Here is a 72089-nt window from a genome sequence, read left to right as displayed (position 1 = left end):
CAATGCAAAGTCCGCAGGAAAGTGTGTGACGAAAAAGGTGACTGCACGTGATTACAGTCAAATATAGCCATGACTGCTTAGTTTTAGACACATAATGAAAAAGCCAGATTAAAATGTACCAAAAATTTCATACCTTTTTTGAAACACATCCTATCTTATTTTTGCTCCAGGGTTCAGATAATGTAGCAATGTCTAGAGTATTCGTGCATTTATTATGGAAGTGAATGTGGGTCTCGCATGACAACGCTAACACCAGCACCGAACTTGAAATGATGAAGATAATCCCTAGGGACTAGTGCAGTGTTAGCTAATGGGAAAAATGCCTACCCTAAATTGCCGACACAAACGGCGGAGCTCAGTTCAGCAGACGACATGCAACACTGAGCCCAGCAATGGAAATACGTCATAATTTTTTGGTCAACCTCCCAACATAGATTGATTTCAAGTTCAGTTTTATCGCCGGTGCTAGCACCAGCACTAGCACCAAACTTGAAATCAACCGATGTATACTGTAGTCTTTATGATGATGCACTGCTGGTTTTTATAGCATCATCATGCTTAATAATATGCTGGCCAAGAAATATGAGATCGAGTTGAGGTACTGAGGTATACATGATTAGCAATACAGAGAAAGTGATTCGTTTTTGTTGGTGTATGTGAGTAAAGTTTGTGTTTGTCATTACAGTATTGCATAACGTCAACATGGTCAAGCGTTGAGATCTGTGATCTGCAGTCATGCAGAGAATGTGGCATACCTGCGCGAGAGGCGTATCTCTAAGCTAATAATATACAGTGACGTGTGCTACAGCTTATCATCGCTTCATTTACAGCAACAGCAGAACATAGGGAATAAAGCAAAAGGAGGGATTTTTGGGATTTATAGTATCCTCATCGACGGCATATTTGTGATAGACACGGAACGCATTATGAATGACGACAACGACACAGCCAAGATTACAACGCGAGTCGCTGGACCTCACGTATCCACAATGACGGCGCGCTGACATGATCCAGCCCGACGGATCCCCGCCCCCATACCCCTTACCACATCACACAGAATATCAGTTGCACCTGCCATCATGACACAATCCTTCTCACATGATATTACACACATCACACGCACAAATAAACAAAAACACAACTGAATATTTACGACTTATACTGTACCTCATCCATATTTATGTCAAGATTTCCGTCCCTTGTACGTACTATCAGCGACTGTCTGCGGAGGGCTCGGTGTTATGCCTGCAAATCCCTTCAAATTCTCAATTCTCGCTCTGTTTTTCCCTCGATTCTACCCTGTCAGCGGCCAATGGCTTGGATGGCTGCAGCTCTCCCGTTCAGTGCGTTCTATAGCGATACGATGGGAAATCTACGAATCACGCACAACACACGGTATGCGTGCACTGTATTCGGGAGGGAGCTCACCAGCATCGCATCACATAATGACACAATGAATGGACCGAAGCCACTCCATCATCACTGGATCGCCGCAATTCGTTTTGTACAGTGGAGTTGAATAACCATCAAAGTCACTTCTTTCTACCGGGAAATTATTCATAATTAGCAGGAAGCCTTGCGTAAAGAAAATGTAAATAATAGAAACATTGTAAGAATCATGGAGAGTGTTACACTTCCAAAGACTTGTTGAGAATAATCCCTTTAAATAGGTACAAAGCGATGACCTAATTAATTTCAATTTGTATAGATTCAAACACGCAAAGTAAGTCACCTCAGCGCAGAAAAACAAGATAAAAACACATACATAATAGGTGTGATTCATCATGATCATTTCTGTTGTCAATAGAACAGCGATTACTGATAACAACATTAGTGTTGAAGATAACAGCAATAACAACAATAATATAGTAAACTAATAAAAAAGATACTCATGATGGATGGCATGCATTTTTATTTTGGAAATATGAATGCATTATACAAACATATTTTGCCTTCAGAGATTCTGGTTAAAACTAAAGGCAGAGGTGACTCCACTACAAGTCCTATTCACTGAGGGGCGCATCCCCAAAGTGAAAAGTACTTTAGGAGGCACCGAAGTCACCAGCTGTCTGAAGCACCTCCTCAATTCCCTCTTCCGTTTCCTTGATCACCGTGTACATCCTCTTTTTTCTTCTTCTTCTTTCCTTCCATTCTTTCCATCTATTCTGTCAAGTCGCGTCATGTTGTTGTTGTGTTTCTCCTGTTTTGTTCCGTCTTGTCTTAAATTATATTTGTGCCAAGTATTTGCAAATAAGTATTTCTCAAGATTTTCTTTGAGTGGTTCACAATATACAAGCTTGCTTTTTAGTGGACCTCTCAATTCATTTTTTTTTTCTCACCTGAAGCATAACTTTTGTATTTGTTGCCAGTATGCACGCATATCTTTATCTGTATCATTTATCCTTTGCAAAGTCTAATGTATATGTTTGAGAAATGATTCTTCATTTATTCTGTGTTATGTTTCGTTGGAAAAAGAAAAATGAAAATAAATGAAATGAATTGAATTATAGTTCTAACCGGAAACTCGAAATAAAGTAGATGATATTTGTTTCATATTTGGGATGGGGGTTCCAGGGACGGTACGAAGCAGGGTGCGATGTCAGATTTGCTTTGTGATGTCATAATATATGAAGAGTTTTATTGCAAAATGAGCTAAGCACCATTATCAAACATTTCAAAGTAAGTCCATCATCAGATAGAGCAAAATTAAACCTTTCCAGTAATACCTCACTTGTGACAAATAATAACAAGGAATATTCTCGAAGTTATATATGATTAAGAATATCCTGTATTTTCGTATTATTCACTTGCGAGTATTTGTTTTTTTAGCAGCTTTAATCACAACTACCTCAAATTAACAAGAATGGAGTTAGCTCGTTTTGCTATAAAGCTCTTCATTATTATGTTTTGTTACATTTCACAGAGCGGCCGTACGAAGCAGGGCACGATGTCAGAATTGCTTTGTGATGTCACAATAGTGTTTTGTTACATTTCACAGAGTGCCCGTATACGAAGCATGGCGCGATGTCAAAATGTTTTATAAAATGGGTTCAAGAATGTAGCCAATAGGAAGCGCTGAAATGAGACACACCTCCTTCCTTTACTTCAGTACAACTGCACTGCCTGTAATCCTATGGTAGATTGCCGATCGTCTGTGCGCGCGGCGGCTCCTTTGATGACTTGCATGCATACGCGTACGCGCTGTCAATTCTGTAAACAACATCTAGTTCGGGCTGCCGGCCGACCGGCCTGTCTTCCCTTGTACATAACATATGTGGCGTACGTACGTATACTGTACTATACGTACGTACACTTTGTACAGTGACAGTAGACCAAGCGTTATGGGACCGGACGCGTACATGGAGTCACTTTGAAGAGCAAATCCAACGATTTAGCAGGTTAATTCTCACGCCGTTTTCAGAGTACGTTGTCTAGTAGGCCTATATGAGGAGTCTATATCAAGTCTTTAAGGTAAAGGGTGCATATTCTATGTAAAATAAGTAAGTTTTCATGCGGGTGTCCGGAAACCCAACCCCCCTTTATACTTATACTGTATGTGCGGGACTTCCGCGAGTGCGACGTGCGTAAAAGTTTGGGACGAACATCTTCGGACGTCTTGACCCACAAAGGTACGTGAAAAACGCTGAAAAATGATGTTAGTTTTCGAATTTTCGACCCATTTTATAAAACAAATGATGCACAGGATTATTTCGTGGCGTTAGTGTAGGCGTAGTGCACTCGAGGGTATTTACAATTGTGAAACATGCACGAGGCGAAGCCGAGTGCATGTTGCACTACATTGTAAATACCCGAGAGTGAGCTACGCCTACACTAACGCACTCTATCCTGTGCATCATTTGTATAACAATAATGTTTTATTACATTTTACAGAGTGGCAGTACCGGAAGAAGCAGCGCGCATTGTCGGAATTGCTTTGTGATGTCACAATAATGTTTTGCTACATTTTACAGAGTGCCCGTACGAAGCACGACGCGATGTCAGAATTTCTTTGTGATGTCACAATAATGTTTTGTTACATTTTACAGAGTGGCAGTACCGGAAGAAGCAGCGCGCATTGTCAGAATTGCTTTGTGATGTCACAATAATGTATGTTTTGCTACATTTCACAGAGTGCCCATACGAAGCAGGGCGCGATGTCAGAATTACTTTGTGATGTCACAATAATATTTTGTTACATTTTACAGAGTGGCAGTACCGGAGGAAGCAGCGCGCATTGTCAGAACTGCTTTGTGATGTCACAATAATGTTGCGTTACATTTCACAGAGTGCCCGTTACACGAAGCAGGGAGCGATGTCAGAATTATTTTGTGAATTGTGATGTCACAATAATGTTTTGATACGTTTTACAGAGTGGCCGTACCGGAAGAAGCAGCGCGCAATGTTAGAATTGCTTTGATGTCGCAGTATTCCAAGTTAGGCCTACTTTAGGCCTAATTTTTGATCCCAAATATGATTATATATGCTTGTATTTTCAACTATTTCAGAATGTTGGAATGTTTAGCACTCCACAGTACATGAATACTATTTGGAAAGTGGTGACGACAGACGTCGCTGTTTATGACAACATTATCCAAGTAGTGCAGTGTGAAATGAAGTATTGTGAAGTATTCTTTATCTTTTTATCTCCTATTTATGCCTGCCTCACGAAACAACGATGATACGTTTCAGACTTATTTTAATTATATTGAGAAAGGGGGAGGAAGAGAGAGATGGCGATCTATTGACAAAGAAATTATTGAATAAATAATACAATTGAAAATGTTTTGTACTCATAATCAAAGCACGATTTCTCTGCGCGTTGGTATTTCTATCGATATAGGGCCTGATAGTTGAAAGGATCTGGTTTTTAAAAAAAAGACACACACACACACACACACACGATTTCACATGCAGGCCCAAGATTCTGGAACTCCCTTAGTCCAGACATAAAAAATGCTCCTTCTTTGTTTTCATTCAAAAAAAGATTGAAATCATTCCTTCTTAAGTCTTATAATGTAACAGAAAGAAATTAATTTTTTTTGTTTATTTTTTTCAGTAAGTAGGTTTTGTAAGCACCAGGATGCTATTGATTTTTCATAGGCTTGTTAGGTCGCGTCTTTCGCGGAATTCCGCATCGCATCCCCTGTTTTTCCTATTGCAAACTTACGTGCCTTCACAGAACAGATAATGTGTTCTGCTATCAGCAATTCCATACAATTGTATATATCACTTTCTCGTCGCTTTTAATGCTCTACACTTCTAATATGGCTAATAGTCTCTGTTGGTTTGATCTTGAATGTACCGATTGATCTAGGCTTTTTGTTCTTAGTTGTCTCGTCTCTTTACTTGTATTTATGCTTCTTCCCTTTCCCCTTTTCCACTTCTTTTTTCATCCCGCACACTTGTAGTTAAGTTTTCACCTATTTTTTTCTTCCTGTGAGGTGCCCACGTTGTACAAGCATAGTCTTTTGAGTGGGTACCTCCACTTTTTTTGGCAGAATGTATAAATATGTCTGTATGAAAAATGCCTAAATTTGTAATGATTATTGACAAATGCTATCCTTTGCTATCTATGTATCATTCCTTCAAGCGTATATGTCGAATTTATATTTTTTGTACATTCTGTTGAAAGAAGTGAAAATAAAACCTTTGAATTGAATTGAATTGAATTAAGAATTGATGTGTGCAATCAAGCGTGAAATAGAGTTTTAGTCGTATTGATATTGCTGGTAAGTTATTATACTGGTCATAATCACAAGGAAAGCACTTTTTTCTATGTCACTAAAGGTTCAGAAACTCAAGCTTCCTGTGGATATTCAATGCGAACTGTTTGATCAGTTAGTGTCACCAATACTATTGTAAGGGTGTGAAGTTTGGGGTTTTGAGGATTTGAGTCAAATCGAATTTTTTCATAGGAAATTCTTGAAATCGTTGTTATGTGTACCTGGTAAATAAATTTACACCAGATTGTATGGTATATGCAGAAACCGGGAGAACACGACTGGCTAATACTGCTAAATATCGTATGGTTAGCTTCTGGCTGAGGATCGTAAGGGGTTCTTCTGCTAAATATTCATTCAGGTTTTATACACTCCAAAGATTAATAAGTCAACAGGACACGACCTTTATATTTAAGTGGATATCTCATATTGAGGAAATTTTAAACCATGCTGGTCTTGGTGTTGTATGGCTAAAAAAGGGGAAGAATATAGTAACTGAGCCGGATATTGAGCACCTTGAAACTGAGATTAAGTGATATGTCTAAACAGGATATGATAGCAAATGTTTGGTCAAATAGAGTATGTTTAAATTATAGGATTTTTAAGACGAATAGTCTCTTTGAAAGGTATTTAGTCCAGTTGAGTAAGAGGGATAGAATTTCATTGGGCCGTTTTAGATATAGGTCACATCAGTTGCCAGTTAATAATAGAAGATTTGTACAGTCATTTGATGAAAGGGATACTATGTTCAATGCCCTTGTTGTGATAGACATGAAACAGGTGATGAATTTCACTATGTTTTCGTATGCCCCTTCTTTGAAAAATGAAAGACAGTTATATTTAAGCAATCATTATTTGGTTGAATGTCCTTGCTCAGTACACATGTCCAGATTATTTTCATGTTCGCATTTAGGACAGCTTAAAAGATAAGTATTATTTGTGAGGCTGATCATGTCATATTTTGCAAATTTGCAGAAGCCTGAACAAGTTGAGTGTACTTTAGTCAAGAAAGAAAATATTGTAACTCGTAGTTGTAGAAAAATTAAGCATCCAGTGATACTCGATCTATAGTAGTTGTATGTTACGATTGTGGTCGTATGGTTCATACGATTAGTTAACCTTGCTTGCCAATTTGTATATCACTGTATATGCTGTATGTTTAGTAGGTATAGACCATTTTATATACATCATTGTAATATATCACAAACATGTATTCTTTGTTATTGTAACGACCATATTTTGTATTTATGTGTTGTACTCTCATACCCCGGAATGGGGTCGGAAGAGTCGATAAAATCTAAATCTAAATCTAAATCACTATATCTTGACTATTTTATAGCTATTTATAGCACTTCTGGACCTGTCGTTTTGTTCCTCCTCTAGACCTATATATGCTACGTCTTCTTCTTTTCCTTTATTTCAAGAAATAACCGTTGCTTGTAGGACTGAGCACTGCGGCGAGACTGATCTCCAGTTAGTAGGCCTATGGCAACTGGAGATTGACATAGTAGTGTTTTAACAAGGAGGTTCTCCTTGGTTATACTGTGGTCCTATCTGTGGGCTGACGAGACCGACTATTGATGATGGGAGTGTAATAGGCGTATATGCCAGACGCAAACCTTCTTTGGTGTCAAGGAAGGAGTAAAGAAGGAAATAATAAAGGGAATCTCCGTGCCACGGCATTTTGAGAAGACGGTAAAAAGTAAGCTCTATAATGACTGTCAATTTAAAGAAATATATGTATATTCTGATAACGGCCTTTACCAACCATTTCAAAGTTTAAAGTTCTCAATTCTTCTGTACATTACGTATAGCACAAGGAAAAGGAATTATCATCATATCGTACGTTATCCATTTTCAGCACGTTGACGTTGAAGGCCTCACGCTCCTAATTCAACTCGCGCATTGCCTACCGGGAAGGCAGTACAAAGATGAGGTAATGTTATTTTTTACCAAAAAAATCATTAAAAATCAGTCAAGTGGAAAATTGCCACTTTTGGTAGTGTTTGACATTGCTTGAGGACAGGAGCTTCTGCAGGTTATGAAGAAGTTGAATGAATCAGGGTTTTTGTATTTTTAATAATTTTTTATTGATGTATGAGGTAATTTGCTATTTTTATCATTTTTGAGAGTGACTGGATGACTAGTCTCGTATGGAGGCTCTTAACTTTTTTTAGAGCTGGACAACATCCCCAAATATGTTGTTTGCTTGAAAGCAGAGAAAATTTCCCTTCATCTGCTTCAATTTAAAAAAATTCCATGATTCGATTGATTTTTCATGATTCATGGAATATGCTGCATTTAACACAGGTTTATATGGGAGCCCGGAAAAGGAGCGTGAGGCCTATACTGTGAGACTGGTAGGCAGTGGGCATGAGAGTCGTCTGCTAGAATGCGATGTTCTCGCCAGCAAACGGCATGCAGAGTGTACGGGAAGGTTCCCGGGGTTACTGCCATGGTACCTGCTAGCTTAACTTCGGAAATATTCTTTAAGGGGTAAGTCAGGCCACTAGTAAACAAGTGTAGTCCTATTTCTAAGGTAGCCCTTGCCCTCAACTCTTACCATAGAACTAAAGTTGAATACATTGCCGACCCAAAGATAGATTTCAGCACCAAATCAGATTCTAACCCCAAATTTAACCCTAACATTAGCTTTTAAAACCCTTACCCTAACCCTAACCCAAACCCAAACCCTAACCCAACTCTAACCATAGCCCTAAAGTTGAATCCATTGCCGACCCAAAGTTAGATTTCAGCCCCAAATCAGATTCTAACCCCAAATTTAACCCTAGCTGTTAAAACCCTAACCCTAAAACCCTATTAACCCTAACCCTGTACTAACCCTAAAACCCTAACCTAACCCTAACTAACCCTAACCCTAACCCTAACTAACCCTAACTAGCCCTAACTAGCCCTAACTAGCCCTAACTAGCCCTAACCCAAACCCTAACCCTAACCTAACCCTAACCCTAACCCTATAATCCAAACCATAGCCCTAAATGCCAACCCAAAGTAAGATTTCAGCCCAAAATCAGATTCTAACCCCAAATTTAACCCTAGCTGCCTAGTAATATGAACAAGGCTCAAATTTAACCCAGTCTAAGCTAGTGTAGAACTCTAGTCTAAAGTTAGACCGAGTAACTTACGCCCTAGCCCTCACCCTGCCTAGCTTCCCCTCATCCTAACTGTGGGCCTATATCCTTAAGTTTACTTGTACACCTCAAAACTAGCACCCAGTGACAGTGTAACTGTATTATTTTCACTTTTACTGTGAAAATGGAGAGCTATGTGTGTAAAAACTGTGATGGACGTGCTTGGTCCCATGCAGACCGTGGTTTTTTGTGTTGGAAGTTTCCTTGCTGTACGAATTCATGTTCACGCACCAGCCTTGTGCCATTTATTCACCACTCATGGTCTACACATTCACTCCATTGCATTTCATTCTAACAACGAACTCAGCATGATTCTCTCAGAAAAATGTAGCAGGACTATCAGTTTTCAAAGTATCATAGTCATTTACTGACATTTAATGAATAATATATCTGTGTTGCAGGCTGTCATACACAATATTCTGGTCCTGCTGAGGGAGCCAGCAGGTTTGTTCATGAACGTTTTTATACAACAGTGTTTGTTTGTTTGTTTGTTTCTTTGTTTGTTTGTTTGTTTGTTTGTTTGTTTGTTTGTTTGTTTCTTTCTTTCTTTCTTTGTTGTTGTTTTTTGAGGGGGGGGGGTGTTTTATGGCGACAAGCAAGAAGATTTGGATATGAATGCGGAAGAGTGGAGCAAACATTATTCCAAACAGTTAGAAATTAAGATGGACAAGAGTGCGGGTGATGATCCAGTGGTATGCTGGCTTTTTACAGGCCGAGTCAATAAGGCTGTGACCATGTAAATGTGTTGGAATAATAATACTGGAGAACAGTGAATAAAGAACACTTGCATTCTGACTCCAGATCCAAGCAGTCAAGCATCTAACTAACCCCACAAAACATAAAATGTATAAACCTGTACTCATGCTCTCTGTTGTTGCCCTTATGTAGGGCCATTCTGTAGGCATGTCCTGGAACCCCCCCCCCCCCCCCGCATTTCCCATCCTATGTTATTCTATCCTTCATATTCTAACCTCTGTGAACTCTAATCCCTCCCTTATATCGAGTTTTACAGTGATATGTATTTTAAAAGTACATCATAGTATATTTATGGCCTGGTGGTGGGCTCAAATGCTCCATGGAACAGTGAAATTGAACTTGCCTTTCTTGCTCATTGAACTTAAATATTTACCTTGATATAATATGAATAATTATTTTGATATTTTGGGAGGTTTTCAGGGTATCCAGCATTTAAACCTTCAAATTGGACTGAATGAATGTCATTGAATTATTGTCTATTTGGGCCCTACATCCAATTTCACCGAACCCAAGGTATAATGCCAGCAAGGGTGCATTGATTGGATTTCAGTACATGGTGCATTGTAGCTTGATGGGGTCCACTCTGCTGAAAACAAGCATGAAATGTAGAAAGTTTTATATCGTTGTAGTCGGAATTAATATCTCTACAAGATGAAAGCGTTCAAAAGGTGTTTGGAAGCACTTGACTGCTCTATAGGCCTCACGCTCCTAATTCAACTCGCGCATTGCCTACCGGGAAGGCAGTACAAAGATGAGGTAATGTTATTTTTTACCAAAAAAATCATTAAAAATCAGTCAAGTGGAAAATTGCCACTTTTGGTAGTGTTTGACATTGCTTGAGGACAGGAGCTTCTGCAGGTTATGAAGAAGTTGAATGAATCAGGGTTTTTGTATTTTTAATAATTTTTTATTGATGTATGAGGTAATTTGCTATTTTTATCATTTTTGAGAGTGACTGGATGACTAGTCTCGTATGGAGGCTCTTAACTTTTTTTAGAGCTGGACAACATCCCCAAATATGTTGTTTGCTTGAAAGCAGAGAAAATTTCCCTTCATCTGCTTCAATTTAAAAAAATTCCATGATTCGATTGATTTTTCATGATTCATGGAATATGCTGCATTTAACACAGGTTTATATGGGAGCCCGGAAAAGGAGCGTGAGGCCTGAATGACGGACCAGGGAGGTGTATGATAAAGTAGCTGTGCAATAATTATTTTTCAGGTTTGCCATAAGGGGGATTTGTTGTTACTTTTGCTTCTTCTTCTAAAAAGGTATATAGAATGGATTGAACGCCTGTCGCGCCCTTAAACCATAACTTGGTTTATTCCGCAACTTGCCGTGTAAGCTCTTCAACATACACCACACATGCATACACGAATGTGCAGCTTGCCCGCGCGTACGCCCTGGCAGATATTTTATTTCTGGTAGCGTAGGCGGCGAGTCACGGTTTAAGCCAAAGTTATGGTTTCGAACCTCGACAAACGTCTCTGTCAACAGCTAGGCCAACTTCCAAAACAGAAACATCAACCTGCAAAAAATCAGTTGATTCGTGACTACACCTGTCACTGGTTGTCATCTGGGGCGATGAAGAAGGCAAAATACATGATGGTGATCACGGTTGACGCAGACCATGCATGTGCATGCGGACAAGGAAGATATATGTTGTTGTTGTTGTTGTTGTTATCATTATTATTTTGATTTTTAATGCGCATGTCATTCAATTGTGAATATTTACGCCTAATACATAAAATTTACATACTGATATCTTGTTTTCATTTAAAGAAAACGAATTCAAATCAATATAAGGGAGAAAAAACTATGCTGCATTATTGCCACAATGTTGGAGATTCTGAATAGACTGTCATCATACGTCATGGACCCTTTTTGACGTATTTTCTGTATTGGTCATATTGACATTAGCATTGGAATTGATTTGCTGCTCGTGAATGTAGGCTTGTGAATCAGAGCAGGGGCCCCCTCCCCCCCCCCCCATCCACACACACGCTCTTATCAAAAAAAAAAAAAAAAAACCCACGGAAAATAATGATTTAAAAATTCACACACACACACACACACACACACACACACCAAAATCCACAAATTTGCGAGGGTCCCAATCCCGAGTTTCTTCCCGTCACCAAAGTCACCGTGGAAGGGGGAAGGGGTGATACCAGGGAGGTGGAAGAGAGATATCAATTTTCCTTGACCCAAGAGCATTTCCCTCGCCTCCATTACCAATCCCCCTCCCCACCCCACCCCCACTGTCACCACCTCCATTCTTATAGAAAAATAAAACAAAACTGCGGCTCCATCACAGAAGTTAAGACATAAAAAGAGATTTTGTAAGATACCCGTCTACTATCACATGTATCAATAGTATATATTTTGTATTCCAACGTCCTAATTCGCAATTCGAAGCAGACAAAATGCATTTGGTTGTTATTCGACGAAAAATAAAATAAGTAAACAAAAATGACGTTTCCTTTTGGCTTGCCATAACCTTCAAAAGGTAAACTGAAAAGAAGCCACGAAGTGCATAAAGCTCTATACATAGAGATATTATGGCTCTATGTACCTAGTGCATGATATCGACACGTAATGCATGTGTTTGTACGTGAGGTGGCGTTACGGTGCCAGTGTAATTACCAGACTAAGCAACAATTCTGCTTTTTTCCAACCATTGCGATGGACAACGACGATGGAAAAGATTCTGTTAGACTTGGGGAAATAGACAGCATGTGGTCATTTATCAAGCATGTAAGTTGATCTTTGGTAATTACATCTGTAAGCATCAGTCTGGTTCGTGGTGGGCCGTGGGGCAGGTCAAAGCCAAAGGCACGGGAAGGCACCCCGACTCTTGTCTTGCGGCGCGGCTGCACTCCCGGCTCCTGCTCTGCTGTGGCACACTACACACACTAGACACTGTCACTGCAGTAGCATTCGGTTCCCTTGAGTTGTCCTGCGAATTAATCTCTGTGACACAAAATGGAATTAAGAGAATGCAGCAATATTAGTAGAACACATCAGTGAAAGTTTGAGGAAAATTGGACGATCTGTTCAAAAGTTACGAATTTTTAAAGTTTCTGCGCTATCACTACGACACTAGACTAGGGCTATCTAGGCCTACGTATACTGCCTGGATAGATTAAAATGATGTCACATGCAAAGAACGATATGAATAAGGAAAATCAATGAAGTAAACATTCCCTTGACTTGTCGCTGACTTATAAGGGTAATATTATGTCTCTTGCCTTCTGAAAGAGGCAAGTCAAGTGCTCTGGTATTTTCTTTAGTCGTTCTACACATGTGACATCACAAGCTGTAATTCTGGTAGTCTTCTCATCCAGCGATGGCGGCACTGAAACTGTAAAAATTCATAACTTTGAACAGATTGTCTGATTTTCCTCAAATTTTTATGATGTGTTCTATCAATATTGCTGCATTCTCTTAATTAATTCACATATATGAAGGTGAACTTGTCCTTTAAGATTTTGTTGTACATATATATGTTCAACTTTACTTTTACACCCAGTGTATGTATGCTTTGAAGCAAAAAGGGAGTTCTGAAGCCTCCTTTAGCAGCCTCACGCGAACAGCCTTTCAAGTCCGTATAAACTGATAGAATTCAGAAAAAGGAGGTGCAGTCAGGTTAGGTTCTGAGGGGGTTTCAGAGACTGCAACTATACTATACAAGCCTAGAAGAGCCTTGGCTGCAGTATAAATGCTTGGGGGTTCGAGAAGCCACTCTGTTGCCGGCTTAGAAGTTATAACATTGACCAACCACCGCTGAAAAACACCACACAACTTGCACACTTTGCACACTCAATCATATTTGCAGTTATGTGAGAAATTCAAAATCCCTTGCCATGTATTTGGAGGGGAACTTGGTTGCCATGAAAACGGAGCCAGTTGGGTCTGCTAGGGCCTGCTAACTAGGGCTTGCTTTGGCCGAAATCAGCTCGTGCAGTATGAAGAGACGAGAGACCACTTTTTAAAGCGGGTTTTCGAACCTCTTCGAAGAGGCTTGAAACTCACTCGCAGTATAAATGGGGTACAAATGTATTAGTTTCAGTTTTAAGTTTAGTATTAATTTAGACACAGTGTACCAGTATTTATTCATGCAACTCTATTTGTGTGTGTGTGTGTGGGGGGGGGGGGTGATAATATCATTGGCCTTTGCTTAAAGCACAGAGTATCCAATGGTAAATATAATTGTCTCCTTTACTTTAAGAGGAGATGATCATTGCATATAGTTGTTTCTCTCATTGTTTCCCACAGATTGACTGGACGGAGCCCTGGCTTCTCTCGCTGGTTGCATTTCACCTCTTTTGTCTCATCATCACCATCATCACCAGGAAGTACAACAACTTCCAGATCATCCTCTTCCTCATTATGTGTAAGAAAATCTTATATTTACTCCCAATATGTCTTCAAATCTCACAGCAAGTGAGTGACATCACAGAATATATATTTTTCACCCATATTATTGATTCAAGCTGATAGGGGTTGATTTTTCTATGTAGAGTCTTCATGAGATTTATGTTATACATGTAAAAGTATATGAAGTGATGACTTTTAGTTTCAGGTAGAACTTCTGTTGTAAGCCGGGTTAATGATGACGCTGACAGTCTCCGTGAGTTGAAATTGCAATGATTTATTGAGCAAATCAAACAGACAGTCTAAACTCCGCACTGTCCTCAGCTACATGTCGAATACAGAGTGAATAACAGATACAGGCCTATTAACTATTCAACATAGCAGAGCTCGTAGAGAATACATTAGTATACCATCCATTCTCTCTCAAGTGAAAGGTCAAAGTGAAGAATCAAGAATCAATCAAATCTGCGTCATTATATTCACATGAAAAATAAAAGTTGCGTTGTGCCCATGCCAACCACACGCACACTGCGCCATTGGCATGGACACAACGCGCCTCAACGCATTGACGCAACAATAACAGACCGCATATTTCCATTTACAACAAACTTCCCCGCGATTATATAACACAACCATGGGTTATATAATCCCAATTACATCATATCATTTTCATAACATTATACATAATAATACATAACAAAAAATTCCCCGCTCTTCATGTCAAATCGTTACACTTTACAGCAATTCCATATAAGAGCGGATTAGCAGCACATATACAAAAATATACTTCAGGAAAGCGTGTGTTCCCCGCTTTTCCAGTCAAATATACAAACGTCGAAATACTAAAAGATTGAACTTTATACATGAAATCTGCCAAGAGCCGAAACTCTTGAATCTTCCAAATTTACAGTAAATCATACAAACTCATATTTAATACATGGCATACATGTTCCGCGCCAAGAGAATAACACATCAATTTTTACAATTTTCTTCAGTTCCGTTTCGATGTAGAACTCAACCGTCCCACATTGTCAGTTATGTACAGAATATCCGAGAAAACAATGCATAAAAACCCGTCAAACATGCCGTAACAGAACATGTTCTATACATTGTATATAAAACCATACATCAATGTGTATAGTTCAAATTTATCGAGACGCAATATATATAGACAAGTCTCTTAATACACATGCCAAATGCATACAACAACACAACAACTTCCCCGCGATTATATCATACGACCCGTATGATAATAATCGATTTTCTAAAAGTAATGTACTTCTCAATGAATCAATATAACACATATCACGAAATTCACAGTTGAAACAAAGTGAAGTCACAGAATGTCAGAATTCACAACTAACAAAAATAAGCTTCTCCGCTATGATATACGGTAACTTCCCCGCTTTATGTGTCATATCGTCACAGTCAGTGATTTGCTCATTTACAAAACTTCGCACAAATTAAGGGATCATTCAAAGCATGAATTCTCGACCAACTATTTCTCATTATCAAACGTCCCTGACTCACTGAACAACCACTAATATTGTCAGAATGCCATGTTGTTCAGCTTCCAACAAAACAATGAAAACAATAGTTTAGTTCCTTCATTTTTCCATGTAGTAGTGACTTCAAATATACTTTCATATCACTATATTCCAATATCTCATTAGAAACTTCTTATCAATCACATATCAATGAAAACAACCATATCTTGATAATCATTTCTCGCATTGATATTGCATCTCTAACGCGCATAGTTCCTATAATTCCATTGCTACTTGAGATGGTACACAAGTTTCAGCTGCAGTCATGAACGTATACACTGTAAGCGAATCAACTCACAACAAATTCCATGAACGGACAGCGGATTTCTAACCTGCAGCGACCAACCCTAAATCCGGTCTCCAATTTGACTCCCAGGGCCCCCATACCGTTCCCTGAACATGACATCCATGCTTCCACATGTTACAGTTAGGTATGCATGCCTCCCTTGTTGTTACATTATTGACAACAATGTCACCATGAGAAATGTTCTCCCCTTTTGGAATTGACCGCTCCTTTGGCGCTACGTTAGTTCTTTGTGGCTGCACGTTTGCATGCTTTTGGACATCCTGACCTTCAAGTGATAATTCGGGAACCCTCTTGGTACCCTCTCCTACAGGTTGTGCAATTAGAAGCACCCCAGCATCTAAATCCTTTGCATCAACCTGTTCATCACATGACTCATGTCCATGTCCCCCAGCATCAATTTCTGCACCACCCTCATCTACATCAACGCAACCCAGAATTTGCGATCCCCCATCCAAAATATCCTTCTTCTCCTGTCCAGCTGTATCTGAGGAAAGATCTAGCTGCTGAGCAACCGGGTCAGTGAACACTCCTTGTGTTCCAGCATCAGCACTCCCAGTTTTCAGCCCATCTCCCTCTAGCATACAATCTTCACGGAGAACTAACAGTGCTTCTCTCCTCAGCACTTCAAATCGGCCTCCCCTATATTTCATGTGCAAACGCCTCAACAAAATTCGTTCCCTCTCATCTCGTGTTCCACTGACAAACTGATTTGACAGAGCTTCATCCCTAAGCTGCCTCAGAGCCGCAGCTTCCTTCTCATCGTCTGCAGCATCTACCAATTTGGCATAAAGACGCATGAGAGCCCTACTGAAGTCTGCTAAGTCTTCACTATCATGTTGAACACGATTATAGAACAAGCATCGCAAATAGTGAGAATTCTCTCGACTAAAACACAGACGGAGAGCTTTTACAATCTCTGTGAAACTCCTCCGCTTCTCGTCAGACAGACAATAAAGAATCTCCTCTCTTGCTGACCCCGTAAGGTTGCTCACCAAAACCCAAGCCTTCTCCTCATCATTGAAATGGAAAGGTTCAATAATAAAATTGAATCCTTCCATCCAGTTAGAAAAAGGTGTTTCAGTGCCATCTTCACAATACCCACTAAACGTTTCAATCTGAGCATGGCCTAGAGCGAGATTTACACACAACCCTATTGCCTGTCGATATGATGACGAAGAGCAATTATCACTTTGCACATCCTTATAAACAAACTGTTCACACATGACTAATTACGCAGTTAAACTGACCAATTAAGACACATCATTTTCAAACATGAAACGTAATCCCCAAATGGCATCATAGGTCAAAATCTGCCTGAAGTCCATTCGGTTTAAACGAAAGTTATCAAATACCGTCTTATTCAGTGCGTGAGATGCCATCAGCTCCAACTGTCACATCCTGATCGATGTCCTGCTGCTCCTGTGGTACACTCGCGCTGATAGACATACGGCAAACTCTCGATGCACCATTTGCTCCAGTCTTCAATCTGCTACCGACGAGCCTGATCATCTTGAAGTTGCCTCACAGAGTAGCGTTGCTCTACCAGGGCTGATCAACGTACACCATCAAGATCACTCCTGCATACTCCTGTCCGCTACCAAAGTGTCGTCAAAACAGCAGGTCTCCTCGGAGCGAAACGTGGATCGTTCTTCCGTCATACTCGAGGCTGTTATTCGTTGATCAGGGTTCTTCAACTCGATGAACCGTCAGAACGTCGCAATCCGCCAGGCTGTCATCATCCCACTCCTGACACCATTTGTTGTAAGCCGGGTTAATGATGACGCTGACAGTCTCCATGAGTTGAAATTGCAATGATTTATTGAGCAAATCAAACAGACAGTCTAAACTCCGCACTATCCTCAGCTACATGTCGAATACAGAGTGAATAACAGATACAGGCCTATTAACTATTCAACATAGCAGAGCTCGTAGAGAATACATTAGTATACCATCCATTCTCTCTCAAGTGAAAGGTCAAAGTGAAGAATCAAGAATCAATCAAATCTGCGTCATTATATTCACATGAAAAATAAAAGTTGCGTTGTGCCCATGCCAACCACACGCACACTGCGCCATTGGCATGGACACAACGCGCCTCAACGCATTGACGCAACAATAACAGACCGCATATTTCCATTTACAACACTTCTTCTCTTTCTAGGCTCTTCTTCTGCCAAGCAATAGTCACTGCAATTTAGGACTATGTACACATGGTGTTACTGAAAGCATTTCTCCCTCATTTACTTCACTATGCAACCTTCAAGCAGCACATGACTTTAATTTTGTTGAATCAGCACTACAACAAAGGATGCTGTGCCATCATTTTATGATACAACACTTATATGTATTTCCATTTTAGTGCATGTTGATACCGAGCCTCATACAGTGGAAACTCAAAGACATCTGATATAATAAAATATCAGATATATATAGAACAAATTTTCTTGGTCCCAATAATCTCATTGAGCACTACTATTAAAGTTTCCACTACTTGTTACAAGTTTCAAAAGCAATGGGTTATAACTAAAGGTGAAGTAAAGATTGTAACTATCCTGTCAATAGGAATACTGTATCATGCTCCTTAGGGATTTGGGAAATGATTACTTGCATATTCAAAGGGAAAAATCAAGTATAGATGCTAATACGTTGACCTTCTTGGGGGGGGGGGGGGGGGCTTTAACAGTGTAATAATCATCAATGAATGTTAGCATTCATAATGAGTAGTCAGCTGGAACAAATTACAATACAGGTAGTTTGAAGTTCTGAAGTCTCCACATTCAGTTTTTCCATTGTTCCAATAAATGTAGAATAGATACTACAATTGAATATTTTGGGAACATTTAATTGCTATTTTATACTCTTGAGCTGTGTATCTGAAGAATCAAATCAGTGAATCTTTTTGTACAAAACTATGACTCAAATTTGTTGGTGAAATTTCAAGATTTCTTTGATAATAATAAATCATTTATCCTGGCTAGTTTGTAATTGTAAATGTTTTGATTTTGTTTTGTCCCTGCAGTACTGATGATTTACTTGTCTGAGTATCTCAATGAGTATGCTGCCAAACATTACAGGTATGTAATCCATGTCTTTGTTTCAAGGAATAACATACTTTTATACCCACTTTTATGCTTCTTGAAATTTACTGCACATTCCTCACTAACCAATGCAGATGCCTGGAAATCAATTGCCTATGAATAGAGATTGCCTAATCCCTCTTTTCTTACCATTACCTTCCTGTTGGACTGAGGCATAATGAATGCCCTAGTTTACTGGCTTACTGATAGTCAGGTCAGTAATGAATGAATGCTGATGAAAAAGGATCTTTAGCAGATTGAATTTACAGGACACAAGGGTTAAGCAAATTTGGAGGAAGATGGCAAATTGTCGTTACTGTTTTATGTGCATATCATGTTCGTAATGCTGTCACGGTAATAGTCATTCTCACAATATTGTATGATATGCCTGTGTTTTGGGGAATTGTAAAATGAAAAGGACGTTTCCGATTTTGAAAAATAGGCCAAGCCATCGCTAATAGCACTACCATGCTCAGTTTGTGTTGTATCTTCTCTAATGTTGACTTTCAGAAAGATTTCTTAGTACATGTATAATTGCAGAGAGTGCATGTGAAAGTTCTGTGCAATTTAACAGGAACATTATTAGGTTTTTATTTGTCAATATTTAAGTATGTACACATTGTAGATGGGATAGTATGAGAAAAAGGACTCCTAAAAATTTAGACTGCATACTATAATTACTGTATAGTCTTAGTTCCCAGGCAGAATACTAGGAGCTCTGGCTCGAAAGATCATTTAGGAGTGGTGCCAGAGGAATGCAGTCTGTCCACATTTTTTTTTTTCAGTGACATCTTTCTTTTGTTTATTTACCCAATTGTGATTGGCTATTCCAATAAAGGTATTCTTTCCTGCTAGATGTAAACATTATTAAATTGATTCTGTAGAAGTACTGTATATGTAATCAATTAACTTTTTAAGTTCTTATCATGAATTATCTCTTTTACCTCCAGGATGTTTTCAAGATTACAGTACTTCGATTCAAGTGGGCTCTTTATATCTGTGGTGTACAACATCCCCCTTCTTATAAACTGTTTAGTGATGATTGTAAGTACCTGCATCTGTTCATCATATTACAGTGTATACTAAGTTCTTATCTTACAAATATGATTTAAATGATATCCTCAATGTTGCGTAACTCTTTTTGTGCCATATTCGCATGCCTGTCTCAGTAGACGACTTACCTACTTTGCATATTTTGCTCAGGAGCACAACTGCGCACACACACACACACACACAAAAAAGATTAAGTGCATGCCACAGGAAATTAAAAGTATAGCCATAGCTTTGTTATGAAATTTACATCATAGCAAAGCTTGCAATTTTTTTTTTCTACAACTTAGCTGTTAAATGCTCTGTCTGTAGTGTAGACCTTTGTACAAAAGTTATGTGGCGTTGAAAAACTGAACGTTTCTAATGATGTTCTCACGATGCGGTCTCAGAATAATGTTGCACATAGGAGGTGTATACCATGGTGCACAAAGACTTAACTCATCCGAGTGTCCAAAGCTATGACTCTCACTCTCACACATGGGTATGAATGCAATATTTGATTGTGATAAGTTTTAGAGAGCCGATATAGAAAGATCAGTGAATTTTCACAGATAACAATTGTAGTGACTTGAATATCAGATACCATTTATTTAATGTATTATGCTTCTTTAATTGATTAGAAAACAGTGTGGGTATTAAAATGAACCATCCAACCAGCCAGCCAAACAAACATTTAAGGGCACACTTGTTGTTATGTGTGTATTTCTCAAGGCAAAGTATTGAGAGTATTCTGGATAAATTGTTACACTGAGCAGAGTAAACATGGATGAGTATCTCTGTAATAAAAGGGTCTTAAGGCTGGTAGTTCCGACATAAAAGAAAGCTCTAAATGTGAACACCATTCCATCTGCATCTAGTCCAAAACATAAAGAAAGCAAGATGCAGGGACACTCACGTGAGGCACTGTTTAAATCTTGAGTATTACTTGTTTGTATAGATGTTCAAATGACTAGATTTGCACAAACTCTTCCAAGAACGTAAAAGAGAAAATGCAATGGTCTTTTCTCCAGGACTAGTCATCACGTTGTGGTGTACCGTTTCTCACAAACTTGTCACAATCAAAACATACCATCTCTCCTCAGTGCATCTGGCTCCATACGGCAGCTCACATGATCGTGACAGTGAAACGAGGACAGCTGAAGGAGAGGCTGCAGGCACCGATCGAAGGGACGTCAGAGACGGCGGGAACACTTCCAGAAAAGAACGATGAGAGCAAAAAGAAAGACTGATGCCTCTGACAGTGAGCTGAAGCCACAAGTGCCCCGACTTTTGCATTCCCTGGAAACTGTCACGATGTACCAACGCATGTTGCACAACGGAGGGAGGAACATTACATGTGGATCCTTCACGTTGATTTGTTTTCTTCTCGCTGCTCTACTGTTCAGACATCAAGAACTGCTCAAGAGTTCGCCCAGTGGTCAAAATTCTAGTCTTGTTGGAAGGCAACTTGCATCATCTCTTGTAGAAAGCCCCTGGACAATGTGTGATTGGCATGGACTGTGCCATGGTGTTGAGAAAATTAATCCTTTCGTGGTGTCGGCTTGCGTTGGCCATCTTGTAGAAATGTCATTCATTGTCATTCATTTTCACTGTTCATGCTGTACTTAACTTATTTTCCAGTCTTATGTTTATGTAGTTTATGTGATAATGGATGACAGTGAATGGGATACCAGGGAATGTTGGCCCTAACGAGTGCGATATCCCCTGGTATTCCATGAAATAAAGTCATCTTCATTATTGTCTATAATCAATTATTTAGAGAAAGCATAAACTGTAAAATCTAGTACTACTTCTACTAAAATTTGAAATAGACTACACTTCACACACACACACAAAAAAAGGATGGCTTGCACTTGTAGCAAGAATTTGTGCACTTAGCAAGCATTCACACATTCAGTTTTTGCACAACCACTCTACCACAGTACCACAGTCACCTATGGGGTATTCATGCTTTAACCTAAAATGTATATAGTTTCATTGAGTATGCTCTCATATTTCACTTGAAAATTGAGCAAACACAAAAATGCGTATTTAATACCCTGCTAAACTGCCTTATATAGCTGATTGTACTCCACGATTGCGAATTTAACCACTCCCGAAATATATGCCGTGTACAGTACATTGTGCATATCGTGGCATGTACATTGCTTTATTCATTGACGTTGGTGAAGAAAGTCTTGTTGGAAGGAAGTAAGTCAAACTCGGTGCTGAATTCATGTAGGAGTTGACATTCACAACCATTCTTCATCTTTTTACTTCTTTTTCATGACAGCCCCCAGGGCTTCTATAACAATGCATCTTTACTCATTTTTATGTGCCATGATCATGTAAAAAAGTGTGAACACTGTGTATGTGTATCTACTACATTTATTAACATCATTATTTATGAATTATACTAGCATTACTGTCTGGACAGCCATGCTAGTTTACTCTGTTAATTGTTTTGTTTTTCTAGTTTCCTCTCTGTTTTTTCTGTGTAATGTATAATTTGTAAATGTAATGTTGATAAAGGCAAGTCTGACTTTCGTTTGTGATGTACAGAATACCCCTGATAAAGCAAAAATTTAATACAACGTTGTACTCCTAAGTTTAAAAGAGTATGCTGTAATGCTCTGCAAGATGTCTGCTGCAAAGAATAATCATTCCCTTTCCAATGTGAAGACAATTTCCTTTCAAACTACATGTGGACATGATTGTTACATTCTACGAGTCATAGGACGCACATGCATGTTGGTAGAGGGTGCTCTTCTAAGTGCTCTGTTTTTCTGTACAACTGCATGACTAACCTTCAAACTTGTGTAAAGTTGTATGTCTGAAACTTTTGCATAGAGGAAAAAGTTTTTTTTTCACCCTAATTCATTTCAACTTTGTTGTCTGCTTGGAAATAAAGTGTTAGATCCCTTACAGACCTTTGTCCTAGTTAAGATTAGTTCATTTTAACTGATTTTACATCTTCTTTTCTCAGTTTATTTTTATTTGAAGTAGTTATTATGATAAGATATCAGTTATCAATAATTAATTTAAAGTAGAGATATTATCATGTCCCATGGATCATGTGATGAACTTTACCAGCCCTTTACCATATCAAGTCTTCCTTAGTGATTTTAAAGCAATGTGTATACTGGCAACTCCCATTATAACAAAGTCCTTTTGACCGGCATTTTTCGTTTGTTACAGTGCATATCGAAATTTCATTATATCCAAATAAATTATGTATGTAAAGATAATTATTTATGATAATAATTCAAGGACCTGAGTATTTACTTGCATGTAACGAAATTTTGATCTAACCGTGTTCATTTTAATGGGAGTTCCCTGTACATATGTATCATGACTGTAACATTTTCCACATTGTGAAGCTATGAGGTCACACCACATGAAACTGTTACATCACACCCATGCAAGAATGGACAGTGCTATCAATTTTGCTATTTCCATTACCATGATGCAATTGTTTTACATTTTAACTCTGCTTTGAACATACAGCACACCTTAAAACTAAGTGCAGTTTACAGTGCACTCCCATTATAACGAAATTCCACTTACAAGGGAGTAAGAATTCAGGCCACAACATTATCCACTGTATGTTTTTAATTGTTTATTTGTTCGGTTATAACAAAATTTCATTATCAATGAAAGAAAACTGCCAGTCACAAGGACTTCGTTTTAATGGGGGTTCACTGTACCTTATAACTCTGCTTCGAACACACACCTTAAAACTAAGTGCAGTGTGTATTGCTCAAGTGTGTAATTTGGCATACCTATTGTACAGGGGAACCTTGTTATAACAAGGGCCTAAAAACCATAAAACATGGCAATTACATTGTTTTACACTGTATCAGGTTTCTCGCAACATCATGGTACATTGTACAAGAAACATTAAAGAGTCTGAACCAACAAAATCACCTTGATATATTGTTTTGTTATATCCAACCTCTATAAGGTTCTAATGTATATTGATACCTAGCATAACATGTTCATGAAAGTGTTGTGGTCTTGTGGTTTGCAGGCTTTGCTACCAAGAGAGGGGTTCCAAGGTTCAAGCCCCAGCTTGATTTCAGTTATCTTGAGCAAACTGCAATGTACATTGTATTTTATCACAATATCCCCTTCTTTTGGGGTGTATAAACTGACTATGTACGAAAATTGTGTGTTGATGATTACAAATGTATTTTGTAGCGTGCGTGGCAGTAAATGTCATTTCATTTCCATCGCAGGGACAATAGTGCAAAATTATCATTTTAAGTTTTCAGCACACAGAAGTTTCATGATACCAATTGTATGTCAACTTCTACATGTACTTGGTCAATGAGAGCAAGTGGTAGATTTCGCACACGTTTATTGGAGTTTAAATTTAAGAGTGAATGTGACATAGTGATGACATGAAACGGCAAAGACCTATCCACATTTTCAGTAACGCACCTGGTCCCGCACTGTACTCCCCCCCCCCCCCCCCCCCCACACACACACACACTCACACACACATGTACTCGTGCAGAAGGGTATAGCCACGAGAAGTTGTCATATTCGAGAGATCATGGTAGAGTCGATCCATGCAGGTTCCGGACGTTTTCTTTCTTTCTTTCTTTCTGTCTTTCTGTCTTTCTTCTTGCAAAGCAGTAGATGCGCTGACTGACGATACAACTTTTCACGTCCATATCGCTCTGAAAAATACACACAAACGAAGTTCAGAACTAGGGCCCTCTTGCATAGAAAAATCCAATCACAATCAGTCAGAAAATCAAATGTAAATTGGGTATCAGCCAATGAGAATTGAGTACTCGGAGATTCAATGTTTCGTATTTTTTTTAAGGGACTGTACAGTACTGGTTGAGGTGGGGATTCATGTTTTGAACATTCCTAAGTGAGATAATGAAAAGCCTCATGAAATATGAAAGAGCATGTAATTTTAAGAAGGATTCAACGTTTATATGATGAAAATTGGTTTTCAAATGGCTGAGATATCCAAAAAAGTGCTAATAATTAAAGGCGACATGACACAACTTTATTAGGATCTCTTTATTTCACCTTGTTTTTGGATATCTCAGCAATTTCAAAACCGATTTACATCGAATAAACTTTTGATACCCCTTAGAACTGCATGCTCTTTGACATCTCATAGAGTGGTTTCTGAATATCTCGCAACACGTTAAAAGCTAAATCCTCACCTCGACCAGATACTGTACACACCCTTTAAGGTGACCAGTAGGTTACCGAGTATTGTCAAAACAATTGGTGTGCATTACACAGTGTAATACATTATTCTGTTTACCATTGAGAAATACGTATGCAACATTCTGTGCTCATACTACAATGTATTTTCATTGTAACCCGATAATGAGAAGTATGACATGAATTGAAATGAATGGAATTGATGAAATGAAATGAAATGAAATGAAATGAAATAGAATAGAAAAGAATACAATACAATGGAATACAATACAATACAATACAATGCAATACAATACAATACAATACAATACACATGTAGAATAGAATAGAATACAATACAATACAATACACGTACACATACAGTATGTAGAATATAATAGAATATAATAGAATAGAATAGAATGGGATAGGATAGGATAGGATAGGATAGGGTAGGGTAGGGTTGGATAGGATAGGATAGGATAGGATAGGATAGGATGGATAGGATAGGATAGGATTTAATCGCATCGACTTGATTTCAAATTTTATGCAACAGGGCCTTGGACTAGTGGTTTGGGTGCAAAATGGTTAACCACTCCGATCATCAAGAATTGGTGGGAAAGAATGCTCCAAAAATCAAACTCCAGTATTATTATCATGACCTCCCCAAGAATTGAGTGTATTTGCTGGGAGGATATATGTTTGCTCTCAGGCATGCCGTAATCTCGCTGTTCAGCCCGAGAGAACAAAAGATGAGTAATTCGTACTGTTTACTTTGTAAAATTCGATGCGCAAGAAATATTATAAGAAGGCACCAGTTTCCCTTTGAACCTCTTCCATGCTTTTGTCTGAAGACGAGTCATGCTTTAGGTACACGTGCCTTTCATTTCTTAATAGTAATTATTTAAGAACTCGCGCACACATACAAATTTCAGCGTAGGTTTTGAATTTGTGTTGGAATGACTTTTGACAGGGTTCAGAGTTGATCACAAATTATTTTCTTTGACGATTTTTGTTTAGTTTTCACCGTAGAAGCTGTTACTCAAGCCCCACCAACGAATAAATTTTTTTTTAAAAAACTCAGAAAGAATATGTGACAGTTCAGAGATATGTTAAATTATAAATGCTCTCGGAATACCTTCGTCAAGTAGTGTATGTAAAGTTTTTGTCCTGCGATAAATCAGTAATTTCAGCGAAGTTGCCGGTTTTGTGAGCTGAGAAAAAAAACCCACAACCTTAAGAATATGATTATACAGAACATCACCAGAAATTACTGATCCTCGTGATTTATGATTTGAATTTAAACAAAACAAGAATCACCGGCTATCAGTGGAATTATTCAGGTCAAATAATTTCGAAGCCAACTCTTGTTACAAATCATTCCGCCACCCTCCTTGATAATATTTTTACTAATTCTGTGCAGATTTTAAATTCTTCTATAATTTTATCTGATATTACTGATCATTTCCCCATTATAGCATGTTTTGACCTTAAACACTATGTTAATAAGTTTCATTCTTCTTCATCCAGACGTAGAGCTACACCAGAAAATTTGGCTACCCTTGGTACTAACCTATATAGGGCTGATTGGTCTAGTGTTTATGATAATGATGATATAAATGTATCGTCTGAGAATTTCTCAGGGATAATTAATAGATATTTAGATGAATATATTCCCAGATTAAAAGAAAAGTCAGTTAATTATAAAACTTCCCCCAAATTACCATGGATTTCAAAATCTCTTCTTCGCTCAATAAATAGGAAAAATATTTTATATTATAAATTCAAAATGAAAAAAAAAACTGAGAAGTCAAAAAATAAATACATTTCGTATAAAAATATTTTAACGAAGATTATACGGTTGGAAAAAAGAAAATATATGATTCAGTTAGAAAAATATAAACATGATATAAAAAACACATGGAAGGTGTTGAAGCAGGCTATGAATATATCAAAAAAAAATCAAAAATTATAAGAATAAGACATGATAATAAAGTTTTTGAAGATCCCAATGATATAGTCAATATTTTTACAACAACAAAATATGAAAAAATAGATATTGTTACCGCAATGAATAACAAGCGAAGTGCCGGTTATGACGATATCAGTAATCTTATTTCAAAGGGAATTATATCTTCAATTGCTGACCCACTTTCATATATCTTTAATAAATCCTTATCAAGTGGTGTTTTTCCTGATTTTATGAAAATAGCTAAGGTTTTTCCCGTTATTGAAAAAGGAGATGATTCTGATATATGTAATTATGGACCTATTTCTTTGCTTTCATCTTTATCGAAAATATTGGAAAAATTGATATTTACAAGAACAAATAATTTTCTGGATTTGCATAATGTTTTTACAAATTCTCAATTTGGGTTTCGTCAGAAACATAGCACCATTCATGCTCTTTTAAAGTTTATTGACCACGCTGCGCACACTATTGATAATCATTCTCATCTTATTGGTATCTTCCTGGACTTCTCCAAGGCCTTCGATACAATTAATCATGAAATATTACTTTATAAACTGTCTCATTATGGAATACGCGGGAAGGCCTTGGAGTGGTTCAGGAGTTACCTACAAAACCGAAAACAATATGTATCTCCGAACGAGTACAGCTCGAGTTTAGAATTCATTAAAATTTGGGTCCCACAGGGCAGTTTATTAGGACCTTTACTTTTTATCATTTATATTAATGACTTTTGCAGATCATCTGACATACTCTCATTCATACTTTTTGCTGACGATTCAAATATTTTCTTTTCTCACCAAAATCCAGATACTCTTGTACGCATCGTTAATTCCGAATTGAAAAAAGTAACTCAGTGGATAAGAGCTAATAAATTATCGCTTAATCTTCAGAAAACTAAGTATATGCTTTTCAGTAATTCTTTAGAAGATTTAGGCACAGGTATTGTTTTTGATGACACTTTGTTAGAACGAGTTTCTCATATAAAATTCCTTGGTATCACAGTGGACGATAAACATATTACAAACATTACTACAATAATTTCACGTAATATTGGTATTATTAATAGACTCAAGTTTAATATTCCTTTGTCCTCTTTGTTGACGTTGTATTTTTCTTTAATTTTACCTTATCTTAATTACGGACTCCCAGCGTGGGGTAGTGCCCATCAAAACTTAATAGATAAATTACTTTTATTACAAAAAAAAGGTTATTCGTATTATGTGTGGCGTCCCGCCACGTTCCCATACAGAGCCATTATTTACTAAATATAAGATTTTGAAAATTAAAGATTTGTATTTTTTCAACTTGGTCAGTTTATGTTTAATTACAATGTAAATGCACTTCCCGGTATTTTCAATTCAATGTTCCCACGGAACCAGTCTTTTCATGATTATCCCGCTAGACAATCTAATGAGTTTCATTTACCCCTCCTGAGAACTTTACTGGCCCAGAATACATTTATATACACCGGTCCTAGATTTTGGAACTCACTGAGCTGTGAAATAAAAAAATTCCCCATCTTTGTATTCTTTTAAGCGCAAGTTGAAATCTTTTCTATTAAATCCTCTCTGATATGTTTTTTTCCCCTTAGCTATAGGTTTCGTCAACCTCAGGGTTTATCATCCACCCACCAATCATTCAATCACTGAATTCATTATTACGTAAAGAAGTAGCCATCACAATCCTTGCTCAGCTGCATGCAGCACCAACTCTATGAAGCACATTCTCTACCATCCCCTGTTCCATTTCCCTTGTTCAGCGTGTAGGTATTCTCTCATTATCTCTTTTTTTTTCTTTCTTTCCTTCCATACTTTTCATCTATTCTGGCAAGTTGTGTCATGCTGTTGTGATTCTTCTGTTTTGTCCCGTCCTGTCGTATATCATATTTGTCACAAGTTTTTTTTTAAATAAGTAATTCATAAGTTTTATGAGTGGTTCACAATCTACAAGCTTTGCTTTTTAGTGGACCTCTCTATTCTTTCTTTCTTTTTTTTTCAACTGAACCATGACTTTGTATTATTTTTTTTTTTGCCTGTATGCGCTCTTATGTTTCTCGATATCATTTATTTATTGCAAAAGCAAATGTTTTTTGTTTATGATGTAATACCTGATTTATCTTGTGTTATGTTTTCGTTGAAAGAAAAAAAAAGAAGAATGAAAAATAAATGAATTGAAAAAAAGAAAAGAAAAAGTGACTTAATTTTGTTTCTATAAGCCCAATACTTGAAGAAATTTTGCAATTTTTACATAATTTCACTATTCAGAAGTACATGTACATGAAATGTTTCTGTTTGAGTATGTTGTAACCAGAAGCAGTGGCCACTGTGGTTATAAGAAGAACATAGCAGACATGATGGTATGCGACATTTATGTTGCCATGCTTCACGTGTCGGTTACGACTACTTTAAAGGGGATGGCTAGTAACTGATCAGTGGGAATCAGTGGGGATGCTGGGGGGTGATTGTTGCAACCCTTGTGGGATTAATTTAAGAGTATATTATATATCTATTGTTGTGTGAAAATTATTTGCTTCAGAATTGTCTCATATTCAAGTAATGTGCAGTTTAATGTTTCCAGGTGAGCATGCCTGTACAGCGACAGGGCGATCGTCAACGGGGCGATCGTTCACGGCGATCTTTAACGGCCCGTTAACGATCACCCCGTCACTGTACAGGCATGCTAACCTGGAAACATTAAACTGCACATTACTTGAATATGAGACCATTCTGAAGCAAATAATTTTGACACAGCAATAAATATATAATGTATATACTCTTAAATGAATCCCACAAGGATTGGAACAATCATCCCCCAGCATTCCCACTGATTCCCACTGATCAGTTACAAGCCATCCCCTTTTAAGAGTTAGGTAGGCCTATAATATTCTCTGTCTCTGTGTACAAAGCTCTTGTGATCAAATTAAAAATTAAGGAGTCTTTATCTAATTTTCCTGTATAGTATCCGGGTTCTTGATTTGCTGTAATTTTTTTCACTACAGTTTAATACTACAACAACTACTACTTTTGTACAACTATACAACGCACACCTAGACACACATTAACTATTAAGAGAAATCATTTTTTCATGCAAATTAATATTAGTCCACGTACTGTGCATCCTTTTCTAGAAGTGACAAGAATAAGAGCAGAGAAGACATAGTAGCATTTAATTTAACATGTGTATGTTTTTATTTTCCTACACTGGAAACGTTGTTCAATATTTCCACGAAAAGTATAGAAGTATTCATCGAAATATATGAAATGAAATGATGGATTACATGATAAGTTAGTTCGTAACAAGCTCATTGTGTTCATTGGTACAAATGACGTTTTTTTTTTAAATCTGTTTTTCTCTAAGGCACTTCACTTGTTCTGAAAGCAACAAATGCATGAGCTTGCCCGACGTCACAATTTATTGAATTCGTGTTCAAAAAACAATTCGTGTTCAAACAACGAATACTAGTAAACTCGCGCAATGCAGGCGATCAGAAGGATTTGTTAGTTAACACTTTGGAAAGCATACATGTATGATATTTCATTGTTTTCCATTAAATGTATTACCATTATTTTGCTACATGTATTAAAGCTGCAAAATACCAGGCTTACTGTCTGGTGGATGTGATCGAAAGCACTAATTAAAAGGATCACATAAATATTCATCACATGCACAGATACCTATCTCAGTGAATTTACAAACCAACATGCCTGTGGGTACAAATAACCTTTTTTCTGCTCATGCGCAAAGTGGAATTACGAACTGATCTATTACCTCCGAACAGAATCTGAAATGAACATTGACAGTAACACGCGGGATCATAGTCTTTTGGTTGCGTAAGAACTTCAGTTTAAAGAGAGATTCAGCAGAACAATGTTATATGAAAAAAAAATCATACATAATAGATATCTCAATGCATTGTGGGAAGGCATTTCATTAATTTTGACAGGCACAGGTCACATTTATGATAAGTATGGGAATAGAACATTCACGAAAAGTAAAACCTTGTCTGTGCTTAGAGTACCGATTGTCACGGAAAACTCTATATCGTTGTACATACTGTCTAAAGTCCCTGACATAGAAATAATTAACGGAGTTGCTATGAGTCAGAAGATGAACAATGTAGAACAAAATATCTACTATAATAAAGTATATGAGATACGTGTTACAAACAGCAATAGAAAGAGAAATGAGGCAGGGAAATGTTCTACCACAGTAAGTTACGTCTAGAAAATGTTTTAATCATAATACTGTAAATAAAACTATAGGTTACGTTATGATACACTTATATAAGTAATGTTTTTGAAAAAATATTCATGTACCACATCATTTTACGAAGATAAACTCATTATATCGAATGAGATTCGACATATCTTTGCAGCATTAGATACACAAGGTAGAATATCAGTCAGCACTCATTTACAATCTGATAGTCAACAACAACAACAACAAATATGTTTCTAACCGTTGTTTCTATAACCGCGAAAACAATGAACGAGGCAACAATATGATTGGTATGCCATCTAGTTAAGACATGTATTCAATGAAATGGGATGACATCAGTTTATATATATATATATATATATATATATATAATTATGTATAAGTCAATAAGGCTTAGAAGGTATGCACAATCATTATGCAATACACACTTTCTCCAGTTTGGTATTTCAAGGGCATCTTCAATCGCTCGCAAGACGCAATTTCAGGAATTTATCGTAAATCGGTGTGCAAAATAACACCCTATCACCTGATAATCTTTTTTTTTCCCTCGTACCCGAGTAATTATGGTAACAAACCTGATAATATTCAGAAATATAATATTGTGTATGCTGTACAATCTCTTCTGTCATATTATTTTGTTGTTTCTACTGTTGTTTCAAAATGTCTATCGAAAATACAGTCATGACACAAAATACTGAATCATTATCTAAAGACATTCACGAACTAACATCTCTGACAAAATTGGCATTACACATAATTGTACATTATTTAGAAATACGTGTAACTATTCCCTGAGCCTCCAACCTTTCCAAGGCCATTATACATTACACACAAATCGCGTAACATTCTGTAAACATCATGAGCGGCTCTGGGGTCACAAAATATGAATTTCCAAGCAGGTCAGCCTTTTGGAATCTGACTTTAAGCCTGGAATATATACCTTTATTAAATTTACAGAGCTGTCATCCTGTGATAGACGTGGTAGAACAGTAACGTTCCGAGAAAAAAAGAAGAAGATAATAACTACTTTGTCCTGTCAGAAAATAAAAGTATTACGAACACTACGACAAAACAGACGGTTTATATATATATATATATATATATATATATATATATATATATATATATATATATATATATATAGTTTTAGACCGTTTTCAGAAATTATTATTGACCGGCTACTTATTGATATACCTTGCCGCTTTGATACGGAGATTACGATCTTACAGGTGCAATCACGGTTTTATTATGTGATTAGATTTAATGTCGATGCAACTCTTGACAATAATGAATGAATAGCAACAAGGTGAAGTGAATATTGAGATTTTCTTTAATTCATTGAGTTGACTGGATGATACACAAATAAGACGCGATCGGTCGTCCTACAGTGCCTAACTTTCGTTATTTTACAGGTCATACAATCACAGATCATAATAACATAAATCTCGCTTGGAGTATTTGACTGGAAACAACCTAGCATTTTATAGACACTTCTGCGTATAATGATAATAGTAATAATATGGATCTTTCATGGAAATTTGTCTTGATTATAGAATATACAATGTAGTTAGGAATTGTCTTCAGTACGATCATGATACTGAAAGAAGGTCAAAGGAACCAGAAAATGATTTATCTCGATTTTCATTTTTTATTCTCTCTCTGTCTTTTCCCCTCTTCCCTTTCTCTCTCTCTCTCCCCCCCCCCCCCTCTCTCTCTCTCTCTCCCTCCATCACGTCCTTCTCTTTTCTCTTTTCAGCCCTTCATCGATCCCTTATTGATACTGAGGCAATCACCACGTCGTGTGGTGGTTCGGTCGTGCACGCCATCGCTATGAGATCGACCCCGTCAACCGACGTGTCGTCACATCCGGTTCCTCCTGAACGCGGCTAGCTGTCGAGTCGTGATCATCTTGACCTGCAGTGTGGCTGTTATGGGCATCGTCCGATCTGCTGTGATTGCTTACCGGCTGCTGGTCAGCACCACTGGATTTTAAGATTCTACAGCTGTTTGGAACTCTTAGCCTGTATTTTGGGAAAAACAAGAGCATTTTTCAATACACATTATGAATAGAACCAGTGTTTTAAAGTAGACTCACTCATGTCCTACAGAAAATTGACCTGATCAACTGTGTTGACGTGAATGTATTGGTAATGCTTGCATCTTATACAACGCAAAAGTAAGGCAATGACAAGGATTTTAAATGATGGAGAATACGGACGAACCAAAGGAAAATAAAAGGAAACCAATATTATTTTGTTTCTTTTCTTTTCGGGAGGAACAGTAAAACACCTATTCAGAGTACAGGTGGATTGATCAGTATTTATTTCTATAACTGATTGAAATTCACAGATTTTTTTCTTATGCGTTCTTGTAAACCTTCGCGTGAAGTGTATGCCCTGTTAATATTCAGTGGGTGTTATGTGTTTTCGATTTGTTCGTCAGTTTTATATTCTGCCTTTTCATAATTTGTTATATTTTCCCATTGGACCTATTGATAAGGTAAATTAGGCTGGAAAATTTGAAGTATGCAAGCAAGATAATCTCTTTGATAAATTTATAGAATTTGTGACCGTGCATCCAAAAAAGAAATAAGAAAGTGGCAAGCCGTGATTATAAATGTGGACTTTTAAAAAAAAACCCAAATTGGTATTATAGTCATCTTTTAACTTTTTATAATTTCTGAACAGAGCAAGTCTTTTATATCATTCTTAAGATTGGGATCATAAAACGACCGAGAATCGGATTTTGGGGGCACTTTGTCTAGAACACGTTTTACTCAATATACGGTCAGACCGTATTGCCTGAAGAAATATAGGCTTTCCCTGATTTACGGATTCGGAGCGCAAGAAACACTTTATGTATACTCTCTTCACTTTCAATTCTAATAACTTTTGAAAAAGATTTTTTTTTTTGCTTTGAATATAAATACCAGTAATGAATTTAATGCAGTTAATAAGTAAATAAAAATCGAATGTCAGCTTGATTTGATAATCCCTTCACAGTGCTGCTATGGAGATATATATCCTGTTCTTTGTTCCATTCTTTGACAGTTTGAACGAAATAACTTAAATAGCTATATATACCTACCATACCTACTATAGCTATACCTACTTTGCGTTATTTAGATGAGTTAGAAAAGTCCATTGAATTATTTTTGTGAGGCAGGGACACATCTGCCTCAAAGAAAAAACAAAACAAAACAAGATATCTAAGAATCCCCAACTGGTTAATGAGAACCTGAGATATAATATCTGGGGGAAAATGAGATAGTGTATTGTTATAATCTTGAGTAATTCAAATAGAATGCACACTTGTAAAGTGCACCCAAAGAAGAAATATGTTGGTCGAATAAATTTGATGTCAGTCGCGTCCTATAGATATAACCTTCTTCTTATTTGTTGATGAAAAGAATGCGAAAATGCGAAAATGTTATTGAAAACAATAAAATCAGAAAATAAGGACCTTAAACATGACGTCACGATCCAATGTTTACATCAAAATCCTCCCTCTCTTCATTTTCCCTTCCTTCCCACGCTGGCGAGCAGAGGGTCACTTTGCCTTCCTTTGTTTCGTTTTCTCGGTTCTCAGGGGATATTAGTTCAATTTACAGTAATTCAGCAGAGTTTGGTTCTACTTTTCTGTCGCCTCTCGATCTTTTGAAACATTCTGTCCTGTCTTTTACGTGAGTGAGTGTGTGTGTGTATGTGTGCGTGTGTGTGTGTGTGTTAGCTGTAATACGTTAGTGGGACCATTTGATTTGACTGTAACATGTCACCTCATTAAATTCTTGCTCAATATTTGAACTGAATACAAGCTAGCACGGAATCGTGTTGGGCAAATCTTTTATCCAGACGACAATGTTCAAAGTCCATTGCATACAGGTATAATGCATATTACGCTTGCGTGTAAGTGAAACCTGTAAGTTTTTAAACAAGAGGGGGGGGGGGCAGAATTCTCCATATGAATTATCTTCAATGTTTTGCCTCGCCAGAGGGGGCTAATCCATGGTCATTATATTTGCTATCGGCATTTCAAACAGCTCTGATTTTTCTCTTCACGCATGGTTGACGGCCATTGTTCACTTCCAACAAATAAAATTTGTCCAACTGATGAGTGCATTTGGACCGCAAACGTGTGTGAAAATTTGGTGTGTGCATTGCATGTAATATCATTACCACAGATTTCGTGTGACAGACTGAGAGATTAATAACACTACAGGATCCCATGACATTAAATAGAGCTGATATAGCATTGCATTGAAGCAGTTACTACAGCTTCATGCAAAAGGGACATTTTCCTCCGCTCACAGACCTTTGGAATGTAGAATCCCCCAGATCAGGATACACTTCCTTTAGAAATATACCATTGTTCCCCATTATTGACTCTAAACATTCACGACTAATTGACACCACAGCGCTCTTCGCGAGCTCAGAAATAACTAGACAGACGCCAATCCAAAAATGTGTTAATTTGTTAACAAATGTTTATATCATTATGAGTTGCATATTACGTATATATAGTATATGATCAACTGTGCTCAAACAATGAAACGTTTGATAGTTAGGCCAATAATGATAATAATATGTGCAAGAGATTAGTTCTGTGTTAGTTATGTGATATGATATGTTTTAATGCAAACATTTTTAGTTTCTTTTCAATTATTTTGTTTTATAATATTGCCAGGATTATAATTTCTTTACGCTAAAGTAATTATGATTCTTTACGCTCATTTTTTTTTTTTTTTGCCGGTAATGATTGATATGATTAATGTGACAGCGATGGGTGTTTTATGAGAGTGCTGATGATAAAAACAAAATGAATGAATGAATAAAAACAGTGATGAACTTACCACAGGAATTTATCCAAGTTTACCAAAAACTTTCGGCTAGAATGTGCGCAACGCAACGTATTGTTGGAAAGAAGGAATGAGTGTTGATGTCATTTGAATGATCATGTAAACATTCTTCACGGCCCTGTTTTATGAAGAGTTATAATTGATTATATAGTTGATTTTTATAGTAAGTCTATGGCAGCCTGTGTAGTAAGGAAATTTATAATCGATTATATCTTTTGATATCTTTTTAGTGGTTTAACAAGTACACATGTTACAAAGGACATTTTGCAGAATACATGCCAGGTCGCGGTTTTTGTTTGATATCGACATTTTCTCACGGTCGTTACCAAAAGATATGACAATTTCCAGTGATAAAATCCTCTGCTCGCCAGGATATGTCCAAATAAAATGTTTACCAGTTTTTTTTTGTCTGTTTTTTTTTTCTCTCAATGATCGATGCAATGAGATTTGAATTTAGTCATTCGTTTATACCACAAAGCTAATTTTTAAAAAGTCATTTTTCGGATTTTTTAACAAATTTTCTGGCGTATATCTCATTGCAAGTTTTAAGGTAGTGCCCCAAATAAGAACGTACGCATGTAAATAAGTTCTACGTAAACATGTCGCTATTTTCGACATACAGTAACTAGAAAAATGAAAATACATTGATGACATTGTTTCTGGATTCAGTGTAACCACCAATTAACCATGGCAATGGACAACTATTTTATAAACTGTACTGGAGAGAATATGAAGAGGAAAATGTTTTTACTGACGAATGATTGGTGAATTACTTGCTGATTTCAAAGATATTAATTTAAGCAAGAGTTTAAAGCAATGAACATTAGTTTGGCTTCCTTTGAAACCTAATGATGCAAGCAAACATGATGGTGACATCGTTACACTGCAACCGGGCACTGCACGTGGCTTGTTCAGATAGAGCTTGAATTTCATTGGCTGATTGAATGTAAATAAATGTAGGATACCTTTGGTGACGATGACGAGGGATATGATGACGGCGGCCACGACGATGAGCAGGACCATGAGGAAGGAGATGATGATGATCATATTCCGCCGGAACCGTCGCTTCTTCTTCAGCAGCGCGGTTCCCGCATCCAAGTCGGGATCGGTCGGCATTGGGGCACGGCCTTCGTCGTGGGCAGCGCCCTCGAGTCCAGAAGCCGTATCTTCAAGAGTCTTCACTTGTTTGAGGGTGATGCCTGCAGTATCAACTTCATCATCGTCACCATCATTCTCTGGGTTGAGATCGACTTTCTTGATGAGCGTCACCCCGCCGCCGTCTTCGTTGTTGCTGGAACCCGGCAGCTTCGGCCGTGGCGTCGACGGAATCTCCAAACTAGCGTCCAACCGCGTGTGAGTTCGTATCGTTTTGATGTGTGGCTCTCCTCTCCCTTGCGTAGGTCTATTTCCGGGGCTAGGTAAGCTCGATACTGCAGTTGATGGAGATGTTGGTCTGTTTAGTGGTTTCCTTCGGGCGTTGTCACCCTGTGAGCTCACATGCGTTGATACATTCTCACCGTTCCCAATCCTTGAATTTGGCGTCGTATTAGATGCACCACCCGAAGAACCAGGCACTGTTCTAGTGTCTCGTGAGTCGTGAGATCCTATCCGCTCAACGCGTTCGTCCTCTGAATTGGTGTGGGCGAGCTCAGCATAGATCGGATCTCGGGGCTTCGATCCCTGAGTTCCAATCACATCTTGTGACGACGACGACGCTCCTCCTGCTGCATTCGACGTTGGAGGTGCGACACCGCTCTCCTCTTCCTCTTCCTCTACAAAGTTCGCGGCAGGAATCCGCGCATACGGGTTGGTCTGCTGTCCACCTGCCGCGGGGTTAACTGGACTTGTTGGAGGAACGTTCAGCTCCTTCTCCGAGGCAGGTACCATCGGCGGGAACTGCTGCCCGGGGGTCTCGGCGTAGATATGCAGCCTCTTGTTGTATTCATCGGGTGGCAGCTTGGGGTCCCTCATACTTCTGGAATCGAAAGAGAAACATGCAATAGTAGCCATCATAGATTAATATTGTCCGAAGTACAAAGAAGTGTAGAAATGATTATGATGAGAATTTGATGATTAATTCTCAACAACACCTCAGGTAGGGCAGGGAGGTGACCACCTCCTTGAGTAGGGCATACTACGGGTGATGGATATAAGTATAACGCTTCATGTTTATCAAGTATAAACACATGCAGGTAGTTCGGAATGAGCTGAAATGGTCTACGAACCAGATACCTTAACTGACTGTATTTTTTGAACTTAAAAAGTTTGCCATAACACTGTGATGAAATCTTAATCCATTTCTGAAGAGAGTGCAACAGGGTAAGTCCAACGAGACGTAATGTTCAAATTGCCGACACTGTCTGCACGCACGTGGCAAGGGACTGATTGAAGTGATCGGCCGTTATATTCTTGGGTGCTTATGCGATTTCCTCGCACAATCATAACAAAGAGAAATCGATATCGCTTTTCAGAAGGTCGTGTTGCTGTATCTTGACTTGTCTGTTTGAATTGTCTGTAACAAGAAAACTCCTACCAGAACTCATCTGGAAAAAGAGGGAACATGTTCAAGTGATAATATGAAGGGTCTTTCTCTTTTCATTATCAACATTGTGAGATTATTGGATGAATATTTGAGGTAATTTTTCGCAAAATGCGTATTATACTCTATTTCGTGTATTTTTTCTCGTAATTTTTGCAAATCCTTCTAATGAAAAAACACCCTATAGTAGACCAGGGAGGTTCGTCTCGCCTATCTGAGGAGACATTCAAACTCAAATTTTAACTTTTCTTTTGAGTCCACGTGACAGTGTGTAGGCCCTATAATAAGCAACTTCTCCTTGTAACTATTTTTTTTAAAGCTAAATATTATTTTGTGCATTCTTGTCTCTTTTCGAAACTTCGGCAAGTCCTGCTGATAGAACCACATACTCGTACAGGAGATAGTAATAGATTGCAAAATAAAATTTTCAACCTTTCTCTGTTGTCCCCATGTTAATGTGTATTCCAGGCACGTTGGAATGCATATATAACATGGTATAAGGTGAGCATTTCACATGTTTGAGGATGATAGATGAATTTTTTTCACTCAGTATTATTCCCTGAATATATGGGGAAGGGTTCCTTGTGTTCCTAAATATTGATATTAGCCAATGTGCGTTGTGCAAATCTATTTTTCGTTCAAACACTATCCATGGAGTAATTCAATCTGAGTATGATCTCTAATCACTTCTGCTGAGATAACATTAAAAGTACCATTAGTCTTTCGTCATTTAAAAGAAAGTATAAACAATTTCTTTTGATTCAGTAATCTCGTTTGACACACGCATGAATGACTTAGATAATTTATTGCTTGCCTAATCACTTGTTTATTGTAATGTTTTGTCATCTGTATAGTCCAATGTATTCTGTAATGTTTTGTTCTGTGATAGTAATTAATAATTGTACCATTTTTAATTGTCAGGGATCAGCCTTTGAAAGGCCTTTATGGCCTATTGTTGATTCCCCCACGTGTTATATATGTATTGCATTGCATCTTGCATGATGTAGGTTGCGCTCATGTAATGTTTGTATGTCTTTTTATCTATACCCTGTGGAAATAAATGAAATGAAATGAGTAGAATTTGAAACAGTAAAAATTCATCAACACTTCATACTGTGTACAGTGTATGAAGCTTTTAGTCTCCTGACCCGACTCCTACTGTTAAAACCATACGAACTCAACCCCAACTATCCCTATACTAGTACCCTATAGGACTCCGGGTATATATTTTTCCCTCTTTAAAAGGTAGAATATACGTCTGTGTGTGTATAAGTACATGTATATAAAAGGTGATATAGATACTATATACTATGATAATTATGCTCTATATACCATATATTACATATACTATATACTATTATTATATAGCATGATATAATATGATATAAGGATGCGTAGTATAATCATAGAGTACTTTTAACGATCAATATTTGTTACAAGTATGTTTTCATATTCATTTTCGATGTTAGTGGGGCTGAATGATATGGTTCTTTTTCTCTTCTGTATGACATATAGGGTCTATTTCAAAATATTTCCGTCGCACACTTCAAGATTTTTACACTTGGTTTCCAGAAGGGACTTATATTTCACAGACTACGTCATTTGCTCAGTGTAAATACGCCAAACTGGAGATTCATTAGCTCGGCAAATTGCTCATTGTGTTTTGTCCTGTCCCAACATCCCTTGATTCAACAAAGACATTGTCAGTTCAGGTTGCCATCTGACCTGCCACAAGGTTTGTGGCTGCCTTGCCTTGCGTTCACTGTACTCTCTTATGAATGGCGGCGTTATTGAAGGTTGGAGAATAATGGCGTAAACTGCAGGGAAACCTACACCCGATACGGTTGAAAGCGCCACACAGGCACACAGGCATAGGCGTTTTTTGAGCGAGCCTGGGAGCTGTTCTGTGCCCAATGAAGCCAGGCGTGGACTTACCGCACAAACCTACACGCTTTAAAAGCTATCCACCTGCGTCGATCGCAGGTCTTTCTATACTCTGAAGAATATACCTCATTATAAATAGGCCTATCAGAATAAAACATAATCATACCCTAGCAATTTCATCGTGCCCTGAAGTTCAATGAGCGTTTTGCCCATTTTGGTGACCGTAGAGAAGTTTGTCGATTGGCGTTATCATTGTGCGTCGTCAAGAGTATTTTTGTTCAGTGTAATATGAATATCTCCGTCAAATGCTACCAACGTCGATTGTTTGCAACATGACGTTGAAATACATTAAATCATCTTCAACAATGTATATTTACAGGCATATCGAAAGATATGAAATGATACCCAAATACACCTTGCGAAGATAGCACCACATCATGTGGGCGTGGATATAATGTAGCTGAAATCCCCGTGAACCCACGCATCCTTGCCATGTGTTTGTGATATAGGCGTATAGTAATGATGAAAATTGTATGTCAGAATTGTAGTATGCATACGTTTGGGGCACGGGGTATTATTTGTTGTTTGGTTCATGATAATTTCAACCTGAGAATGTGGTTATAAACAATAAATATGTAAGAAATCCATTCAAAATTGAAAGACTTCTATAGCTGTTGATATTATGTCCCGTAAAAACTGAGACTTTACCCCGAATAATTTATCTCCTCTAAACTCACCTATTCTCTTTCATGTCTAACAGTCCTTCAATACGATATGGTTCGGCATAAAACATTTATGTAGATACTTCTATATATAAAACATTATAGACATATAGAATATACTCACGCTTGATGTGGATGCTCTGACTATTACACTGGAATCTCGTTCAGTCTGTTGTGTGGAGTGAATTCCTCATGTGTCACCAATAATGGTCGCTCATTCATTGCACCGTAAACACGAACGACGCCGAACGGATTTACATGATGTCTTTCGGCTGAAATATTATGATGTCTGTAATATTATGTGTGATTCAACATTGCATTCCAGCCGCCGTCAGCACTCAGTTCAGACGAAGCAAATAGTTACCAGAATGGATTCCTGCGCTCAAAGCGTCCGTCGTTAAAACAAGCGCTCAGTCTTGGTAATGACGTCGTTCAAGCGTCATGGTCACAACGTAAATATGAACCTGGAAGGTCCAGCGCCTCCCCTTAAAAAAAAACATAATGTACGGGGACAAGGCAGCATCGACAAGACGTGGCGGCAAGACGTCTGCTAAACACTGACGCACACATGCACAATATTATCTATCTCTCATTTACGCAGAGAGAAAGGGAGGAAAAAAAAAACAACTTCGAATGATCAGCTCGGGCTGATCTGATAGAGACACGACCTGTCTATTAAAGTGAGGAGACACAAATCGCTGATCTAAAATGTGCGGTCCATTCTACATCGAGGTATTGATCCAACGCGTGATCCCAATGGTACTTTCGGGTGAAGCATTGTAGGAACGCATTCACCCGTACTGGGCGAAAAAAAAAAATAGAGAAGGAAAAAGGTGTCTCTCAGGGGGACCCTCAACCGTGCCTCCAGAATGGGGTGTATTATTAAAGGGCGTTGTCTCTTTTTGAGGGTAAACTTACGTAACCAGCTAGTGGTAGGAATAAGAATGAGGCATAACATACGAGGAGAGAGGGTTGCAAGAATTAAGGTACATCGGAGTTCGAAGATTAGCTACGGAGCAGAGCCGAGAATAATAATGTATGCCACATACAACTTTGTGTGCGTGTGTTTATCTTTCTGTATATCATTTTACTGAAATGGAATTTAATGACGAGAGAAAAGGGGGGAGGGGGTAACCAAATCACTGATTTTACTATAACGACCATTCATTCGCATCGTTTCCTTTGACAGTTTGAGCGGCCGGCCATTTTTTCATAACACAATAGATGAAAGTGTATTCATAAAGATAAGTAACATACAGTAATTATATATTATAATTACGCATACATTTTGTTCACACATAGTATGTCACACGTAAGGTAAGCGCGAGGAATTTTACATGCATATAAAGTTGTTTCAAAAATACGAGGTAACTGCAATATGGTATCACATATTAAAAGTTTCGAAGAATTGTTATGAAAAAAAAAGAAAGTCGAAATAATTTCATAACGCACTCACATATCTTTTCAGAAACAGGGGGCTTAACTGGTGATCTCATAATCACATTAAAAGCAGCATAGGCTATAGTGCGAAGAAAAAAGGTGAAGTCAATTATATTGTAATATTAGAAATAGTTAAAATATGATGTTGCACATGCAGCCAAAAACAATGACCAGAAATACAAATGTATATATATGTACATTTTAAAACTGAGAACATTTTTTTACATTTTTTTTGGTTTTTTTTTTACAGATGACGAAGAAGGGATCATTCAGTATTCTTCGGATATTATATTGACAAAAATGTATGAGAAACAAGCCTTGGCTGTATGTGTCGGGTACTATAATAACCTATTTTGTGTGTGTGTGTGTGTGTGTGTGTGTGTGTGTGTGTGTGTGTGTGTGTGTGTGTGTGTGTGTGTGTGTGTGTGTGCTGCAACCAAAACAACAAAAACGTCAGAGGCTGCTCTGAATGTCCCTTGCTGACATTATTTTGTAGATGAAAAAAAAAACCGGCTTTGGTGCTTCAAAATAGTTCTGAAATGTTAATAAGGGACAAGAATATCCAACATAGAAATGTTGACAAAAGTAATCAATGATCACTATTGTTGATTTAAAAAAATGAATAGTTTTATCAAAATAATTATCTAATAGAATAAATCGTCATGATGACGGTTTGTTGAGAAAATAAGTGATATATCTTTATATTTTCTGCTTCATTACAAACTTTTTGTTCGGTAAGACAACTGAATTATACATAATAATCATGCATCAAGTAGTGGCTTTGACATAAGAACAGTTTTAACTTCTTTTAATTTCGGGAGCCAGTAAAAGTCTTGCTGAATCAAGATGCAGTCAAGAGTGCCAGAAAAGCATGTCAGCATGTGCAGGACATGTCGGAAGAGCAAACTTCATCATAGATTTGGAAATGGCAACGGGACAAGATAGCAGGATCCTGAATTTTACGAAGCTGACGGAAATAATTATGATTGCCATGGGTTTAATCTGAAGCTGAATGGGTGCTTTTGGAGAATGCTCAAAGACGGTTGGTTAGCTTTGTTGCAATTACCAAAGCAAGGGCTGTTTTCCACAATCAGAAAGCTTGTTCGGTAGCAGTCTGGTTTGCAAGGGTCTGTTTTTTTAAAGGTGCATCTGTGACTGAAATAGTTAGTTACCAGGTCTTCACTGAAAAAAAAAACTGATGTCATATAGATGCGAATCTGTAGTAAGTCAGCTAGTTTATCACCCAAGACACTTTTAAGGTTTGCCAATCATGGGCTATGAAAGACGATTCCCTGCATGGTCCCACTATTCACCTTAATCAGTCGCTTGTACGAAGATCAAGGATCGGGTGCGTGTAAAAACTGCAAAGAAGTTAGAGAAGAAAGACTTGGAATGGTTCCAGATGTTACATAACCTTATGCTCGGAAATCATCCTGAGAGAAAGATTGGAGAACTAACCTTGTCCGATGATGATATGAAGTGGGCGGAGAGACTGTATGAGGCTCACAAATTCTAATAGCTTTTCTGAATGACCTAAACTTTTCAAACTGTAAAGGATATCAGCGTGATTTTCTTCAAGGTTTTTTAGCATAAAGAAAACAAAATGTTAGGTCCTAATCAATAGACCTGTTCGGTTTGGGTGAGGGTTTTGATTGTCATGTCAAGCCATAACTAGAGGGGTGGAGGGCTTCAGAATGTCTAACAATAGTTAATTTATGCGCTGACATAGATGCACCTGACTCATTGCATAACCCATTGAATCACCTTTTCTTCTTATTTTGGAAGCCCCCCCCCCCCCCCCGTTATGGCCGACGAAAGTTTTTGTGTTTTAAAACCAAATTTTATAGGTCATATACAGAGATAATGTGATTGAAAGGATTTTATTTATGAAGAGAAGACTGAAAATGACCAGGATTTTGTCTGTGGTCGGTATGACAGGTAAGCAATGGCAGCCATCTCGATATATTGGGCTCAAAGTTGGCAGTGACGGATAGTGTTGTCAGAAAATATTTTCTAAAAACAAAGACAGGGACAAATAGGGATTAGAACACATTTTTTGTTCTGAAACACAATTTCTGAAATAAAAATTGTTGTACTACATACCCAGAACTCATTGGCAATGTTTAAAAGCACCAAATTTGAAATTGTGTCTCAGCACTGAAGAGTAGTACTAGTATAGTTTCATGCTATGTTTTTGTTTTTGTTTTTTGTTTTTTAATTGATAAAGCATTTTCTACTTTGGTTGTCATTATCCCTTTGAGGCTCCGGGAAGTTCATTCAACAAAAGGTTATTTACCTTGTCTGAGTGTTGGTTGACCTTTGTACAGCTATTCTGCCTTCAAAGTGAAAGTATAAATACCTCCTTACAATCCCCCAAAATAACTGAAGAGTTTGTTCGTAAAAACCGATAAGTCCATTTTTGAAGATTTTGAAGTACGGTCTCTGTCATAAAGTACAAAATAATACATTTCAAATGATATATTGGTCACTACATATAAAGGTACATTTTTGAAGTTATGGTCAAAAGAAGCAAAAATTTTCTTATCATTCTCTTTATTTTTCTTGACCTTTAATCGCAAATATCTCCATGTGGCAAATATGGACTTATCGGTTTTTGCGAACAAACTCTCTAACTCTTACCAAAATTATTAGAATAAATCTGGAAAATATAACAAAAATAAGCCACATTAGTCTGTTAAGAATTTATTGGGTATGGTTTATGAGGGCTAATCCTTTAACAAAACGCACAATTTGGAGGCTGTACACAATACTTTCTTTTAGATTAAGGAGGACTTCAAAATCACGTGGAAAAATTTGAAAACGAAAGACACTGAATTTTTCATGTGCTCCCAGATAATTATTTCGGTTCCAATTTCCGGCGTAGATTCAGCAAACACGTTTGTTTGTTTGCGTCTTTTTTTTTTTCTTTTTTTTTTAACGATTACACCGTAATCATTCTTCTAGGACCTCCAAATGGATTTTGATAATAAAACAACAACGAAAACAGCCACAGACGAACATAACACAAATTCCAACACTGGAGTGTATAAGCAAACGAAAGACATAACACTGCATCTTCCGCGTCCTCGTCGAGTACAGTTACAGAATACAGTTCAGTACACTCTTCGGCTCTAATTTTGGTGTTTGCTGCCCTCAACGTCGTATGCGTTTATGATGAATTTGTCTTTAAATCCAGGTTTTCTTATATTCGACTTTAAAAAAAATATATGATTGAAAAAAAATACATATTCAGAATATTTTATGCCTTAAATAACTAAAAACCTATTTAAAAATGAAATTTATTGTACAAATTTAGTCTATTTATTTTATGCAAACAGATTTTAAAACAAAAAAAAGTAAACAATTACCTGGAAAGTAGGCTAAATGCTGCATATGGCCATCACTAGTGCACTTGCACTGCATGCGATTGTGCTGTATCATTTGGTTCGTGTGTACGTAATGTACTGTGTGCACACAATACAGGTTCGTTCACACGCTGTGTAAGGCACTAAAAAAGTAAGTTACTTCTAATGCTGTTTTCCTTGATCTTGATATGTTGTGATATTAAATTTATTTCATGTTTGCTCGGGTCATATATTCATACCGCTATCTAATGGTTCTTTCCACTGACAGCGTGCTTGACTTTTGGAGAATCAGGAGTTCGAGCCGTATGCGCCTGTGGCTGTGTGTGTCTGTTTGTGGAATGCTATGCTAACAAGGCTGTACGACGAGATTTTAAAAAATAGATGAATGAAATCAATCGATGTTAAAGGAATCATTTGCAATATGGTTGATCTTTTTGTCTTCTGCCTTGAGTAGTTTACAGCATCAGGAACCGTATTATCCTAATTTAAGACTCGGTAAAAATGTTTTATTTTATGAAACGTCCCATTTGCAAACTATTACTGCCCGGTTGGTGACTGAAGAGACGTGGCAGGGACAACTCACAGAAATAATTACATGTGGGACTAGGGCTATACCGGCTATAGAGTAGACCATGGTAGCTTTCTGACCGGATGAACCTCGCCCGGCGAATTGAATACAGTTAAACTCGCATAAGTCGATCTTCTCGGGACTGAGCAAAACACATCGACTTGGGCGATTTTCGACTTGTGTGTAAGTCGAAAAAAATCGACTTAACAACAGTTACACCACACGGAATCACTGTACTGTATGTTGTCTACTCTAGAGCCGAGAGCTGGAGAGGTGTGCCGCAGCACAGGTCGCCCGGCAGGGCCGCGGCTAACTTTGCATGGACAGAGCATCAGTATTGGCACAGGTCTGATTACTTTACACCCTTGTTAAACCTTGGGGAAGTGAATATGAACGATATTTGAGCAGTGATTGATTCCAGTTTACCGTACCGTGGCTTGAAATGCGTGTAGAGGTGTAATTCTGATTTACCCGTGCCCGTAACTTTCCCCCTACTTTCCGCTTTGAAAACTCAGCAGCTTCATCCATCCACTGCACAGCGCAGACTGCAAACATACACAGACTATACACAGCCCAGTCGCTGTACGTACGTAGCGCTAGCGCGACAGGGCTGTACCAGCGGACCTCCAAACACGAAGAGAGTTCAACAATCGCATGCGATCGCTTTGAATTTTGATACTTTAGATCATTTTTCTTTTGGTCACCTGTCTGGTCGGGCTGGTTCTTATGTAAACAAAAACTGGTGTCTCGTGATTTTGACAGTGATTTATAGCACAATAAAATCTTATTCGACTTATGCACAGTGAATTTAATGGTTTTTCCGTGAAAGTGTTCTTGGAATTTCATCGACCTAGGCGAGTATTCGACTTACAAAATTCGACTTGTGAGTGAATTAATACACGTAAGTCAATGGGGAAAAATCGGGACTTTTTAAAATCATCGACTTGCGCGATTATTCGACATATGCGATGTCGACTTAGGCGAGTTTAACTGTATTACTAGTAAGCGCAATGTGTGTGTTGCCACCTGCACCAGGGAGGTGGGAAGAATCTCTTCCCACCTCCCTGCTTGCACCCAGACTATTGTGGTCTGTCTGTACTGAGTATATCATTCACTGCTGCTATTGCCAATCCCAATCCGATACCAGGGCTGGGCCAGGGCCGCAGGGGGGTGTTTCACGAAGAATTCAAGTCAAACTTCAAATTTGAGATTGACTAAAAATTATGGTAGATCTACATGCACTGTGCTGTGTGAGTGTGTGTGTCTTCTTCAGTGTTGCTCAACAAGTCAACTTTCAAATGAAAATGAAGATTTTGGGAACTTTTTTCATGTAGCCATTAATACATACTGGTAATACAAGATAAAATAAATAACAATGGAATTGAAGTTGGTGTTAACAATCTTTTGATCTCGATACACCATATTTACCTGAATTTTCAGTTGTTGATGCTATTACTATACAGCCTTCATCAGCTAAAAATTCCAGAGGTAAATATCGTTTACTGAGATCAAAAGTTTAACACCAATTTCAGTTGAATTTCCAATACAAATGAGCTTCTACTCTAACAATGGAATTATTCTGTAAACATTAATGATGATTTGAAGTGGGTGGTGATTAGGTAATGAAATTGAACAGGGAAACCAGTGGCATACCATAATCATTAGTCAATCATAAATTAAATTCGACTTCGTGAAACATCTCCATCCCCTAGAAATAATTACTAGGTTAAATGTAACTGTATGGCTTTATGCCATCTTGTTGGGAACCACTTTATAATTGTTTTGTTTTGCCTCACTCGGCCTTCTTGGAACAGTGAAATTTTACAAATATAAAGAAAAAAAGAAAAAAAATGAAAAGCTGTAAAGTTACAAAAGTAGGGCCTAGACTACTTACAATAGATATGCTGGTAGGCACAAGTATGAAAAAAACAGACAAACAAAAAAACCACTGAACTTAAATTACAAGATTTGTCACAAAATCACCTCAACCTGACAGAACCGGACCTATACTTAACAGAATCCCAAAGGGTAGCACTGTGCCACTTCAAGGTTTAATCAGCTGACAAGCTACCCCCGCCCCCCAAAAAAGAAAGAAAAAGGCCTTAACCACAATTTTCTAGTGGCACTTTGGGGGTTGTTAATTAGCTCCTCAGAAAAATGCAGGTCAATAAGTCTCTTTTTTTTTTTTTTTTTTTTTTTGGCTTGTAAGCCACTAACAAGGAAGAAAGAAGAAGAAAAGACTTAAACCTGCATTTTTCGGGGGGGGGGGGGGAAGTGGTCAGACACTATGTATTCCTACCGATGAATTATGCACCTTTAGTTGATATATGTACGTATGTGATGCACTTACAAATTGTATGTTTTATCAATACAGGTGGAGAAAAATAGAGGAATCCAAGACCTCATAGAAGTGAGACGCCATGGACAGGTTGCTAAGGCTAGGGGGCGGTATGCCAGGTTTGGGTCAGGGAAGCACACCCAGTGACGGTCCAGTGGTGGACACAGCAGAACAGGTCTACATCTCATCGCTGGCGCTCCTCAAGGTAGGTTTCTAAGCTTCAGTCCTCAATGTCACCACGCTACTGATAAAAAATGTACTGTAAAAGTGGAAATTTTCCGCTATGTTGACATTTTTGTGCATTTCCCGCAACTAGAAACTAGCACGAACATAAAAGCACGCAAATATTTTTGCCTAGCATATGTTCCAGTATTTCATGTCTTGTATCCACGGAATTAAAAATACATGAAACTCTTCTTACCAGGCCAAGCGCGAAAAAATCCACTTTTACAGCAAGTCATTGAAATGACAACCCCCCCCCCACACACACACACACACAGATGGATAACAGTGTATGGTACTCTTATCTATGCTCTTTAATGATGGATAAGCCAGAAATACAGAACAAATTATAAATGATGCCATATTTTTTATAAAGAAATTGGTGGACTTCATCTCTTTTTTCCAGATTTGCAGCATACACACATACACACACAAAAGAAAAACAAAAGATTAATGAGAATCCACTTACCCATATGCACACATCATAGTTACTTGGACATACTTGATGAGTTACGTGCTGTATGCCATCGTGATCATTCTTTGTATACTGAATTTCTACAAAATCTTGAAACCATTATATTATAATGCTCAGTGCTCGAGTCATGCTCGTAAATGTTCACCTCCTTTTGACCAAATGTAGAGAAATTATGATAATATATATATATATAATCATATCTATAGTTTTATGATCATTCAGCATTTTGATGGGTGTATTTAAAACACCTCCAAACTGTACCAACTGTTCTGTTTAGATATTTGAATGTATGAAGAAGCACTCAAGCTTACAGAGGTTTTGAAAGTTATGCTCTCACTGTCACCATATGAACAAATGAAGAGTTTGTTTGCAAAAACCGATAAGTCCATATTTGCCAAATGGAGATATTTGCGATTAAAGGGCAAGAAAAATAAAGAGAATAATAAGAAAATTTTTGCTTCTTTTGACCATAACTTCAAAAATGTACCTTTATATGTAGTGACCAATGTATCATTTAAAAGGTATTATTTTGTACTTTATGACAGAGATCGTACTTCAAAATCTTCAAAAATGGACTTATCGGTTTTTGCAAACAAACTCTTCTAATATGCCTACTAGTGCTCTGAAAAGGTGTACAATGTATTCTATTTAGTTTTTGGAAAAAACTGTGAATGAATGTGGTCACTTCCAGATTTCTGTTTTCTGTAGCAAAATAATAGTGATCATTGTTAAATGTAATCATTTTATATAATGAATGGATTCAGTTTACTCCAAATCTCTCACATTAGTAGCATACATAGCATCATTCAGGTCAGATTGTACATATTGGAAAGATTGTAAAGCAACACTGTTTATGAATGTTTTTCATTCAGATGTTAAAGCATGGGAGAGCCGGTGTACCCATGGAGGTTATGGGTCTGATGCTTGGAGAGTTTGTTGACGACTACACAGTCAGGGTCATTGACGTTTTTGCGATGCCACAGTCAGGAACAGTAAGTTCATGGGGCCATGTGCTGCTCTCTTCTTATCTATACAAATGTGCACAGTATTGGTTACAGACAACCATAAACATTGTCTTTTAAAAAAACCAACACACACCTGTATAAAAATCTTATTGAGACCTCATATTCTAATTGAATGGACCATGTAATTAACCAGTCGATCGGTCAGTGTTTGCTTTGGAATTGTGGCAGAGAGATTACCATCAATTATTTGTATTTTTTTCATTTGTTTGTCCAAAGCTAAATGTTTACAAAAAAAATGCTTGTTCAGAGAGCTGTTTGGGCCGAGAGTTACTGGAAGAAATGTCATGGACGAAGATGTTTCTGTATGTACACTTAAACAGACCTACATGTATAAAGGCATTCAGTGTACATAAACATAGCCATAAGCCGTAACATCACAATTATGTCTAGCAATGAACTGCTATATCTTTGTGTGTTTTGGTTGTTCCATTGTTTGTTGTTCTCATTTTTCTAGATTAAATCTTCACTTCTGCTTCTTTTAAACAATCTTTTCTCCAGGGTGTGAGTGTAGAGGCTGTAGACCCCGTCTTTCAGGCCAAGATGTTAGACATGTTGAAACAGACAGGGAGACCGGAGATGGTCGTCGGGTGGTACCATTCCCATCCTGGCTTCGGCTGCTGGTTGTCGGGCGTCGACATCAACACCCAGCAGAGCTTTGAGGCGCTTTCAGACAGGGCTGTTGCCGTGGTGGTAGACCCCATCCAGAGTGTCAAGGGAAAGGTAAGATTAATATGTGCGACACTTTCTTGACGTTAAACAGCTAGCACCTTAGTGCATGTCCTTTTGGCACATTCTATCTACCGTGGTATGTTGTAGGGACCATGGAACCAGGAGGCCAGGAGGGCTGCAGCTCACCACCTTTTTGTCTGTCCACAAAAAAAAAGAGAAAAAAGGGGAAGAAATTCACAACCTCAATGGAATGACAAAGGGTCCGTCCTTACATTCTTCCCATCTAAGCAATGGGGTACCACTGACCCCCCCCCCCCCCACCCTGAAAAAAGTTCTGCTGTCTGTGTGTTGCTGCTCTCCACAAGGGAGCAAATAGGTAGTATAGGGCTCCTTTCCCGAGTTCTCATTTGGCAAGTGGAAGGACTATACGTTTTGGAATAATGTCCAGCACTGCAGTGGCAGTGCAGTGGCAGTGTATCGGATGTAGATTTATTGGCTACTGCAAGTCAATTACATCTATTAACCTGTTGAGGACGGTTTGATTTTGCTACAACACGCATTTCCCACAGATGCTTGTCCGAGTATACTCGGGAATCGTCCTCAACGGGTTAAAACTGATTACACTGTCTGGAGCATTGCTTGTACACCAGGGTGGCAGTGGACATGTATGAATTGGTCATCATTGTTAGTGCTGGTGGAATTATAGTTATTCTTCTTCTGTTTTTGTTACGTAGGTTGTGATCGATGCCTTCAGGTTGATCAACCCAAACATGATGGTGCTAGGCCAGGAGCCCAGACAGACCACCTCAAACCTGGGCCATCTCCAGAAGCCGTCCATACAGGCCCTCATCCACGGGCTCAACAGACACTACTACTCGATAGCCATCAACTACAGGAAGAATGAGCTGGAACAGAAGGTAGACATTGCCAATTCGAAATGTTCGTGCTGCAGATGCTGTTGCCTAGTTTTCATTATCTTCTGCTCAACTGGCTGCTCTCAAATGGCAAAATCAAAGCTTTCTTCTTCTTCTTTTTTTTTTCTTGGTTTCTTGGAACAGTTGGTCATGTGTCCAGTGGGAAAACTTATTGAAAAAAAAAATTCTTGCTGGGATATTAACTGATGCAGGGCTGAATTTTGTAAATGAATGTGGACACTAAGTAAAAAAAAAAGAAGAAAAAAATACTCGTGCAATACAATTAGCCATGCCTACCTGTCAGCTTGTGAAGATTCTGAGACCCATTTTTAGTGAAGTATAATTTCTACTGCACATCGTTAGTTTTCACAAGAAAGCCAGTGAATCCTACGGTTTGTTGACTTTTTGGTTCTGAGCTGACTATGTATATGCATCGGCAATGAAGACATTATTTTAGCTTTTAAAGGGCCTGTACAGTACTGGTTGAGGTAGGAACTCATATTTTGAACATTCCTAAGTGAGATAATGAAAAGCCTCTTATGAAATATGAAAGAGCATGTAATTTTAAGAAGGATTCAACGTATATTTGATGAAAATTGGTTTTCAAATGGCCGAGATATCCAAAAAAGTGCTAATAATAAAAGGCGACATGCCACAACTTTATTAGGATCTCTTTGTTTCACCTTGTTTTTGGATAGTATCTCAACCATTTCCAAACCGATTTTCATCGAATAAACTTTTGATACCCATTAGAACTGCATGCTCTTTGACATCTCATAGAGTGGTTTTTGAATATCTCGCAAAACTTTAAAAGCTAAATGTTTACCTCGACCAGAACTGTACACACCCTTTAAACTGTGATGATCCTTCCAGGGTGCCCCAAACTCAGTTGCCCGTTTACCTTAGACAACTAAAGTTCACTGTTGGACATCTAAAATTGTGAATAAGCACTTGCCTGCTGAAAGAATGGGCCCTTACCCAATACACCATTTCTTTAGTGTGTTCAGATTCTTCGCATGCATTGTTCACAAAAGATTGCCTTAACAGCAACAAAGCTTGCCCTACCTAGTAACAACTGATGAATGCTAGGTGAATTCCTGCTTAAGAAACTGAATTGGAGGGAGCTGGTGAATTAAATGGCTGGTTACTAGGATGTAGGAAAGGAAACATCCATGAATTTTGAGACATTACAGAAATGATCGATTGCTCATTTGAGCAAATTTGAGGACTATCATGTTTTTTTTGTTTGTTTTTTTTTTTTGGGGGGGGAAGGGGTAATGGCCTGTGTTTTTGCAGATATTATGGATATTCCATGGTATTGTTTGTACTGACAGCAACTTGTACATTTTATTTCTTTGTATGTCTGGTTTGCAGATGTTATTAAACCTGCACAAAAAGAGCTGGATGGATGGCTTGACATTACATGACTACAACGAGCACTGTAAGCTGAACGAGTCCACTGTAAAGGAGATGCTGAATCTGGCCAAAGTCTACAACAAGGTGAGGCAGAGGTTCCATGACATTTGCTCCCCCAAAAATATCTGCGCCCGAAGCCAAACATAGAAATTACCCACAAACATAACCATAACCCTAACCCTAATCCCAAACCTCACATCAAGCTATTTAAAACCTAAAACCCTATCACAACCCTAACCCTAAGTCCTTAGAGAAAATAAGACCGAAAGAGTTGTCACAGGAACAAAAGTTCTGTCACCGAGTCAGATGCTGCCAATGATGTGGCTCAGTCGGTAGCATATCTGCCTTTCAGTTACATGGATTGGATGAGTCTAACTCCATGATGCTGTGTGTAATCATGACATCCTCTCTGGAAAAAGGGCAAAAATACTCTGTCCCTTGGGTAGGACACAATTGAAAATGGGGCACCCATGTGTGAGAGAGTCATGGCTCATGCATGTAAGAGATCCTACTTCACTTCCTGGCAAAGAGCAGGGTGCTAATGTGGTGAAGTGTTCTACACCAGAAAATGGGTGAATGATGCCGATCCTTTTTGGTTCACCCCAGGTGACTAGCAATAGTCAGCAAAATGATATCAACCAGGCGCAATTGTACCATACAGAAAAGAAGAAGATGAAGAAGTGTATCCATTCAACTTGGATAGTCTTGTAGAGAACCATATTTTTTAATGGGCAGGACAGATGCCATAACAACCCTTCATGCTCTTATTTTCCAGCAAAATTGTACTAGCCTGTCAAATACTGAAATTTATTGATATACTTTTCATGGCACTTTTAAGGGGTGTGATTGCACTATACACTATGAACACTCTGCAAAAATCGAACTCGTTAGTAGCTATCAGTTGCTTTGTCTGTGGTATTACAAATAAAGAAAACACCTAATGACTGTTGTCATCCATAATCTTAAATGTAAGAAATGAATGAACTATTAAAGTTTATATAACGCCTGAAGAGATCCTTGTCGTTTGATTGGTTGTTTGACATTGATCAGTCGGCCTATTTCACTATGACGTCATCATCCGTGCTATTGTGGCTCCATTTACTGTGCAAGTTTGGATCCATACGATTTGCTCCATTGCACGCTCACTGAGAGCCCGACACACTGCGCGTGTAAAACGTTTGCGTGAGCAGTGTGTGTATGCGACATCGCGCTAGCATAAAGCGCTCAGTGAGCACTGTCGCGATCTCAGATTCTCTCTTGTTTCTAAATTACTAAAACATCAAATGACAAGGATCTATTTTAGGCATTGTATAAAACAAATAATAAATGTTTTACATTCGTACAATGGACAGAATACTTCATTCAGTGAAAGATGAAATGTTTGATCCATTCAACGAGGCACAATGGATCATTTCATCTTTCACCTCATGAAATATTCTGTCCATTGCACTCATAAACATTCATTATTTGTATAATATCACTTCCAGTGAATATTTGATTCAGTTTTTATGACAGTATAATGCAGTACAGTGATATCAATTTATAAAGTGTAGAACCTATTTACATTCTTCTGCAATGCATGTGCTTCTTATATGCTTGACAATTATGCAAAGTGAGATAAAAAGTATAAATGTGGATGGTTTCAGAAATATGGTAAACTGTTGAAAAATCAGTTTGTGAAATGTTATCATTTTACTCAATGCCTTGATTTTGTGCTTTTTGTTCTACATCCTCCTTTTCTGTTGTTACTGTGATTATTATTTTTGTTTTATTGTTACTTTTGTTAATAGTCCTGTCAAGTATTTAGATAGTCATCATTATCATCACCAAATATAGAAGTAGTGGTGGTAGTAATACCAGTTGTAGTGACCAGTTATGCTGTAAGTGGTTAAAGTACATGTAGTAGCAGCCGATCCATTTTGAATTCTCCCTGACATGATATAGGATGGTTGATTTCCACTTGGACAATTTTCCCTCTTTCTTACTCTATAGGCCGTTGAAGAGGAGGACAAAATGACGCAAGAACAGCTGGCTGTGAAGAACGTTGGCAAACTGGATCCAAAGCGCCATCTAGAGGAGAGAGTCGAGGTCTTGATGACCTCAAATATTGTCCAGTGTCTGGGCGCCATGTTAGACACGGTGGTTTTCAAATAGCAGTATCAGACAGTGCTTAGTATGTGACCTGTATATATATGAGTAGGTAGTATTTGTATGTTCCATCATTAGACAGAATAAAATGTTATTCTGTGATATGGTAAGTTCCATATGTTTATAAAACATGTTTGACACTTGTTTTGTGTCCTATCAATGCAACAAAAGGAATGGAATTTAAAAGGGTGATCCCTAAGTCTTTATCATTCATACTCTATGATGAGTATGTAAAGCATCTCTCCACATCCCAAACGGTGGTTCAAAGCTATGATTTCAAACTTGTCCAGACCCATGCAGTATTTTGCCTTACATCAACCTCACTCTTAGATTTTGGTCTTTGGGCAGTGCTGTCATCAAAGATCCACCATTTTACGAATGAACAGTTTTTGAGAAATTCATTTTTAGTGCAGAGCCAATGTCATTGGCTGATGCTTGCTTCTGATTTTTCTAATGAATGTATTCTTGAGAATTACATCTTCAAAATATATGCTTATTATTATCCTTGTGATAGTTGATCGGAGCAGAAAATTTGCAAAATTTTCATGCTGTGAATTATTTTTCATTTACAGTATTCCAAGTCATTTGCACCATTCAGCCGATGACTTTCCCCTGTTAAACCCAACTTTGAAGTGTAATTGTCGTACAGAAAAACCCTGTCACAACGAGGTCGCCAGGTCGCCAGGACTGCCAAGTTTACCTCATTATAACCAGTACCGTCTTGCAAACCTACCGAAAAGAGACCAGCTAAATAAGGTAATGGAAAATCAGGACCACCGAATTCACCTCGCGTAAAGTGCTGCCTCATTGTAAACAAGCTTGTTTTAACCGGGTTTCCCTGTATTACAGAATCCCTGAAGCTTGTCAAGTTTGTTCGGTAAATGTAATTGATTTTCACAAATTATTATTTTTTTCATAAATTGAGTCACATAAGTGATGATTCTACACTCTATCAGTTTCATGTTGGGACTACAAGTATCTCTTAATGGTGATTATTGTGTATCAGTATAGCAAAAATCAACCGTACATTGAATGAAAATGTGCAGACTATCTCGGTCAGCCCAATTTGAGTTGATTTATTAACTCATTCTGCCCTATGTTCTTCATAAGGTCTCAAGCGTGTCTCTTTTTCATGCAACGAGAGTTTGCTCATGGGATGTGGTAGGATCTTTTAGGACATTTCCGTTCTCGTTTAATTTCCAGTTCCACTTAAATTTTAAAGTTTAATCGCATTTTAGATGCACCAGACATTACACTTGTAATGTCTATTTCTTCGTTTCCAGTTGTAGTCTGTATTTGAGCTCGAAACTTAAGTCCTGACTATCATGTTAATCCACAAGCAGCAAGTGCTCATTTTGCAATTTGAAGTAAAAGACGAAGTGAGTATTATGTTAATTCACTCATTTTATCCAAGACGCAGACTCGTTTGTGTCTCTCTTTATTCACAGACTTAGCAATGTGAGTCGATGTGACATTTTTTGGTGGTAAAGAACAAACAGAAATAGGCTATATTTCCACAAAATATTTATTTACATTTCAAGCAGGAAAATAAATTCCAATTTGGCCAGCGGTACTTCAACATCACCTTTCTGAAGATGTATGCCAGCTGAGGTATAGGCAGTAAAACAGCCTGCAGAGTTCTTTGTGGCTCTGATCTGCTCGTTTTCTACCATTACTAGTACAGATGTACACTTGTATAAATGTCCATTGTTTCTTGTTTTGTCTTGCTCTAATATGCTTAGGTGAAAAAAGCATGACTGATTACTAATGAGAGTATAAGTTGAATATGGCTGACTGGTATGTTAGAGGTGTATAAACACACTGATATACTGTTCAAATGTTTCGGAGGTTCATAGTATGACTCTGGTACGCGGTATATCAGATGGGGGTGGGGCAGAAAGAAGACACCTTTGCTACCTTTGGGATACTGTGGAACCCTCGTTAAAAAGAGGTCAGATAAGGCGAACTGCGGTCAACTTCGCCAGAGTTGAAGCCAATGGGACTGGGCAAAATTATTTTACTTATGTGAATTTTGATTTGTAAAAAATCATATGTTAAATTATCCATTCCTGGCATAGAATTTTTGTCCGCTCAGCCAACTTTTTGGCTTGTGCAATGTTGACTTTGGGGTGGTTGACTGTAACTGATATGACTAGGTTGTTTTGAAGGTTCGGTTCCATTCCTTTATACTCTTTTATTTTTATCCCGATGTTACGAGATACACAATATAACAAGGAAATTTCAGAGGTTCTAAGTAGCATGTTATAAGGAGTTTTCATGTACAGTGTGTAACCTTAAAACCCTTCAAATTATGACTTTACAGTCTGATTAATCTGGGTACATTTCTCGAGGAAAATTACTACAGCTAGTATGTATTTCATCCCCTTTTCTCTTTCTTCCCATTAGTCCAAAATATCTGGTTTGTCATACCACTTTTGTTGCCAAAGCATTATAGCGGCTGGATGAGAAATTGAGAAAAGAAAAAGGAAACTTTTACACATTGTACATGTATAAAAAATGGGCAATTGAATACAGTGTAATTGATATACAAACTGAAGTGTTGTAAAACACAGACACAAACTTGTCACTGTATCAAGTTGAAATAAATGAGAAAATTACATCACTCCTTTCATGTAGACAATGTCTCTTTATTCTAGCCATTGCTCTTGACTATGTTTCATTCATGTTTCTACCGTTTCCAGTTTAGTACAGTGGACTCCCGCTATAACGAAATCCTTGGGACCGGCAGTTTTCGTTCGTTATATCAAAATTTCTTTAAAACCGAACAGATAAACAATAAAAACACATAGGGTGGATAATCATTATTGTTTCGGCCTGAATTTTTTCTTCATTGTAACTGGAATTTCGTTATAACCATGTTCATTAATGGGAGTGCACTGCATATACAGTACATGTATATAATATATTTTTTTAAAAAATGCTGACATCTATAAGATACAACGTGTACATGTACATGTAGTCATACCCATGCTGGCTAGAATGTGTTCTCATTCAGTTTGAGTATAATGCCAGAGGTGATGGTCACTCGGTCTTTGAAACCACTTAACCGACCACCAGTTTTTGTTTCAGCCTTGCACAGTTGGTCAGTTGGTCACTCACAAAAAAAAAACAAAAGAAGAGAAAGGTTAATGCCTCATGCTAGTGAGTTTCAACCGTAACTAGTTGATTTTGAAGTGTGAGGTACATGTATTCTTGAAGCAAAAGAAGAGACCATTATCACACCATTTTTGTTTTATGTGATCTCTTAACTTCTCTCCCTCCCTCTGTCTCTCATCCTTCATGAATTCTCCTGCTAGTACTCATGCACACAATTCTTGTGTTGCTACGCTCAAAGTTTTGCTACGCATTTTAATCTGGATTCAAGTAGTACATTATTAAAGTATGTATCAAAGCCATTCCTTGACAAAGTTTTGTGACCAAAATTCAGAAAATGGCAGTTTTTAGGGTACAGTGTGTACTCCATCCCTCCCATCAACTTGTGTGTGCTATTAAATTCATTATTTACCATTTGCAGATGAAACAAAAATTCAGCTTTAGTGCTTCAAGATGTAGTTCTAAAATGTGAGTTGGAGATAGAACAACCAATGTGAAAAATGTTAATCAGTATGATCAGTATTAAGTATTGTCTGAGGAAAATACACTGTACCTGTAGTGATATCCCCTTACGTCTTGGGCTTTATTGTAAACGTTTTATATGGTAAGATGTTTTTTGATACAACTGACCAACACATATGTGCATCAGATATCATAACTCAAACATTTTTTAAAATCACTGTTCCCAGTGGTAAACACTGCCTTTAAAGGGAGGGTATAGTATTGGTTGAGATGAGGATGCAGCTTTTAACATTTTGCGAGATACAATGTACTTAGAAGACACTTTATGAAACATTTAAGAGCATACAAATCTAAGGGAAATTCAAAGTTTATTTGATGAAAATCGTTTTGAAATGGCTGAGATACCCAAACACAAAGTGAAACAAATACGATCCTACTAAAAGGTGGGTCCCACCTTGTATTAAAATCGCTTTGTTTTGAAAATCTCAGCCATTTCTAAACCAATTTCACCAAATAAACTTTGCATTCCTCTTAGAATTATCTGCTCTTTCCTCTTTCATAAGATGTTTCTTATTATCTAAAAAATCATTTAAAAAATATATCGGAAACCTGAAGCCCCATCTCAACTGTATCCCTGTAAATCCGTAGCAGGATACTTTTTGACATCTCAAGACATTGGTTTGTATAGAACCATAGCAACGATGTTGCAAAGGCAAGAGAATATTCTAGAGACCAAGGTTATTGCTGCTAGTCTCAGTGCAAGGCTCCGTGTGTCGTAGATCCAGCAGGAGCCCCTGGTACCACACGTCTGCTGCCACACTAAGCATGCTCCGTCGATGACTGCTCCGAAGATGATAGGTCCTGGAATGGCACCTAAGTTTTGGGAATAGGCATCACAACTCGTGTCAAAAGTGAACTGAAGAAGTCATGTCTTTTTCATTTTAGGAGGATACCTGCTTTTAAAAAGATCATCCTCTTTTAAGCCCCATGTTTGTAAACAAATACACTTGAATGCTGCCCTAAAACGCGTTTTTTTTTTTATTACGCATACTGATAATTCAATTTAATTCAATTCAATCCATGTTTATTCAATCATCTTCACAGCTGAGTAGCTGAATTGCGACAATTATGCATACATGGTAAAATAAAGATAACATTATTCAGTCAAATAAGATGCAACACAAAATAGAACATAAATTATAGTATTTAAATACGTTTGCATTAAAAAAATCTGATTTATTTATATTACAAAATATTATCATACAGTCCTAAATAATATGAGTGAGTCACAAAATAAAAACTAAATAAACTCGGCAATCTGAACTAGGAAATTGATGAGAATTCAACAGGTAATAAATTTGTTGACCGCCATGTATGGTATAAAGGGCCTACTCTCAGCTATCAGCCACGTCTCCACACCGATTTACGTACCACGCCAGTTACACCACGTTACAGTTTCAAAACTACATAGTGTTTGACACTCAAAAGGAATATCACACATCCATCACACAAACTTAACATTTCATTCTGCTGTGCCTGTGGCAGGTGTATACTTACCTAGCAGTCGGCTAATGAGACTGTTCAAACCAAGAGACATTGAGCGTTGCGTCTCCGGCACACAACTATGATTGATTTAAAACAAACAAACCAACAAACGGAGTTATAAGGTAATACATGTATGTTGAAAAATAGTATAGAATGATGACTCAGATCCTAATCAAATAATTTATTGCGAGTGTTTACATGACCAGGCATTTTACCTAACACGTACTCTTGCTCATTATGACCAGTTTTTAGCTCTCTCACGTCGCGACGTTGGAGTTTTAAATCACAGTTTATAGGTATTTTGGTGCCTATCACATTAATTTACAAGTTTATGATGGGTTATCCTGTTGATAAAGCTAGGTAAACATTAAAAAAAAAATATGTAGATTTACATGTAGACCAGACACTTGAAGTAGAATCCATTTTTACTATCTTGCCTGGTTTAAAGAGGATGGCTAGTAACTGATCAGTGGGAATCAGTGGGAATGCGGGAGGGTGATTGTTCCAATTCTTGTGAGATTGATTTGAGAGTACATTATAGATCTATTGTGTGAAAATTATTTGCTTCAGAATGGTCTCATATTTAAGTAATGTGCAATTTAATGGTTTCAGGCTAGCATGCCTGTACAGTGACGGGGCATTAAAGTGCACATTACTTGAATATGAGACCGTTCCGAAGCAAATAATTTTCACACAACAATAGATATACATAATAATTTTATACTCTTAAATGAATCCCACAAGGATTGGAACAATCGTCCCCCAGCATTCCCACTGATTACCACTGATCAGTTACTGGCCATCCGCTTTTATCTATCGTTGGATCTAAGTTAGATGTAGATGTGGTAATATGAAATAGACTTTGAAATGATGGTGATTAATCAAACGACAAAGGATCTGTACCACTTTATAAAACAAATTATACACATCATTTTGTTCGAACAGGGCAGGGCCGGCGCAGCAAAGGGGGCCGTGGGGGCTCGGGCCCCCACACTTTTTGTGCACCATACAAAGGAATACATAAGGTGTCATCACTTTGTTAGCTCATGAAACCCGGAAGTGGGCCCCCACACTTTTGAAAACACTGCGCCGTTCCTGCAGGGTACCAAAATTTCCCACACTAGACATCTTTAAAACTGTCGGCCATCGCCTTGGATGTGTTGCAAAAGTACCTGTTTGTGTGGGCAATTCTTACTACAGCCCTAGATGATGTGTATTAGTTGTACAATAACAAGCGATTGACAATGGATGAAACCAGATAGAGCTCGGACCTCACAATGTGGAATAACGAACAAATCTGTAATGGGTTTGTGTATTATTGTTGTTTTTAATAGTTCCCTGTGGTTATAAATGTATGGTGCTTTCCCGTGGTAATAATTGAGGAGTATCAATTATTACCTTATCATTCCCTTGTGAACATAGTGAAATGCAAATTTGGTACTTCCATGTAGTAAGGTGCTACTTGGTATTAACGTCCCAAAATATCGGAAATATTGTGTGGAGTATCTTCCTCTGAATAACAACATGGTATTTTCATGAGCGAGCATAAGGGGACAACCAACTTTAAAACAAACTTTAAGAAATCCATGTACATGTATATGAATGGCAAAGCAGGAAGATCTGTGGGCATTACCTCAGTAAGACCTTGATTGTCGAAACAAAGGATGAGAATGTTGCTATGGCGATGAATATGAAGAGAAATGTAACAATGTGCGGATAGTAGCTGCAGTCTCTTGGCGGTTGGCAACGACCAGATACGGTCGTCAGCCCGTCAGTGACCCACGGAGACGAACCCGCATCTTGGAGGCAGCTACAGTCACCGAATGTCTACGATTGATGGATAGTGCATCAAATGCGAAAATTAATTGTTCATGATTGTGCAGAGGAAACTTTTGCCTCATCATACTTGCCTGTATTTGTGAAGCAATGATACGAGATATAAATGCAAAGACATTCGTTTGCACGTGAAATACAACGTTTCCTAATTTTGGTTGTTTTTGTGGTTGTTGTTTTTAGATTGCATTCGTCGTGATGTCGTTGCTTAACAATATCAATTTCTTCAGGGCTCTTCAAAACCCCTAGCTCCGACGTTATATTGACTAATGTAATTGGCTTTTATCACAAGCATGACGTGTTTGCTGAATATATTTTCATGAAAATAGTTATTGTTGTAATCTACAATTTAAACAATATCTCAATTAAGCACGCCGAAATTCAAGGCTCAATAGACACCTAAACTCTTGATGTAATATTTGAATTAACTTGAATAACATGTCTAATAGATCAATTACTCATAGGCCCACTCCGTCTGCCCTGGAGAAAGACCCATGGGTCTTTTTCCAGGGTTACAGGGACTATGTTTACCGTTGACCCTTACCCCATTTCCGGTATCCAGCGAACATCCAGCGTGGCATGGAGAGAAGTATTCTATGGGACCATTCTCCGTCTGTGCGCAGACTGGAATATATTTATCCACTGCGCATTGACAATTCTGATTGCACGCCTGTGTCAGGTTCACGTCTATGGACGATGCTATTCTGGGGAAAGATGATTAAAAACTTGTTAACATCTTGGGAAATTGAGGAGGATGAGGAGGAACAAAGATGTAGATAGGAGAAAAATGCGAAGAGTAAGGAAAAAGAGAATGATGAAGAAGGACAGTTAATGTAGATATTATCACTCCAATTTGTAGGTCTATGGCGTTACGCCACTGCTGATTAATATAATATTGCCTATTTTCTATGTTCTACGAAACTGACTTTTCCTCATGATCAGTTGAGTAGACCGCCACTAACGTCAAATACACCAGCACATTTATACTTTCAGATAAGGTAATTCATAATTTCTACATTGACTGGAAGTTTTATGAAGTGATGTCTTCCTCATCAGGGATACTATAAGGAACATACAATTAAGAATGAGAGGGAGAGGGAAATCCCTTACTCTGTGCCGTTGTAAGGGGCGGTCACCCCAGCGATACGACCCTGAGGGCAGTAGAGCATGGCGCAGACGACGAACATACACGTGACGAAGTTTCCAACGAGGGTCATCTTCAGGAGTCCGCGGACCTTCAATTCCAGCCGTCGCAGGAGGATGCCACCGATCGCGGCCCCAGAGATTCCTCCGACCAGTACGGCAATACCTGTCGAAGAAGACGATTCAACGTCTGAGTAAGTGTGCCACTCAAGGCCCTATATAAACTATCCCACCTATTGGTAAGATCGTATTCTCTTGCCGATCGACGATCATCACGGCGATACTTTTTGTAGCAGACACCTTGATGACGAGCAATTAATCGTCAAGGGCTAATACGATTATATCGATACAGGGGCGGATCCAGAAATTCCGTAAAGGGGAGGCGCCTTTACAAAATTATAGGGGGCGCACGCCCCCCCCCCATTTTTTCCTTTTTATTTCTTTTGTTTTAACAAAAAATAAAGAGGGGCGCGCGCCCGGTGCGCCCCCCTCTGGATCCGCCACTGCGATAGCACAAACAGACGACAATCTTCCGAGATACAACCGATCAGAGAGGCGAGATTACTTACTGCAGGCGACTTGACGACCAGCCAATCGTTTATTTGTTCGGTTTTTTCCCCCAGAGATCAATGATTTCCTACCAAGTTGTAAATATTAGAAAATTGATAAATTAATGATAAGGAATATCCTGTTTAACCAGGCAGGGTAGTCCTTAGTTAAATTCCTTCTGATGATTTCCTCCACAAAATCCATCCAATTCGCCCAACAATACTTATTAGTATCTTACAGATTAACAGGTTAGGTAAGGTCTTACTCGGAATATTAAACACAATGAATCAGTACTTTATCATCATTTTATTGTGACTTTAACATTAACATACAGATGCACGGAAAATGTTTCTCTGTGGCCGTTACCTGCGAACACATTGGCCATGCTAGTAGAAGTACCGAACTGGTTGACGTACAGCTTCGGCAAGAAAGCTCCCACCGCATTCCCGAAGAAGGCGTCGCTAACACCGGACAGGCAGGTGAAAACGAATGTAGGGTTGACCAGCAGGTATCTGACTGCCTTCGGGAAATCCCCGGGCTTCTCGCCGAACCCGGGCTGAGTGGTTTCCAGGAATCCAGAGTTTCTATGAGATTGATTGGATTTCTCTGCGCGGATTGCGGCTGTAGCTATGTGCATAACAAATAGATTATGCAAAATAGTGATAATGATCGTATTATCAATGATAATAATGATGGTACTAACAATAACTGGAATGACAATATTATTGATAACATCAGGGAATAGTAAAGACAGCAGTGAAAGAAGCTTCAGCACAGGTTGCTTTGTTACATCTTTCGATCATGGTGTTAAACACTGCATTACACAGATATACCCCCCCCAGTTGTTTTAAAGATATCTTTAGAGGAAGTATCTAGCCATTCAAGAGAATATGATCGAGCAATCTTTCATTATTGACTTTCAGACTTTAGATTGGTCAGATTGCTATTACTTCCCTCAGTTTAGGCAAGTTAAGGGAGCATTCCACAGATCAGGGCCCCATTTCATAAAAAGTGGATATGAGAGCAACTCCTGCTGGATGGCAATTGTCATGGTAATGACAAGAGTCCAGCTTCCTGATTGGCTGTTCCTATGGGAAGTTGCCATTCCAGCAAGAGTTGCCATCCTATCATCTTTTATGAAATGGGACCCAGGTGCCACTCCTTCAGTTGCTTCAAATTGAACACGACTTATGCACCGTATAACAGAACCAAAATGTTTTTTGGAGCCAATGTGGATAAAAATTTGGGTGAATAAGCTGTCAATTACTCCAGGGAGGTGAGACTTCTCAAGTACCTCCCTGATTAATCAAAGTAAATGTCAGACACTTTCTCTCAAAATAGTATCGTTCTCCTGGACCACTACGTGATATGGGATCTAATGCTAAAAAGGCTTACTTGGAAGTTCCGACGGAAACAAGCTGAGGAGTATGGCGACGATCACCATGGGAACGCCGCACACCAAGAACCCGATCCACCAGGCGCCGACCCATCCGGGGTCTTCTGGTGATAGATTCGCTCTGATACAGAAGTGAAAAATTATTATGTTGCAAACCTGAAATATCTTTGCAAGGTGATAAACGTATCATTATTTTGGTCATTCTGTCGCGAGTTAGAATTCACGATTTTCCCCGAAAGCACTGTAGCCCTTTACCTTTTAAGTTGCGTTTTTATTCAATCCGCCTGCTATGGGGGAAAGTGCATTATCAATCCAGTCGCATAAGGTCTTGTTAGGCACTGGCAGTATTGTTACGTCAAAATAAGAAGGCATAATACGCTACAATTGCATTTTGAAATAAACTATGAAAGACTCATTCCAGACAAGAGTATGATATGACCATAAACACGTGATAAATGTACTTTGCACACCAGGCCCACCAAGTTCACACAAAAATTTTCATGTACAGACTTTATACTCTGTGATGTCTCATCTGTGGAAGCTTTTTCATTATGTTTTATACTAAAAAGAAAACAATGAAAGAGAATACATAATGACACATTATGGGTGTGGATATGAGTCTCGTATCATGTACCGTTCAAGTTAAATCAATCGAACATTTCTTAATTCAGTCATTGTTACTCAAACATAAAAATTCATGTCAATGCAATAGTTATGGAATCATAGTTACTTGTTCATTTCATGACATATTTAATCTTTTTCCTCACTCATCATAACACTACTCTTACGAATTCATTTGATCTCTTCGATATGAGGTCAGATAAAGGCAATGCAACTCATTTCTTTTCTACCGAAGCCTGAAATAGTATTGAGGTCTATGTAAAGGGGTATAATCTTCAACTACCAGAGTAAATGTAGGTTTTAAAGATTAGTCCATCGGCATCACTGAAGTAGAACAAAATGTTTTGCCTGGCAGATTTTCATTGCATGACCTAGTCACAAAATAACGTCCAATGGCCAGTCCTTACCCCTCTGGTATCTCTAGCTCTGTGAACATGTCCAGGAAAACACCAGACAGGAAGTAACCCATGGCCGGCCCGAGGAAGTAAAACGCATAGAATATACCTGCGTGGGAGATATAAACTTGTTATTATAAAGAAATATATGAATATATATATATATATATATATATATATATAACTTAAAATCATGGGGTAGGCCTATATACTATAGGGCGTGTCAAAACATGTGGTAATGGTAATACATAACAGTGTATATATTGAAAAAAAATCTACTATAGATCTATGGACAAATATTAGGAGAATGAAGAAATCATTGATTATTTCTAACCCCCCTTTTTTTATTGCAACCCCCTCCCGGCATCTTCAGCACAACTAATGGTTGAGGACAAAACAACAACAACAACAACAACAACAACAACAACAACAACAACCCCACAATTTTATCTCAGGATAAGGAAAGTGATGGAACCTTGCACAAGATAAAATACGTAATTGTTATGGAGCTGATACTTTTTCTTGCCCTTTGCTCGTTCTTCGTCGGTCTATCTATCCAATATTTTGATATCTTGTTCCCTGGCAATATCGATGATATCCACTCTACTTCAAACAACATTACCTAAAATGTTTCCCTTTTATGAAACGCATCCATTAATTCCGTTAGATCTTTACGTGTGCAAATTAATAGATGTTACATTAGCAGTAGCATTACTAGGATTTGAAATCATAATTATCAGAAATAAAGCAGCCTTGCTATGTTCGTACCGAAATACACTCCAAAGTTAGCATCTGAAACGGACTCGTCCAAGGTCGGTATACCCAAAGAAAAGTACGGCACAGAACCAACGGATGCGATCAACATGGCTACTACAAACAGGTAGTAATAGTTAGACAAGGCCTTGACCTTTGAACCCTCGTCAGTTTCCATACATTGGTCGCTAGTCCCGTTGTCAGTGATTCTGCAAACTGAACCGGTTTCAAGGTCGGCGTAAGAGTAGGCTTCAGTGGTGAAGTGCGGCAGAGCGAAAAGAAATGATGCGACACCAACCAGTATGCATCCGAACGACATCCAGCGGAGTTTGTGACCACGCCCACCAATGTAGGCGACGAACACGACGAGGATCACGTTGACGATGTCATAGATGCTGTAGAGTAGACCCGTCTGCTGGCTCGACAGCTGAAATCGTCGCTCGAGGGACGTGAGAGAGCTTGGAATGAGACCTGTAACAAACATTCCCTGATAAAAAGAAGAGAGAACGGGTTGGCAATGCTATGACGGTCATCCCACGAGACCAACACCCACGAGTTCGACACTAAGCAAAAAAGGTCCACGAGTTAGACTCGAGGCAAAAACTGTCAACTAGTTTGATATTACATCACGGAGCCTGATGTGTCGGTCTCTTGGGCCTTGTTTGCTGAGTGTCGAGCTCTTAATTGGGCCTCGTTTGCTATTAACGTGTCGAACTCATGGGTCTTGTTTGTCTCGTGCAGGTCTTATGGGCCTTATGTGTCGAATTCGTTGGATGTGTGACTCGTTGGCTGCATAACTCGTGGCTGTATGATTCATGGACTAGGTGACTCGTGGGTGTCGAACTCATGATGTGAACCTTGCTTTCATGATATCTGTGGTGCCAATTCGCGGGTTATCCCTTCAACCAATATATATAACTCTTCAGGACAATCATGCATACGTGCTTGGAGAAAGAGCCAGTGGCACTATTATGTGGTTCTTTCTATCAAAGTTATTATCAACTATTTGTCAAATATTAACGTGATTAAGGAGAGATGTTGGCAGTATTTTGATACAAGTAAGATCACTTCAATGAGTTAAAATGCTTTTGAACTGGTCTATATGTTCCATTTTAGAGCTTAAACACATTAGGGGTTCTGGTCGTTGCTCAAGGATGTATGATGTTTATTGTTAAAACATTAATTTTATGTGTGTATAGTCTAAAGTCCTGCTTCTCAACCGCCGGGCAGCGAAACTCTTGTAGGTGGACTTTAGATACAATGTACATGTGGGATATAACTATGGGTCTCTAAATGATTTGTAGGAGCTTCGGGCTGAAAAAAAAAGTTGAGACAGTGAGGTATTAAAGGGCGTTATTTGCCGCACAATTTTTCATCTCTTTAAAGTGAAAACTCCATGTATTTTTTTTTTACTTTAGCAGCGTAGGATATCGAAAATGTAATGAGACATATTGGAATCGAGTTTCATTTTCAATTTGTTAACGAGGTAAATTTACAACTTTTACGAAACACTAGAGCGGGGACTTGTACAAAAACGATTAGCTGTTATGATAGAGAGATGAACTTTATCATTGCGTGTATGTCCTGCGCCCCAAGGAAAAAACGAAGAATAAGCTTTCATAATTATCTTGTGCCCCGCAACGGTGAGTTAAACACCAAGTTCCACATACAGCACGACTTCTGAAAAACCACTGGAAGGCTGTAAACATTTGAAGATCCCTCAGTGATCTTTCCTTGAACTTTCAAAGATCTTCGAGGTATCATAATTATGAGAGAAGTGATCTCTCAGTGATTTTCGTGGTTTCAATGTATTTCCATGTTTTAAAAAATGGTTCAACGTAATCTTTTGCAATCTTTTATGAAATGGTCTTTTAGTGGTCTTTCAGCAATTTCTCAACGAGCGCTCAAGGATATCTACTAGTCCTTCAATTATTTTTCGACAGTCCATCAAAAACTGCCGCTTTTTGAGAAGAACACTAAGGATTATTGACAGATTGATTGATTCATTGATTTGAAATCATTTCCACTGTGTGTTCACAGAAATACGAAACAGAATAAGTGAGTTACAAGGATTTTTACAATTATTACTATACAATTATACTTTGTCCATTTTATGATCCGTCAGACATCACTGAGGAATTATTAAAAAACTAGTCTCTCAGAGATCTTGATTGGTCTCGTAAAGTTCTCAGAGAGTATGATGTCAGATGGTCTTTCAGTGATCCCTCAAGTCTTATTGGTCTCTCAATGAACGTTCTCTAATCATCAGGATCTGACATGGTATACACCTGGTATAGATCTCTGAAAAATGTGCTGGAAAATAACCTTTTGTATTTCAATGATTTGTTAAGTTTTCTATTTTTTTTTAGCCATTCTGTATTGACAATGTCTTTATCTGGTCTTAGACTGCTGTGGGAGCTTGCACACTTTGGGTGTTTTAGTGGTTTTTCAAGGGTTTCCGTTATGTAAAATGGGGGCCTAAATAGATACTAGTGCCTGTCAAATACATACTAATCAGACCTACCTGAAAAATTGCGCCGCAAGACATCACCGCCAGAAGAGCTGATGCCTTGTTGCATGATTTTTGCACGCACTTTGGCCGACATCCGAACCAACCGCAAGACAGATCCCGTGTGTCGACATCGACATGGGCATCGTCGAGTACAGCGTTGCACTTCTCGCCATCACGTCGAGTTTCATCGAGAGTTTTTACGGGATTATTGCTCCCCTCTTCAGCGAAACGTCCATCATCCATAGCGTAGCGAGACAACTATATCTAAGATCACCTAGTAGAATATGAGATAGGCAGGTGTGAAATTGGCGAAGGGTGGTATGGCAATTCGGTTACATTTCCTTATTCCGGAGGTTCGTTAGTCATTTTCGAGTTGATGAATCTTCGGAATAACACCGCAAACAATTACATAATATTCGGATTAGCAAACACTATTCCCATTTCAAATTAACGAATATCTAGGTATAGGGAATTTGTGTGTTTCGGTGTTACGAACCTTTGGAATAACGAACCTTCGGGATAACGAACCTTCCGGAGAGCGAACCTTCCTGATGACGAACCTTCGGGGAAAAAAAAGAAACATCACCAGAACATTTCGGACATAAAGGGGGACTGTTGAAATTCAACCCGAACACGTTATACTATATCAGACTCCGAACACAATATCTATCTAACATCAGTCTTTATAAAAGTGAAATAATCAGTTCATGTCTAAACCACTATTACCAGGGCGATTCTAAATATGTGGCAAGTTTGTCCGTCTGATCGACTCCGACTATAGTAACTGGCGAGCCACTACGTAGGGCGCTTTCTCTATTGAGACAGAGGTGTCTGCTACTGTGAGCTTGGTACACAAGAAATAGACTGTTATACAAAGGTTCTGAAAAAGTTATTGAAGGATTTCCCGTACCGAATTGTCTTGCTTTCCCAGAGACGTTCTATTCAAGCCAGCAATGTAACAGTGATCAAGGATAACATACTTTTTTTTTGTGTATGTGTTCAGTGACACATTTCCGTGCTTATGTAAGACACACAATTGTCATTGATTGTAATACTGTGATGCCATCATGTAGAGTATCACTCCCTTATCTCTCTCTCTCTCTCTCTCTCTCTCTCTCTCTCTTTCTCAATGTTATACATACTAAAAAAATGCAAGTCTGTTTGAGTACTCGCATTTATAGGCCCCTACATGTACGCATGATTTCTTGATACGTTAAAATCGCATGCTCTATCCTATAGGAGGATCAAATGCGATTTTCTTTGGAGACACAACGAAGGTCCTGATATGTTGATACTTTTACTGGAGGTCAATCACGCAACTGCCATTTTCTTTCTTTTTTTCCCTCAAACTGTCGCCAAGCCACATATAGACAGATTACTTGATAGCAAGGTTAGGTAAAGATCCAGAAAGAAATGTTATGCAGCATTCACACACAGCTCATGTACCCGATAGCAAGTTTAAGATTTAACTCATCATTAAAAAAAAGGATGATAACAATAATCGTTAAGTTTAGTGCCGAGGAGACGTTTTATCGAAATGTCTTGTTTTACTTTTATCTTGTTAGACATAAATGTGAAAAGTAAATTAGACTAACATCAAAAAGGAAATATCCTTGGAAATTTTAAGAATTGCATAGCATGTACCTTTGGGGATTTTTGCTTAAAAAAAAGATTTATATAATGATTCCTATTACCATATCGTTGGTAAATTCGTCCATATCAATAATCAAAAGTGTGCATGAAAACTTTTATGCATGTAGGCCTTTGCACAGCAGGTATGCATTCATGTAGACTTGCAAAAAACAATAACAAATACAACACCTTACATTAGTAATGTACAATTATGAAATATGAAAGG

At 38.1% G+C, this 72089-nt stretch overlaps 4 protein-coding genes across 4 annotated transcripts; 2 read left to right on the top strand and 2 right to left on the bottom strand.

Annotated features, from left to right (window-relative positions):
* The first annotated feature begins 12293 nt into the window (after positions 1-12293).
* Positions 12294-21919, top strand: LOC139730007 (transmembrane protein 18-like). Its single transcript, XM_071640929.1, has 5 exons — positions 12294-12386; positions 13908-14025; positions 18880-18934; positions 19888-19981; positions 21070-21919. The coding sequence occupies exons 1-5, from the start codon at positions 12315-12317 to the stop codon at positions 21214-21216; spliced, it is 486 nt and encodes a 161-aa protein (XP_071497030.1). The 5' UTR covers positions 12294-12314; the 3' UTR covers positions 21217-21919.
* Positions 21920-33290: 11371 nt separating this feature from the next.
* LOC139730022 (uncharacterized) lies at positions 33291-38154 on the bottom strand. Its single transcript, XM_071640939.1, has 2 exons — positions 37149-38154; positions 33291-33349 (listed from the first exon to the last, which is right to left on the bottom strand). Exons 1-2 carry the CDS (start codon positions 38152-38154, stop codon positions 33345-33347), a joined length of 1011 nt encoding a protein of 336 aa, XP_071497040.1. The 3' UTR covers positions 33291-33344.
* An 8065-nt stretch (positions 38155-46219) lies between these two features.
* On the top strand, positions 46220-57519 carry LOC139730006 (26S proteasome non-ATPase regulatory subunit 14). Its single transcript, XM_071640928.1, has 7 exons — positions 46220-46284; positions 49076-49244; positions 50609-50728; positions 51260-51481; positions 52165-52347; positions 53719-53844; positions 55753-57519. The coding sequence occupies exons 2-7, from the start codon at positions 49122-49124 to the stop codon at positions 55912-55914; spliced, it is 936 nt and encodes a 311-aa protein (XP_071497029.1). The 5' UTR covers positions 46220-46284; positions 49076-49121; the 3' UTR covers positions 55915-57519.
* Positions 57520-60151: 2632 nt separating this feature from the next.
* LOC139730036 (solute carrier organic anion transporter family member 4C1-like) lies at positions 60152-70474 on the bottom strand. Its single transcript, XM_071640952.1, has 10 exons — positions 70244-70474; positions 67735-68206; positions 66979-67075; positions 65950-66071; positions 64921-65181; positions 63973-64171; positions 63407-63566; positions 62663-62856; positions 61042-61106; positions 60152-60357 (listed from the first exon to the last, which is right to left on the bottom strand). Exons 1-10 carry the CDS (start codon positions 70472-70474, stop codon positions 60152-60154), a joined length of 2007 nt encoding a protein of 668 aa, XP_071497053.1.
* Positions 70475-72089: the final 1615 nt, after the last annotated feature.

Source organism: Diadema antillarum, unplaced genomic scaffold (assembly GCF_040938485.1).
Source record: "Diadema antillarum isolate AM-2024a unplaced genomic scaffold, OU_Dant_1.0 seq00000286_RagTag, whole genome shotgun sequence".
Lineage (NCBI taxonomy): Eukaryota > Metazoa > Echinodermata > Echinoidea > Diadematoida > Diadematidae > Diadema > Diadema antillarum.
This window is presented reverse-complemented; position numbering and strand designations above follow the sequence as displayed.

Bases quoted from the DNA above. Each gene is read 5' to 3' on its own strand.
- LOC139730007 (XM_071640929.1), top strand. From the start codon at position 12,315: ATGGACAACGACGATGGAAAAGATTCTGTTAGACTTGGGGAAATAGAC. The intron at 12,387-13,907 runs GTAAGTTGATCT...TGTTTCCCACAG, and splicing joins TGTGGTCATTTATCAAGCAT to ATTGACTGGACGGAGCCCTG. The intron at 14,026-18,879 runs GTAAGAAAATCT...TTGTCCCTGCAG, and splicing joins CATCCTCTTCCTCATTATGT to TACTGATGATTTACTTGTCT.
- LOC139730022 (XM_071640939.1), bottom strand. From the start codon at position 38,154: ATGAGGGACCCCAAGCTGCCACCCGATGAATACAACAAGAGGCTGCAT.
- LOC139730006 (XM_071640928.1), top strand. From the start codon at position 49,122: ATGGACAGGTTGCTAAGGCTAGGGGGCGGTATGCCAGGTTTGGGTCAG. The intron at 51,482-52,164 runs GTAAGATTAATA...TTTGTTACGTAG, and splicing joins TCCAGAGTGTCAAGGGAAAG to GTTGTGATCGATGCCTTCAG. The intron at 53,845-55,752 runs GTGAGGCAGAGG...CTTACTCTATAG, and splicing joins TGGCCAAAGTCTACAACAAG to GCCGTTGAAGAGGAGGACAA.
- LOC139730036 (XM_071640952.1), bottom strand. From the start codon at position 70,474: ATGGATGATGGACGTTTCGCTGAAGAGGGGAGCAATAATCCCGTAAAA. The intron at 67,076-67,734 runs GTACGAACATAG...TCTCCCACGCAG, and splicing joins TAACTTTGGAGTGTATTTCG to GTATATTCTATGCGTTTTAC. The intron at 61,107-62,662 runs GTAATGCCCACA...AATCAATCATAG, and splicing joins ACAATCAAGGTCTTACTGAG to TTGTGTGCCGGAGACGCAAC.